At 48.6% G+C, this 52329-nt stretch overlaps 1 protein-coding gene and 1 long non-coding RNA gene across 2 annotated transcripts; both read right to left on the bottom strand.

Moving 5' to 3' along the window:
- Positions 1–313: 313 nt before the first annotated feature.
- INPP5B (inositol polyphosphate-5-phosphatase B) lies at positions 314–52096 on the bottom strand. The gene is given in 23 exon segments (XM_030538972.1): positions 314–684; positions 1065–1176; positions 1429–1556; positions 2907–2991; positions 9303–9416; positions 10053–10288; positions 10465–10627; positions 11570–11680; positions 12362–12497; positions 14672–14781; positions 15873–15984; positions 17443–17630; positions 18478–18594; positions 19344–19458; positions 19855–19956; positions 20549–20719; positions 22348–22441; positions 44748–44858; positions 50470–50499; positions 50990–51087; positions 51540–51715; positions 51718–51764; positions 51767–52096. Coding segments are annotated over 23 exon segments (2751 nt in total). The 5' UTR covers positions 51837–52096; the 3' UTR covers positions 314–559.
- On the bottom strand, positions 27164–38252 carry LOC115637587. Its single transcript, XR_003997301.1, has 3 exons — positions 38138–38252; positions 27811–27878; positions 27164–27178 (listed from the first exon to the last, which is right to left on the bottom strand). It is a non-coding gene; the product is annotated as an uncharacterized LOC115637587 (long non-coding RNA).
- Positions 52097–52329: the final 233 nt, after the last annotated feature.

Below are 52329 nucleotides of genomic sequence, written 5' to 3'. Positions count from 1 at the left end.
CATTTTCACAGTCTCTTCATCTAGGTATAGAATTGTTAAATTTCTTTTCATTCACTTGTTTGCGTGAGCGCTAAACAAACCCTAAGCAAGGTTCTTCCCTGCAGTCTACTGATCAGTTTATGCAATGTTAGCAAGAGACCTGGGAATTCTTGTTCTGTGGCTCATTTCGCACTCTGCTTCACGCTTTTAAAGGGATGAGATTTAATTAAAATGAACAGACCAAAACACCCAGACCAGCCAACAGGGAAACAGGCTGAAAGGCAGGCTGGGAAAGTGCACTAAGATGACTATTGTTATTTTAAATAAAAGGAACTTTAAAATTGAGGTTTTAATACAAGTTAAATAATTAAAATACAGTATAAAATGTCAGTGCTCTGTGTCTTATAAAACAATATTCTTTACAACTTAATACAGTGACAACTGGTTCTACATTTAATATCAATAGATTGTACTCTGAATAAAATACTGTAACATTCTGAAGGTGCTACACTCGGTACAAAAATATTTTTACAGTGACTTAATAGCTTTATCTAAAAACCAGATTAGCTGCATCTATAACTTATGGGGAGCTGCCTTCTCTCAAGAGGAACTGCTCGATGAACTGCTGAGCCTTCCTCTTCTCAGCTACATCAGGCGCAGGGTGTTGGGGAGGAGGTCGCAGCAGCAAGCCACCAAATATACTAGCTGCATGAAAGACACAGTAAAAGCCAGCCAGTCAATAGCCAGATGTCACTGATAATTCCTCCCAAAAGAAAGCTGTGGTGCAGTTGGATTTCACTTGGGGATGGGTGGGAGGAGGAGGAGGAGCGGGTAGTGCAAAGTTGGCCATTACAATTTTCCCTTGTTTTGGCAGCACTTTTTAACGTTCATGCCAATAGAGGGTAACAATGCCTTATTTTCTGCTTTTCTGGCCGAAATCCGATTCCTGCCAGGTTACATACCAGGCACCAGAAAGAGCAGATAGCAAGGGCTCACTAATGCAGTCATTTCAGAGAAACACACGGCTTGTTATATGAACTACTACAAGTCCCCACCGAGCAGACTGGTCACTTTGTTCACCTTACCGAGAATATTCACATCCAAGTGGTTTTTCCCTGAATTTTTCAGTAGTTCCCGTAAAAACGCCATCAGATAGTTAAACACATTTTTATGGCACATGGGCAGCATGGAGACAACCTGGAAAGAAAGTAAGAACTTTACTGTGAAAAACCACCAAGAGAATGGCTAGAAGCTCAAAGCATCAATACAATTACACAAGCCTTAATGATACATAATAAAAACCAGGAGCCCCAGTGCTAGGAACCTTCTAGAGCCATGAGACTATAAGCTTGTTGGGGTTTGAGCCCGTTATCTGCATGGCACAGAACACTCAAACTCCATGTTCATTTAAGGCTTTATGTTAACCCTCTGCAGCAGTGCCTGCATTACCTGACGGCTCAACGTGTAACTGTTGGCACAATGCAAGCAGTTGTTGTAGAGGCTGTAGCAGATAACAGGCTCTGGCAGGCTTTCCAGGAACAACAGCAGAGCCTCAGCTACTGAATGGTTGCTGCCGACTGATCCGATAATGGTTAAAGAAAAGGTAATGCAGTGATCTGGTTTGTTAGCATCTCGACTGAACATTTAATCATTGGTGAGGTCTCACCGCAACTCCCAAAAATGTTCATAGCTGGCAGATGGAGCCCTGCGCAGATACAAAAGTGTGTATCCGCATCCGATCCTCAAAAATTGTCTGTGGATATCCATGGATTTGCAGGGCTCTCCTCACCATGGCCGAGCTGAGGCTCCAAGGCACCCCCCTGCCAGAGCCTGATCAGGGAGAACCGCATGGGCTGCTTGGGGGAGCCCGCACGAAGTCGCGGACCCTCCACCTGCCCTGGGAAGAAGGCCTGGGATTCAGGGACACAAGCAGTGGGCTGCTCAGGGCCCCCCACCCAGGGCAGGTGGAGGGACCCAGGCTCCCCACAGCTGCCAGTGTAGCTCTCCAGCTCTGGCCAGGGGGGCGGCTCAGAGCCACAGCCCGACCATGGTAAAAGCCAGGCGGGCAGCCACAATGAACCCTCCACCTGCCCTGGGCGGGGAGCCCGAGCAGCCCCCAGCCTGTGTTCTTAACCCCCAGGCCTCCTTCCCAGAGTAGGTGAAGGATCTGCGCTGCTGTTCCTCATAGCTGCCTGCCCAGCTCTTACTGTCAGAGCCCTGTGTGGATACAAAATTTGTATTTGCCTCTGCGCTATCTTCCGTGAAAATGGTCCACGGCTATAAAGCAGATACCCACAGATTTTCAGGGCTCTACTGGTAGTGTTTGTACTATCCTGATTGATTCCACACAGCAAACAAATGACAGGTATAAATGGTCCCAGTACCAGTCACTATTCTATTCTATACATGTTCTTACACCACGCTAGTCTCTCTAGGATCTGAACACCTTCCAGAAGTATATTAAGCAATGTGACTAACTTCTGTCATGTGTTTGTTCTCTCCTCCTTTCCTCAGGGGAAGATGTGTGCACAATGGAGTGTTTTATAGACTCACAGACTTTATAAAATACACATATTGCTATATGTTTATGTTAGAGAAGATAAGGTCAAAGAAGCATGCCTTGCACTTTGAGCAAGGTGGGAAGGTTTAGGATGGGCCTTAATTCCTGAAGGAATTCACTCCAGTATTGGGGTGGCCCCAAGCAAGCTTGGTCATCCTGCACTGACCATCGGTCCATTTAGCAAAGACCTGGCAGACACATTGTGACTTAATACAATCAGTGCTAAAGAAACACATCTCAGTTAACAGAGTTCAAGGGACAATACAATGTAATGGAGCACCCAGGGCTGCTTCAGGCTCCAAGTATAAAGTGGTTCCAGCACAGGATACACAAATCAGCCTCACTGAGCATTAATTCCAAAGGATACGGAGTGTATCAAGCATTGCTGTATCCAAGCAGTCTCGGATCTGCTCAAATTCAGATCTTAGGCCTGGCTGCTGAAACAGATCTTCCTGCAACAGAAAAATCACAGATGCTGGAGTCAGAGAGTGAAACAAACAGAATAATCTGTTATAATGCTATTTACGATAGCCACGTGTGACCCACACTTTACCCAGAGACCCCACAATAGGTGCCATGAAAGTCTCTCTAGACTGGTGCATACCTGTCATGGAGTGTGGGGGAGTCCGGCCCTGCACCCCTCTTCCTGGGACCCACAGTGACTCTTAGCCAGCCAGCAAAACAGAAGGTTTATTGGACAACAGGAACACAGGTTACAGCAGGGCTTGCAGGCACAGTCAGGACCCCTCCACCGAGTCCTTCTGGGCTTTCAGGGTGCTTGGATCCTAGCTAGAACACCCTTAATTCCACCCATCCAGCCCCAAGCCCAAACTCAAACTGCTTCCCTCCTGCCACCCCCTTCCTTTGTCCCCTTCCTGGGGAAAGGTGTTGACCTTTCCCCTCCCTTACCTAGCTCAGGTTACAGGCCCTGGCATTGTCCATCCCCTAAAGTCCTCCCCTGCTCTCCCACTCCCCACACAGACAGGCCCTACTGCATCACATCTCTCCCCCCTTCGAGACTGAACTGAGCAGGGTCACTCTGCCCAGTGACCTGGGGAAGTTCAGGGCCCCCTCTCCGGGACAACGCATCCGCTGTCAGGTTGGCACTTCCCTTCACATGGACCACGTCCATGTCATAGTCCTGCAGGAGCAGGCTCCACCTCAGGAGCTTGGCGTTGGCTCCTTTCATCTGGTGCAGCCAGGTCAGGGGAGAGTGGTCGGTGTACACGGTAAAGTGTCGCCCAAAGAGATATGGCTCTAGCTTCTTAAGGGCCCACACCATGGCCAGGCATTCCTTCTCGATGGCCGCGTAGCTTTGTTCCCGGGGTAGCAGCTTCTTACTCAGGTACACGATGGGGTGTCTCTCCCCCTTTTCATCCTCCTGCATTAACACCGCCCCCAGTTCTGTGTCTGAGGCATCAATGAACACCATAAAGGGTGTGTCTAAATTTGGGTTTGCCAGAACTGGGCCACTAACCAGAGCCTCCTTCAGCGCCCGGAAAGCCTCCAGGCACTGCTCAGTCCAGATCACCTTGTCTGGCTTCCCCTTTTTGCACAGTTCAGTGATGGGGCCGGCTATGGCACTAAAGTGGGGCACGAACCTTCAATAGTACCCCGCCATCCCAATAAAGGCCTGGACCTGCTTTTTGGTTTGGGGAGCAGGCCAGTCTCTGATCACCTCCACCTTGGCTGGTTCCGGCTTCAGGCAGCCGCTCCCCACCTGATGGCCCAGGTAAGATACTTCAGCCATCCCCACCTTGCACTTCTCAGCCTTTACTGTTAACCCAGCCTTTCGGAGTCGGTCCAGGACTTGTTTAACCTGGGACATGTGGTCCTCCCAGGTCTGGCTGAAGACGCAGATGTCATCAATATATGCCAAGGCAAAACTCTCCATCCCCCTCAGTAGCTGATTCACCAGGCGCTGGAAGGTGGCCGGTGCTCCCTTGAGGCCGAAGGGCAGGGTCAGAAACTCGTAGAGCCCCAGAGGGGTGATAAAGGCCGATTTCAGCCTGGCATCTGCGTCCAGCGGCACTTGCCAGTAGCCTTTGGTAAGATCCATAGTGGTGAGGTATCGAGCACCTCCCAGCTTGTCTAGGAGCTCGTCAGGCCTGGGCACAGGGTAGGCATCAGATACGGTGATGGCATTGAGCTTTCGATAGTCCACACAGAGCCGGATTGACCCATCCTTCTTGGGGACCAGCACCACTGGCTAAGCCCAAGGGCTGGAAGATGGCTGGATCACCCCCAAAGCCAGCATGTCCCTGACCTCTTTCAAGATCCTGGGCAATTTTACCAGTGACCCGAAAAGGGGAGCATCTTATAGGGGGATGTGACCCGGTCTCCACCCAGTGGATCATCAAATTAGTGCGTCCAGGCTGGTTGAGAAAACAGCTGTCAGTATAGATGCCGCGCCCCCCCCCCCCCCCCGCCCCCCGGATCTCAGCGTGCTGGCCCGGGGTCAGTTGATCAGAGAGGGGAATCGCCTCCAGGGGGGAACCAGCTTTTGTCCCAGGGAATAGATCCACTAAGGGGTCATCTCCCTGCCCCTCCCAATGTCCACACACGGCCAACACCACATTCTCCCTGTCATAGTACGGTTTCATCATGTTCACATGGTACACCCGACGGTGATGTGCCCGGTTTGACAGCTCCACCACATAGTTTACCTCATTCAGTTGCTTGATAACCTTGAAGAGCCCTTCCCAGGTGGCCTGGAGTTTGTTTCTCCTCACGGGGATGAGAACCAATCACCTGATCCCCGGTGGCGAAGGCACGGGCCCGTGCCGTGTGGTCATACCAGACCTTCTGCCTCCTCTGGGCTCGGGCCAGATTCTCCCTGGCCAGGCCCATGAGCTCGGCCAGTCTTTCCCGGAAGGTCAGGACATACTCCACCACTGACTCTCCCTCGGGAGCAGCCTTCCCCTCCCATTCGTCGCTCATCAGGTCTAGGGGCCCCCTCACCCGCCTTCCATACAACAGTTCAAAAGGTGAAAACCCAGTAGATTCCTGGGGTACCTCCCTGTACGCGAACAGCAAGTGAGGTAAGTATTTGTCCCAATCCTGTGGGTGCTGGTTCATAAATGTTTTTAGCATCATCTTCAGCGCCCCGTTGAACCTTTCTACCAGCCCGTTGGACTGGGGGTGATACGCTGAGGCCCAGTTGTGCTGAACCCCACATTTCTGCCATAAGGACCGGAGCAGGGCCGACATGAAGTTGGACCCCTGCTCCGTTAAGACCTCCTTGAGGAACCCCACCCGGCTGAAAATTGTCAGCAGCGCATCTGCCACTGTGTCTGCTTCGATAGAGGACAAGGCCACAGCCTCGGGGTAGCGAGTGGCAAAATCCACCACCACCAGGATGTATTTCTTCCCTGACCGGGTCGTCTTGCTGAGGGGTCCCACTATGTCCATGGCCACCTTCTGGAAAGGTTCTTCTATGATGGGTAAAGGCCTCAAAGCCGCTTTCCCCTTGTCCCTGGCCTTCCCCACCCTCTGGCAGGGGTCACAGGATTGGCAGTACTGTCGGACATGGGTAAAGACCCCAGGCCAGTAAAAGTTCTGTAGCAGCCTCTGCCTGGTGCGCCGGATTCCCCGGTGCCCTGCGAGAGGGATGTAATAGGCCAGGTACAGCAGCTTGTGACGAAACTTCTGGGGAACCACCAGCTGCCTCCTGATCCCCCATGACTCTACTTCCCCTGGGGGAGCCCATTCTCGGTACAGGAACCCCTTCTCCCACAGGAACCTCTCCTTGCAACCTCTCCTCATGGTCTGTACCGCACTAAGGTCAGCCCGGTCCCTGAGCTTCCGCAAGGAGGGATCTTTCTGCAACTCGGCCTGGAACTCAGCAGCTGGGACAGGAATGGGGACCGGCTCTCTTGCTGGCTGGGTCTGAGGCAGCAGCCTCTCTGAACCGTGCCCCTGGGCGTTCCCTGCTCCCTGGGTTAGGGTCCCGCACCTCGGGTTGAGTACCTTCCCCGTTGTCGGGGTGCAGTGCCCTTTGCCGACTGACTACGAGTCACGACCAGGGCACTCTGGGTGTTACTAGGCCAGTCCTCGAGGTCCCCTCCCATTAACACGTCAGTGGGCAAATATCAGTGTACCCCCACATCCTTGGGGCCCTCCTTGGCCCCCCATTTCAGGTGTGCCTTTGCCACGGGCACCTTGAATGGGGTCCCACCCACGCCCATCAGGGTCAGGTAGGTGTCGGGCACCATCCGATCTGAGGCCACCACCTCGGGCCGGGCCAGCGTCACCTCTGCGCCCGTGTCCCAGTACCCGGTGACCTTCCTCCGATCTACCTCCAGGGAAACAATGCACTCTTTCCGGAGGGGCAGCCCCCAGCTCACCCGGTAAACCAAAAACCTGGAGCCTGGAGCATCCACAGGTATGTTGCCAGCCCCCCTTTCCTGGGAATGTAGCCCCTCCTCCGATTGGGTTTTTACCCAGTCCACCCTCTGTGGGTTGGGTCTGCTTGGTCTGTCCCTGAGCTTGGGGCACTGGGCCCGTATGTGGCCTCACTGGCCACAGCGATAGCAGTCCATGTCTCATGGGTCCCCTTGAGCGGGTTGGAGGGACCTGATGCTGGATGTTCCCCTTTTGGGGGGGGTTCTCCATAGGCCCCCTTTGGGAGGTCCCATGATGACTCTCTCTCTGCGTTGAGGCAGGCCTGCTCCTTTGAGACTCCTCCCTGCCATCCCCTGCCTGACTGTCCACAAATTGGTCAGCCAGCTGGCCTGCGTGCTGTGGGTTCTCCGGCTTCTGGTCCATCAACCACAGCCTCAAGTCGGACGGGCACTGCTCGTACAGGTGCTCCAGTATGAATAGGCCAAGCAGGTCCTCTTTAGTTTGGGCCCCAGCTGTCCACTTGCGGGCATACAACTGGTCAACCGGGCGCAGGGGTAAGTATGTGACCTCACGAGTTTTACGCTGGCTCCGGAACTTTTTCTGGTACATCTCAGGAGTCAGCCCAAACTCGCGGAGCAGGGCCTGTTTGAACAGTTCGTAGTCCCCTGCCTCCGCCCCTTTCAGTCGGCTGTACACCTCCACGGCTGTGGAGTCCAGTAAGGGGGTGAGAACTGCGATCCTGTCTGCAGGGTCAACCCTGTGCAGCTCGCAGGCATTCTCAAAGGCTGTCAGGAAGGTATCTATGTCCTCCCCCTCCTTACGCCGGGGCAGCAAGTGCTTATCAAAGCTCTTTGTAGGCTTGGGTCCCCCCTCACTCACCGCAGCCTGGGCCTCACTTCTCCTCAGCTGGGCCAGGTCCAGCTCATGTTTACGCTGTTTCTCCTTCTCCTCCCACTTATAGTTACGCTGTTTCGCCTTTTCCTCCAGCTCTTGCCTCTAACTCGAGCTCCTCCCACCTCAGCTCCCTTTCATATTCCAGCCGCATCCGCTCCACGGATGCCGAGTGTCGCCGGGAGGATCCCCTGCTGGGGGGTGAACGTCGCCGGGAGGATCCCCTGCTGGCTGGGGGTGTCACGGTGCCCTCGGTATACACTGGTCTCCTCCTCGCCCTTCCCTTAGGCCTAGGAAGGGGGGGTCTCGGGAAGCCCTCGTCCGCTGGCTGACCACTCCAAGCGGGGACAGACACTGGTGCCTGCGCTGCATCTGCCCGGCTGCTTCCCTCAGAGACAGGACTCCGTTCATTCATGTGGTCTCCCTCCTCCAGCTGGGCAATCAGCTGGTCCTTGCTGAGCCTCCCCGAGCGCAGCCCCCTCTGCTTGCACAGCTCCAGCAGGTCGCACTTGCGCCGCTTGGCATACATCTTCCTGCTGTCCACTCGCAGGCTGGGGTGCTCGCCGCCCCCCACGGTTTCCAGGGGGACCCCTAGTGCACCAGCCCTTCTTGAGGTCACCACCTCTCTGCCAGGGTCGAGCTGCAGACTCCTTCGCCCCTGGGACCGCTCGCTGCAATCCCCCGGGGGACCCTGTTACTGCAAAGTCCTTCTCACTGGGCACACTCTCCCAGGGGTTAATCACCTCTTCGTTTTACTGCTCCCCAGTCACTTACTACAGGAAGCGTCGTCCATGGGGTGCAGTATCTCCCGCCGCTGCCACCAGTTGTCACGGAGTGTGGGGAGTCCGGCCCTGCACCCCTCTTCCTGGGACCCACAGTGACTCTTAGCCAGCCAATAAAACAGAAGGTTTATTGGACAACAGGAACACCGGTTACAGCAGGGCTTGCAGGCACAGTCAGGACCCCTCCATCGAGTCCTTCTGGGCTTTCAGGGTGCTTGGATCCTAGCTAGGATACTCTGAATTCCGCCCATCCAGCCCCAAGCCCAAACTCAAACTGCTTCCCTCCTGCCACCCCCTTCTTTTTCCCCTTCCCGAGCAAAGGTGTTGACCTTTCCCCTCCCTTACCTAGCTCAGGTTACAGGCCCTGGCATCGTCCATCCCCTAAAGTCCTCCCCTGCTCTCCCACTCCCCACACAGACAGTCCCTACTGCATCACAGCACCACATTGTCAAACGTTCTAGTCCAGGTTACTGTATTGCAGTATGAAACAAAGCAAAGGAAAACAGCTGCTGACATGCATTACTTGGATCTTTACACAAAGCCAGTCTCCTTCACATTCAGTGCATTCAAAGGGCCTCTTGTCACATAAATCTCCTTGCACTTGCTAGAAGGGACTTTTCCCACTTCTGGCTAGATTCCACACTGCTAGCATCAACAAAAGCTGTTAATTTCCATGATGTTCTTCAAAACTCAGCTAAGTGTCTGGCAGGACAAAGGGCGGCTTCTCAAATGCAGACACTGCCTACCTGCTGGGAAGCATTGCGGTACAGATGATCCACCATCATCCACAGCTCTTTGGGGATGTCCAATGGCTTCTCATCCCGAAAAATGTCATCAGTCATCTGCAGCGGCAGCAGGGTCTGCAAAGGAGCAAGCCAGACTCTTAGTGCTTTGCAGACTTCAGTAAGAGTGAGAGACAGAGGAGTCAGAGTTAAAGAACATTACAGAGTAGGGCAGCCTCACAAACTGGTCTGAGTATAGACTAATACAGCACACACAGTACAGTACCCCCACCTGAAAGGATGGCAAACTGCTTCACATACACACACATTTCCAGTATGGCAACCCCTAAATGAAATAACAAATGGGCACCAAATGCACACCAATCAGGAGACGGCCCCTGACACTGAGGTAGATCTCTAGTCCTAGGAAAAGTGCCATGGGATCTTTAACACCAGGCAAGAGCAGATAGAACCTCATTTTTTAACATTCTGCATGGAACTCAGTGAGCTCAAAGAGCCCGGGTGCACTGCATCAGAGAACAGAAGCTGCATCAACCAAGCCAGCCCCCTCTGGGATTAAGGGAATAGGTGGTGTCAACATGATTATTGGAGATAAACCCCATAATAGCAATAAAAGGAAATTGGGAGAATGCCCATTAACACTATGAGACAAGGGGGCAACTGGAGGTTTTAATAGCCTGGCACTGAGTAGGGGTACTACTGGACTTGGAAAGGCAAGCTTCTCAAAGATCTTCAGCTCCCTCACTAACCTACCAGTTCTCGAATGGACTCTGCTGACATGTCCCGGATAGGTTCTCTCATGTAACACAGTGTCTGGATCGGAGACCCAAAGCAGCTAGGCAGGTAATTTCCCAACACAGACAGGAAATAATCCTTCCCCCTGTCAAGGTGCAAAATCAGAATGTCTTCGAGTTTCTCTTCCCCGGAGTTCAAACGAGTAGCTGTTGATTTATTAACAAACAGTTCCAATTCGATAGTCATTTCAGAACCTGCAGGAAGAAAATAAACATATGCTCAGTAAATACAGTCATGAAACTGACGAGTCCTAGCAAATGGCAGATTAATACAGGTGCCAGGACAGACTCCAAACAGAAACAACCAAGACACTGGTTTATTAATATGGGATAAGTACTTAGAAGCAGAATCTTCTGGAAGAGTCAGTCACCTGGTAACAGAAAGCCCTTACTGGGGTTGGCAATCAGCCACTCTTTGCAGTAGTCGTCTTCATCCAGTTTGTTGATGAATTCAAACTGGCAAGGCACTTGTCCATTACAGATAGTAAAGGTCTCCACCTGCAGCTGCATGTACTTCACATCCTTGAAGAAGAACTAGGAACAAATATTGCAGCATCATCACCTCTTGCTTCTCCATCATCGCCCACCGCCAGCAACTTCCTCAAAGAGCAGGGAAAGGTCTTCCCCTAGAACATCCATGCATCTCAGCTACTTAAATCATTAGTTAACGAGCTATCAGCCATGCCTGAACATTAAACACCCAGCTCCTGACGTTAACTGTGACCAGCCCAAGCTGTGTGTTTCCCAGGAACCCAGGTCATGTGCGCCAATCAGCCTTGTGGGACAAATTCATTGCTGGCGTAACTCCACTGAAGCTAGAGCTACACAGGGGACCTTACATGCTCCATTTGAATAGATTTTCTGGTATCCAGCACTCCAAGCAGAGACATTCACGCAGTCACCTTCTCCAAAGGTCTCACTAGTTTGGGGTTTATTAGGTTTTTTGTTTTTAAAAACAAGTTAAAGTGAAGGATACAGTTATTCTCTCCACGCCCCAGTTGGGTAGTGCAGGGTGGTGGTGACTGTTTGGGTTTTTGAATGGAAAGTACCTGTTCCCAGCAGCTAGGGAACATCTCTGCAAGCAGCAGAATTTTATAATTCACTATACAAATAGTGAGCATTCTGCTCTGCACTCACTGGTACCAACTGCTTTACATCTTGGATCCCAGAGCCTTTTAGCAGGCCTGGGTCAGGATTCTCATTCACAGAGGGGCAAAGGGAGGCTGAATGGGATAGTGACTTGCTTTGGGCCTCACCATGACTCTGCAGCAAACCCAGGATTAGAACTATAGAGCTCCTGATCGCCAGTTCCATGCTTATTCTTCTATTTATTAAACTTCCCAGGAATAGCCCCTACAAGTCCTGACTCGCAGCCCCCCGGTGCTAACAATTACACTGGACTACCTCTTGGTTCTAGGATTCATTTCTCCCTTGAACTGATGGCCCTGCGAGGGGAAGTATGGGAATATGTCCTACCTCCCTCTGGGAAAGGATCACTGATGGGATGCTGGCATTCTCCATTTTATCCAATGAGCGCACTATTTCCTCAAAGGCTTTTCGGTACAGGTCCTCATTCACAACCTTCACCTGAAAGGGGGAGACACCTCATCAATGGGCATTTACTGTGTCTCTGCAGGAGAATTTGTAACAGTCTGAAACATATGGAGCAACCTGCTTTTAAAGAAGGCTGGAATACAGAAGCGCAGGTAAAACACATGGAAAATTACTGCAGATTTATTACCAAAAGCAAATTAAAATGGAACCAGTTTCCAGCCTTTACCAAAGAATGCATACAATGCAGGAAAGCGCACCTCTCTGACCCAACATCTGCCCATTGCTGGGCAGGCTTGTGCTTTGTGGAAGGCTGCTCTATCTAGCAGATAAAAATCAGCCAGCCTGCATTGGGATTGGTTTGTTAAAGTCTGGCAGCGAATTACACTCCTGTCTGCTGATGTAAACGCTGCAAGTTTCCAGGGAAATAGATAAAAAGAAGGAAACAAAGCATAAGGAGATATTCATGAACAACTACTTATTTCTGCTCATGGATGAGCTCACCTGCATCTTGCCAGGAGCAACAGGCTCAGTCGCACCTGTATTTTATTGAGAACAATGGTCCCATCTCAGGGCATTGTTATCAGGGCCAAGCTATACGAAGCACAACAGAGCAACAGCTTATAAGAGAAGAGAAAGAATCAGTATGGCTGGCCGCTGTGACTGCCTTAGGGAGAGGGTTAGCATTGTTACTACTATGAATAATGGTGCACCTACCCCAATGTCAAAAATGGAGCTCACTGGCTTATGGTCACTGTTTTTCAAAGTCATGTGGCTGCGATAGCTCAGCTGAGAAATATTCTTCCCTTTCCAGAGGATCCGATCACACCATGCTGGGGCACGACACTTCTCACTAAAACAGGAAGCCACAATTAAAGCTTTCCCAGTAGACAGTCTGGGGGGTGGGGGGGAGGTAACAGCGCAAGGCAGATTAGAACTTTGACAGGAACGAGCATCTCTCCAGTGGCAGAGGTTTAGCCGGTGCTCTACCAGGGCCTGCAGCTTGTTTCCAAACAAACAATCTCAGTGCAAAGCTGCAGAGGGTGGGTGTGTCTGTCTACGTATTTCTGTACCATCAGCCACCTTTGTTCTTGTTAAGGGGAGCAAGTTCCCCCCCCCCCCCGACATTATATGAGAAGCAGCATTTAGAGACTATCCTGAATTGCTTCAGACTGGAGGGACTTTGGAAAAAGCAAGAAAGCTCCCAGTTTTTCAATTAAATTTTCCTCTTAACATTTCTCCTTTAACACCATTGAGCAGAATCAAACATTCTGACTCTTGCAGCCAGAATCTACAATCCAGCCAGAACATATATGAAGAACATATGCATCCAGCAGTCTTTTGGGGGATGCGCGTAGGTATCTGCAGTAAGAAAGCACTCTGTGACAAGTCAAGCCAAGCCAGGCAGGATTCTACTGGGCATCAGCAAACAAAAGATCTCCAAAATTCTGTTTGAAAAGGAAGAAAGTGATGCATTGGAAGAAGCTTCAAAACTAAGGAGATCAAAGTGTTTATTCCTGGCAGGGGGTAGGAAAAATCCAGCAAACATCAGTCAGAGCGGAGGGGGCAGAACAAGTGCCCACAAACCTAGTGATGGGATTCCCAGTCTTCCAAAATGTGTCCAAGGATTTACCTTGGCATTGGACTCAAAGAAACAGTTACTCTCCTGTACAGTAACTGTGGTTCTTCAAGATTGTGTATACGCATTCCACTTTAGGGTGTGTGCATGCCCAGACCACTCCAGCCAGAGACTTTTGGTCACCAGTACCCACTGGGATGATGCACATACCTTGAGTATCCTCAAATCTTCAAAAGAATGCATGAAGGGCAGGGTGGGGCGGCTCACCCATTCCTTTGCACCGGAATCTTGCTGTTATCTGAAGTAGCAGGGATCAAACGCAGGGTCACGGAATATATATTTGTAGAGCATACCTCAAAAAACTACAGCTACTGTACAGGTAAGTAATTGTTCCTTCTTCATGTGCTTATATCCATGTATATTCCATTTTAGGTAATACCTAGGCAATGCCCCTTTAGTGGTGGAGACTCGGAGTCAACTGAAACAGTAACAGACTCTTTCCAAAGTTTGCATCAGCTCTGGATGCTTTGATGATGGCATTAACTGTGAGCAAACGCAAGTACAGAGGACCATGCAGCGGCTGTGCAAGTGTCCACGATTGGAACCTCTCTCAGGAAAGCCTCTGAGGTAGCCCAAGCCTTGGTAGAACGTGTGGTAATTCTTGCTGGAGATGTCACATTTGCTAAGTCATAAGTCCTGATGCATGAGAAGATCTTTGCACTGAAAGAGCTTGTCCTCACATCTGTTCAGTGTAAGCCATAAAGACTTAGACAGGAGCTAAACAGCTTTGTTCTGTCAATATAAGACAAGAGCGCTCTGCAAATGTCCAATGCCTGTACCTCTTCTCCTCCTCATGAGCGGGCAGTTTCAGAAAGAACATCAATAGATTTATTATGTGATTTAAATGAAAATCTGACACCACTTCTGATAGCAATTTCAGATGAGGCCTTCATGAAAAACTTTATCTTTACAGAAAACCATACACGGAGGTCCTGCCATCAGAGCCTGCAGCTCCTCTCCTAGCAGATGTTATTGAGGCTAAGAAAGCTGTCTTAATTGGCAAGTGAAAGAGAGCAAGAGGCTATGCTGATAACAGTAAGCTGTGAGGCATGACCGCAAGCTCCAACTGGTAGCTATAGGAAGACAAAAGGAACTGCAAGATGATGGGAAGGCCCCTAATCTTCACACCCTCAGCTGTAAGCATCAGTAGTAATGGGTATCACTGACCAAAAGTCTCCAGCCCAAGTGTGCTGGACACACACACCAAAAGTGGAATATAAATCTGTACAAGCATTTGGAGAAAAAAAAAAAATACAGAAATTCTTTAACTTCCTTAGGTCTGTTAGATCTAAAAGCTCGTGTAGACTTGTTTTTACTGCCTTAAACAATGCATACAGGAGCTAATGGACATGAATGACATGACGGCTGAAGTTGTACACATGGCATACCTAGTGTCCCAGTCATCACAGCCAGTGTCATATTTGTAGGTTGGCTGGAAGGTAATCTTTCCCTCTGTAAAGCCATCAAAGACAGCCTTCGCGTCCATCTGCTTCTTCAACTAGTAGGGAAAAAAGTCCAATAGATGAAAACTTAAATTGTTTAAACAAGTCCTTCTGGAGTCCCGAGTGGGGGGAAAGGGCACCATATTCTGGAAAAGTGATAAAAGTGTGTGCATGTATGTGCATGGATACACACATCTCCCATCTGTGCACACACAATCTAACGTTTGTGCTGCCATTTCCAAAGGAAATCTCCACAGACACAGGAATGGAAATGGCAGATTTTTCTAATATTAGAACTTTTGAAGTGTGATAATAGTATATTATGCAGAGTCTTACATTTCCTGGCCAGGAGGGACTATTATGACCATCTAGTCTGACCTTCTGCGTAACACAGACCAGAGAGAATTTTCACCCATAGATTCCTGTATCAAACCCATTGTGAAAATGCATATACATACACAAATGTCTTGTTGATTCATGTATCGTAGGCCTCACTGTAGTACTAGGAGATTAGCATTTCTCTACTTGTGTTTTTTCTAGGTGAGAGATGGAACCCAGGTATTTATGGGCACAGACACACCTACGCCCACCCTTCAGAGGAGGAGGAGGAGGAGCTGGGCACCCACATAAACCTTCATGAGAACCATGCTGGACAAGCAAATCAAGGGACGCGTAACTGATTAGCTGCGTAGCTTTCACACTCACCTAAGCAGTACTACCTAACTCTCTGAGCAGCCCTTATATCCAATACCTCAATGGGCTGACTTCCTCCTGCCAGGCTGTGGTGCTCTGCCCCACAACCAGCTATTAAAAAGGTGGATAGATTGTGACCTGGTGTACGAAGTGCATGCTGAGGCCAACTGAGCCACGGGAGGGACCGCTGCTCCTGGCTCACACTCTTATGTGCAAGGACAGTAGCCATTTCAGATCATTCCACGGACATCAAACCAACCATCCCAAAAGCAGCTTCTAATGCATGTTGGTGCTGCGAACCCCGAAAGCCAGGGTTAGCTATGCTGTCAGGGCCAGTGTGCAGGTGATTTTCAGAGCAAACAAGAGTTTCATAAGTCTCCCTCTAAAGAGGAGTCATTTTCCTAGGAGCATACGATGCAGGGCCCACCTGTCCTCTGGGAGGACACGTCTGTACCTGGTCATACTGATAAAGATCTTGAAACTCCTCCTTTTCAATGTGCATCTTCACCTTTTCCAACCCCAGCGGCTCTAACCTGTAGTTGAGGTCCCCGAGCCACAGGATGACACTGTAAGGACAGCACACAAGGGTGAAATCCCTGTTTGACAGAGTCAGCTATTGTAGACTCTACAAGCAGCCAGAAGGGCTTCTCTGTCTACTACAGGTGTGCCCCAGCTGCCGTGCCCCCATGCAGCACCTGTATCTCACCCTGCTGACAGTGCTCAGAACCAGGCAGCCTCAGCCACATGCGAAGAGGAAGCCTGATGAAACCACAGCTTCCTGAGCAAGGGAGGGTTAAGCCAGCCACAGACTGCTGCCCCAGGCACCTCTGCAGAAATTCAGCTGCACATCATTAGTATGTGCAGCAATATACCAATGGCACAGTGCTCTCTGCGCTGAGCTGTTTAGGAACCAGTTAATCCCAAGCCAAGTGCTGCAGTATCTCCATGCTAGCAAGGCTACCCTAGCATCTAGCTCTGTCTGCAGACTTAATTACCAACACTGCCATGATACAAGCACGTAAAGGAAACTCAGAACTCATGAAGAAAACATGCCTCCATATTACTGGGCCATTTAGCAAGGCACAGTGCACAGTAAATTAATGTGTCTGGAGCTTCCAAGAGCCAATCCGGCATGTTAGCTTCATCCTCATGCCCTAGAATGGGGTATTTCATCAAGGACAAGTTTCCCAAGGTTCACTAGCACAGAGGAAAGAGTCGGGGGCTAGGTTTGACAGGCCACTATAGCAGAGACACAGCAACCACTTCCTGCCCAAACAGTCCCACCAGCCAACTGCCACCTTCCGGCTCCTGTTCAGCCAGGAGGCCACGAAATCTGAATTTTAATCCCCTTTAACATTCTAAGGCAATTTCATTTATCTGTATTTAGAAAAGGGGCACATGTGCATGAGAGACTGTGAAGGACTGGGAGCCAGGTGGCCCAAATACTATCCCCAGCTCTTCCACTTACTCATTATGTGACCTTGGACAGGTCACTGTTATCCTGTGCCTCAGTTTCCCCCAATCATAAAACTAGGGTAGGTCAGAATCATTACCCCCAAAGTGCTATAACATCTATGGAAGGAAAGCCCTACATGAATGCTAATTAGTTACCGCAAGAGAAACAGACAATGCACTAGGCAAGATATTTACTTACAACTTACTTTTGGGATCGATCTAAAAAAGAGACAGCTGCAGACAAGTGCAGTCCTTAGTACTCTGATAGTACTTTTAATCTTCCAACACGCTATGAAAAAAACTAAGCCTCACAGCCCCCTGGGGAGGGAAGTATCTATTCCCCCCATTTTACACAGTGACAGGGAGCTAGGACTAGAACAGACAAGTTCCTGGCTCCATGGCCTGTTCTCAGACTACTCGACCAAACCTCTCAAGCTCCTGCCAGGGAATTGCTTACACCAGAAAGTGTAGCCAGCCACCCTGATAAAGCCCCATCACTTGTCCCATCAAAGCCAGAGGCCAAGCGGTGAACTGTAGTGACCCGACGGATGTACACCTTGGAAACATACTCATGTTTGTTTATAGTAATGGGTGGCAAGTTTGGATCCGACTGGCAGAACTGCATTCGAGAGCAGATGTCTCTGAAGTCCTGGTTCCTCCGCTCGTACTCCTCTGTGTGAGCTGCGAGGTGAGAGTTCACAACGCACACGCTGGTGTTGTGGAACCTGAACCGTATAGCAACTCCACCTTTGTTACCCTAGTGGGCAGGAAGAGAGACTGGTTGTGAGTTTTCCTGGGACTGCAGGTGAACTAATGTCCACTACTGTTACCCCAGTTTAGACAACCCAGAGGATTTTGGCACAGTCAGTCTGGCTCCAGGGGAAAGAAAAAGGCTCAAAACCCGAAGGAAAATATACACAAACCTCAGAGAGCGAGCCAGCCCATGCCCTTTCGTCATTGTGGGAGGGACAGCAGGTATTAGCATAGTACGCCATGCAAACAGCAGCAAAGCAGAGCAGGAGGGTGCATGGAATTCAATTTGCAATTCAGGACACGGCTCATACGAGAGCAGATTATACCATTAAGAATAAGCAGATTGGCTGCTTTGGCAAGTAATTAAAACTGCCAAGTAACAAACTGGCTCTTTCAAGACAAACCATAAAGAATATTTTGTAAGATGACGAGGCAGCTTTGGGCCATGCTCAGAACTGCCCTCACCATGCAGCATCTGGGGGATTACCGGAGGGTAGGTTCCAAGGGCAAAGAGGTGGTCCACATCTTCAAAAAGCTTATGAAATCTACCAGAGGAGAACTGAACTCTACTCTTCTGAGCAGATGCATACAGCCCAGCCTGGTTTCCATGCCGATTTCAAACTGGAGAGTCAGCCCAGCACTACATGCAATCAGGCAGGTACCAAAGGCGAGATTCTGCGTCACTCTTACATGCCCTGAGAGCACCCTGTGTCTCCCTGAGAGACAGACACATCCAGGCCTCCTTTAGCTGCAGGAACAGTCATAGTGACTCAGGGCCGGGGAAAGAGGTATTAAGGGCCCTCCCAAAGACAACCTCTCACTACCTGCCCATGCACACACTGCATTCCTACCATTCTCCCCATGATTCCAGTCCCCACTGTCTCAGCTTCCACCTCAGAGATATTCAGAGCATGGTCTGCCTTCACGTATAACAGCAGCATCATCCCAACAAGTCGTATAAGCTTCACCTGAAAAGAGAAAGCCAAAGGCATTGCGATAGCCAGGACTGTTTCTCAGGGGAAAACCTTATACTTTGAGCTCACAACAGGGTGGGGTAAACAACCAAAAATATTAATGCTTCGACACTGTTCTTCCAGGGAGCCACGCACCTGACACATGGCGCACACAGAGGTGCTCCAGCAGCACAACATGGGACAGGAGTAACTGGCCCTGCTCAGGGCAAGCAGCTAAATACCCCAAATTACTGCTTGGGGGAGAGGCAGCCCCAAGAAGGTACATGCCTGGATCGGAGGTGAGAAGAAAAAGCCAGAGCAAGGATTTTAAGGAGCAGGTACCAAACTTCAAACAAAATTAAAGCAATAGTCCTAAACAGGACAGTTCACTGCTTGGTGGTGCTGCTGAGCAGACGTTGGCAAGTGCCAAGACACTTTCTATCCACTCCTCTCAGCAGAGCAGGGAACTCAACTTGCCTGGTTGCTCCATTATGCCCCTCTCTAACCCAGAGCGTGAGGCACAAATGTCCTTAGCTCTCACTACTACTGCTTATGGAAATGTTCTCAGGAGGGTGTGACCACGTCTGGAAGCCTTGCATAAAAGTGCTATATACCACCCACACTGAGCATTGCTGGCCCGGCAAAAACCTACAGGAGACAGACACACTGGAAACAAACCAGGGGAAAGCAAACACGAGAAGATGTCTGACTGGAAACTGGTTTAAGTTTCAAAACTAACTTCCCCCCCCACAAGCCATATGTACCTTTGCATATTTGGCGTCTGGGTGAAGACTATCAGTTACAGCTTTGAACCATTCTTCCTCCTTCGGTGTGTCATTGAAAAAGAAGGCTTCTTTACTCAGATCGAGCTCCTGGAAGCTGGGAGGAACACATGGATGCATTCACTTCACTTGCTTTAACTCTCCCAGCCTTTTTTGCCGGGGAAGAGATAATTTATACTTTGTGCACTAAATGTGATTTTGGAACTGGAATTCTAATACAGATATGTTGATTTTAGCAGTGCATTAAGTGAAAAGGAAATGAACATTAGTATTAAAATGACTTAACCACAGTGTGGCATAAAAGCATCTAAAGCACACTATGCCAGTAGAGAGAACAAACACTTCTGGAATAAGAGCCACTATAGATAATGCAAACATCTTGGCTTTTAAACACTTGTTTGCAAAGCTTTGGCTGGATAGCTACACACGACACATTCATCAGCAAGCTACCCAGAGAAGTTTCTGGAAGGGCTAGCAGGGAAGAAATACGCACCCAACACAGTAAACATCCGGAGGCTCAACATCATGGCTCAGCCAAGGCAGGAGGCTCTCTTTGGGTGACTGGCCATTCACATTGTACGTTCCAATAAAAAACCTGCAAAGAGACTTGAGTTCAACAAAATCCTAGGGCTGCAATCCAAGCCTGTGCCAGCAACTTTCCTGTGGCATTTCATAGAGTGTATTTACTTTACAAAATGACTACAAGCAGGGTTGTGTAGGAATAGTTTGGGACAATTTTCTCTCTTGTTCTTTTATTCAGGAGGGGCTTGTTTAAAGAGATTTGAACCAAAATAAAGTTTTCAATACTAAACGTCATCTTTCATACAAACGGTCTCCCCAAAACCAGAAGCCATTACAGAGATAAATACTAAACAGAAGCCAGGGAGAAATAAGAGTCCAAGGCAAAGTGAGATGTAGCATGTTCAGGTGAGTTCTGAAAAGAGAAAGAATAAGATGTACAAAAAAGGACATTTGCTTAAGCAGGGGCTGTTCATGTGACAGCATGCTCCTCTGCAACTGTGTAAATGGAGGAGAGAGACAGAAAGGCTGTTCCAGATGGCAGGGGCTAACGTCTATTTTCCCCCCAAATTTCCCATTGCTGTGGATTTCAGGTGAAATTACAAATGTATGAGATTTACTTATTTTGCAATTATGCCTAAAATTGTACTCCCAAGGACAGTTGTTACCTGAAATTCTGGAGATAAGTATAGGAATCCTCTTTCAGTACCAGTTGAGATTTAACTATAGTATCTCTTAGCCCAAACTTCTGCTCTGATAAGATACAAGCATTGTCCGAAACCATCCCAGTAGAGGATTGCACCATCTCAGTGGTTACATCCATCTTGGATTTACTCGGTCTGAAAGCACAAAGAGAAGGCAAAAACAAGACACTTCTACACTCTGTGTGTCAGACAGCAAGCTCATCAAAACACAATTTAGATTTGGGGAAAAAAAAAAACAAAACCGCAATCCCCATCCTGCAAAGAAGGGATAATTACTACTACTGAAAACTTGTTTCACATAAGTCAGCCTGTTTAATCATCTCAGCTGCATGTGACAGAGCAAGGCTGAAATGAATATTTCTCAAGAGGACTAAGATCTTTTGTACACAAGAGTTCTATCAGTTTAACTACAGGGATTTAAAAGCTGAGTCCATTAAATCAGCGCAGCCTGTGTGTCTAGGCGAGGCCTCACTCATTCTGTTTCTGATGAATTTAAATGCTGTGCCTTGCTTACTGGGGTGGGGAGCTGAAACTCTCCCCCCAGTTGCCTCCCTCCACCCAGCCCTCCCAAGCTGTTCATCCTGTCAAGGCCTGTCCCTGCACAGGACCCTCCCTGTTGGGGGTGGGCAAGTGGGGGAGTTTATTTAGTACTGTATGGTATTTAATAATGTTTTAGTGGATGGGATATTATATTTTTGTTATAAAGTAGCAATCTGAGGGGTCAGAGAAGTGGGAATGCCCTACAGACTAAAATTACTATTATTCCCTTTTAAAAAAACAAGATGGGTGAGGTCATATATTTTATTGAACCAACCTCTATTACCTCATTCCCCTCTTGTCTAGGGTTGCCAACTTTCTAATCCCACAAAACCAAACACCCTAGCCTCGCCCCTTCCCTGAGGCCATGTCCCCTGCCCTGCCCCTTCCCCGAGGCCCTGGAAACGGCCAGCAGGTCTGGCTCTAGGCAGAGGCACAGCAGGTGGCTCTGCACGCTGCTCTTGCCTACAGGCACTGCCCCCGCAGCTCCCACTGGCCACAGTTCCTGGCAATTGGAGTGCGCAGGTAGCGTTCGGGGCGGGGCAGCACACAGAGTTCTGTGCTCCCCCCTGCCCAGGAATCGGACCTGCTGGCTGCTTCTGGGGCACAGAGCGGTGCCAGCCAGGACAGATAGGGACTAGCCTGCCTTGCCTTCAGAGCACCGCTGACCATACTTTTAACGGCCGGGTCAGCGGTGCTGATTGGTGCCACCAGGGTCCCTTTTCAACCGGGTGTTCCGGCTGAAAACCAGACACCGGGCTGCCCTACCCTGGTCTCTCTAATATCTGGGACAACACAGCTACAACAACACTGCATACTATTCGCTCTCTTGCTTTGCAAATACAGGCTGGCCAACAGGTGGCACTGGTGTGTATCACATGGCTGCCTTTCTCCACAATAGCTTCTTAGTTCAGACACATGAAAACGAGGAAGTCAAGGCAGAAAGTTTTACTGTCTTCCTCCTCCATGGACACGTGAACTATCACTGCACTGCTCAGAACTATTCTGGACAATCTATAAATAACTGCAGACACCCCCCATCCTGTCTTGCACTATGCGTTATTTGCCACCAGTGTGCAATGATGCTCTGTGGAGGATGACAGCAGCTAAATACCAAAATATACAATGCCACCATTCCATTCTTCATTAGAACTTACAAGCATAGGTGCCGTGCACAACCGATCTCACAGTCTCCTTTGAGAAGGAGGATTTAAGATATACTGTACCTAGGAGTAGCTTTATCATCACTGTTATGGCTCCAGCTATGACTAACTATGAGATTGTTTTCATTCTCATTGATGTCTCCAGACCTCACAACTGCTAAAAGAAAAACAAAAGCTTTACACAGAACAAGGGAACATGCCATACAATACAGTACTTACACGCTGAGACAAATACAAGGAAAATCTATCCCACGTTCCCAGAAAAAAACCAAGCTCTTATTTTAAATGTGTTGCATTCCTCTTGGGATAAGAAGCTTAAAAGGGTCTTTCCAAATACTGGCTATAAACCCACAAGCACAGTTCAGTGCTCCTAAGTAAAGAAAAAAAATACAGGAACATTTTGTTGGAGGATTTTAAGAATATGTACACAAATAACTGTACCAGTTTTAAAAAAACAAACCATTTGATACAGATGGGAGTTACAGACTACTATATGGATTTTGTAATATAAGAATTGGGAAGGAACCAATTGGAAAAGTAACATTCATCTGCTTGAAAAACTCAGAACAGTAACATAAAAAAACCCAAAAAACAAACAAAAAACCACACAAAGGTAAGGGTGGGGGACACGAGGTAAAAAGTTTGGGGACCACTGCAGTACAGAGAAAAACTTGTCAAACTCCTTGTTTAAAACTCCTACAAGGCAATCAGGCCACACGACTGGCCTGTTTATAATAATCAGATGCTGCAGAAAAGGAACCTTGAGGAACTGATAACTGATGCACCTTTGCTTTCATCGGTACTAATTTGTTTCCTCCGGAGCAAGTGCCTCGCCACTAGCTTGCTCTGTCGCAGGGCTACCCATTATCTCTAGGGCCCAGTATAAGGCCCCTGCACTCCCAACATTGCCCAATCCCCCCTTCAAAAACTACACGTGTAATGAACCTTTGTCAAGAGAGAGAAAGGAAAGAGACACACACCTCATGTCAAGGGCTTCCATGTGTCTGCTGAAATATCCATAACAGAGCACAACTCACTAGTCACTTAATCTGTCCCCACCCTGACCCGCCCAGTACAGAGTCCTTGGTGGAAAGCCAGCCCCGTCTCAGCATAAGCAACATGATAAGCACCAGATCTCAGCCTTGATACAAGGTGCACTTTACAATAAAGTACCAGCCACTATGCAAATTTAACTCATACATTAAACAAATCATTGTTCTGCAGTAGATCATTTTGCATTCCTCTCCAGTGATCACAATCCGTACTTACAGGTGTCAAAATAACTATTCAATTGTGGGGCTGAGGAGTGTTTTTTTTTGTTTGTTTGTTTGTTTTTTAACCACACACAGCAGATACACAAATATCTTGATATTTTGACACAGGCCCACGTGACAGTCTCATAAGCAAACCAGGGAAGTTATTACAAGGTGGGGCACAACAGGTTGAAAAACCCAAACTCAAAGAGTAGTTATCAATGTTTCGCTCTCAGACTTGGGAGGACTTTAGTGGGGTAGCCCGGGGGCTGCCCTGTGTCCCATACCATTCAACATTTTTATTAATAACTTAAAGAGGGAATGGAAAGTATCCTTGAAAATTGCAGATGACACCTAGCTGGAAGCAGTTGCAAGCACTCTGTAGGATACTGTTAGAATTTAAAATGACCTTGACAAATCGGAGAATTGGTCTGAAATCAACAAGATGAAACTCAGTAAAGACAAGTGCAAAATACTACACTTAGGTGGGGAAAAACTGAATGCATAACTACAAAATAGGGAATAACTGGCTAGGCAGTAATATTGCTGAAAAGGATATGTAGGGTTACAGGGGATGACAAACTGATTATAAACCAACATTAGCCAGTTGCAACAAAAAGACTAATATCATACTGAGGCGTGTTAACAAGAGTGGTCATCTGTAAAACACAGGTGGTCATTGTTCCACTCCACTCTGCACCGATGAGGCCTCAGTTGGAGGCCTCAGTTGTGTGCAGTGTTGGGTACGACACTTTATGATAGATGTGGACAAACTGGAGAGAGTCCAGAGAAGAGCTATGAAAATGAGAAAAGGTTAAAAAACCTGACCTCTGAGGAACGGATTAAAAAAATGGGTATGTTTAGTCCTAAGTAAAGAAAACTGAAGGACTTGTTAACAGTCTTCAAATATGTTACGGGATTATAAAGAGAATGGGGATCAGTTCTTGTCCTACATTCAGTAGACAGGGACAATAAGTAATCAGCTTAATCTGCAGCAATGGAGATTTAGGTTAGTTACAGGAAAAGCTTTCTAACTGTGAGGATAGTTAAGTACTGGAATAGGATTCCAAGGGAGGCTGAGGTTTCTAAGAACAGTTCAGACAAACACCTCTCAGGGATGGTCTAGGTTTACTTGGTCCTGCCTCTGCACAGGGAGCTAGAGTAGATGACCTCTCGAGGGCCCTTCCAGCCCAACAGTTCTGATTCTATGAAATGGTAGTTTCCAGCTTACTCCGCCTAGTACACAAACCTACAGTACACAAACCTACAGACAATGAAGGGAGTTTGTTTCCGAGATTACAAATCTAACAAATGAAGCTGGACAGAACAGTTCTGTTCACTGAAACATAGAGCAGAGCTCTTCTGTACTACAATGACTAGGCAGCAAAGCTGAAGATTTTATCACTTCTACAAAATTCTCTCCAGGCCAGCAATTCAAACTAGATACAGAATTTAACATATTTTACTCAGATTCAGAATACACACAGACTAGAAGCAGCTGTTCCCTCAGCTTGGAAATCTTCTTTCTGCCCATAGAACCCTCTGAGAATATATACTTCATAGGAGGATTTATTGGAGGTTGATTCCAAGAGCACGTGGATCAAAACTCATTACAGCTCACAAATCCAAAGTAGGGTTGGAACTGGTCCTGGAAGCAGCAACGGATTTAGATGGACAAATACTTGTGCTTCTTTCTTATCTATGTCTGCACTAACAAGGTGGCGTCTGGCTCCAGATGTGATGTAACCTATTCCAGCTTTCCCTGTGGGTTCACCCAGCTGGTACACAGATCGTGTTTCCTGAGCAGATATTTGAATGTGCTTGTTCAGAAATTCCCACAAGTTTAAGAAGAAATTGGAATTGAAACTAAAAATAGCACCAGAAGAAAGGAGACATGTTATACAGAAACAGTATCTTTACACAGCTGACCCAAGCCAATTCCTCTACAGAAACTGCTGGTGCTGTTTTTGCAGCAATAGAAATTTCTGCTTCTATGGCGTTTCAGTCACAAACATTCATCCACAAAACTCCAGCCTCAGGCTATGTCTACACTTATAGCACTGCAGTGGTGGAGCCAGACTGGTACAGCTGCGCCACTGCAGCATATGTGGTCAAGACGATCTATGCTGATGGAAGAATGTTCTCCCAAAAACCACCACCGTGAGCAGCATAAATAAGGCTACGATTTTGTCATGGACATTTTTAGTAAAAAAGTCAGACAGGTCACAGGCAATTAACAAAAATTTACAGAAGTCGTGACTTTTATTAAAAATGTACATGATGAAAAGGGGGAGGATCCAGCACCCTGCCTGCTGTGGCTGGGAGCTGTGGCCGCTGCTCTGTTGCTGGGAGGGACCCCTGTCTGTGGCAGTTGAGGAGCTCTGGGGGTCCCCAGCACCCATGGGGGTCTGGGGAACTCCGGGGAATTCTCCCCACACCCATAGCAGCTGGGGAGCTGTGGGGAACCCCTGCCACTCTAGGCAGCAGGGGTACTCTGAAGCTCCCAGCCACCAGGGGAGGTGAGGGTAGCCTGCAGCTCCCAGTTGCTGCAGGCTGAAGTCACGGATTCCATGACTTCCGTGACCAAATCGTGGCTTTAGGCAGAAGCTATGTCAGCGGGAGAGCTATGTCTCCCATCAACATAGTACTGTGCACACGACTGCTTATGTCAGCGTAACTTATGTCACTCAGGGGTGGAGTATTCACTCTCCTGAGTGACACAAATTTTGCTGACATAGGCAGTAATGTAGACATAGCCTCAGATGAGTAGGATAAAGCAACAGGTACTTCCAATCTCTATCCTGCTGCCCTTGTTTATCTGAAACAAACTAAGCCTTCCTTTGAATGCTGGGCTCTAATCCAGAAAAAAAGGAATTCTTGAGTTCTGGAATAAAACTGCCACTTCAGTACCAGCCTCTGAGATTGTAAGGTGGCATGAGAATTGAACAGCTGCCACCTTTCCCCCATAAATTGATGAACTTCCCTGAGGAGCAAGGTGATCGCTCACTCTCTCTAAACACAATCACGCCCAGAGTCTTACGGCAGGAATGTCAAAAAATACTTTGGGATCCATTAGGATGAAAGCCATATCAGCACCATTGTTCTGCTGAGCAAGGCTGAGTTCCTTAGAGATCTGCTTCCGTTCTGTAGAGTGCATTTATACTTATGGAGCTGTGGAAATGCCAAGGCTTCTGAGGGAGCAGAGTCTGCTGCACACTAGAACAGATAGAGGAAAACAGCCCTCCCACCCCCAATCTTGAGGAACAATCCACTGGAGGAAATTGGTCTTTAGGAAAAGGGGACTGGCACAGCATCTATTTCATCAGGAAATAATTGTGAAAAATGAACTCAGAATAATTAGCAGCTTGCCCAGGGGGTATCTCCCTTATCTGTTTTGCCATGAAATCAGACCAACCTAGATCCATGGTGCATTCACCCACTTGGGATTTTTAAACACACAATCCAAGGCATTTTATCACATTTGAAGCTGGACAGAAAACACTGGTGCATCTGCTGCAAGGAGTCAAGGAACAATCCTGCACTTGCCTCTAGGGTGGAAGTAGATGGAGCCAAAAAAATGTGCTAAGGAGCCACACACATCTCCTCATTAAGCAGGTGTGATTATTCTCTCCACATCGGTACTAAATATACAGGAAACAAAAAAAGGCAAGTCAAATTTTTGGGCGGGCCAAACCTGCCAGAGGCTTTTTAACCATTATAAAATCAAATCAGAGCGAGATAAATCTAGAGGTTGCAGCATCACATTACACTGAACAAACAAGATACACTTCAGTCTTGAAATAAGGTGAAACACTAATGAAAATTAATTCATTGCTTCCAAACATCCCAGCTCAACCTGCAGCAACACTGCACTGTCTCTGGGGTAGCGCTATGAATGTTCTCCGCAAGCATTAGTGTAGTCATTAAGCAATCAGGTGTTGCCTGGGACTCTGCAAGTATTCTGGTTTAGGCCCTGAAATCCATCCCAACAGGGACTCGATTCGGCCTGGGCGTACATCCCTAGAGGGCAGGGTCTCTACCCAACTGACACTGTCATCCTCCGACTGGGAAGGACACAATGTGCAGAGTTGCCCAAACAGAGTCCTTCCCACCAGCCAGCAGGTGGAACAGCATTAATGACACAAATAGTAAAAGAGCTGGCAGCCTGAACTGACAGGTGCATGGTGAACGCTGCTTCCAGAGCTGCTACGTGGAATAAATTAGGGGCCAGGAGATGGTAGCAGAGGCGGAAAAGGTCAAGGAAATCACTTACGGTCTCCTGTATTATCATCATCATCCTTCCTGACATCTGCATGAGAATCTCCTGAGTGAGCGAGCAACCTATGCGCACAGAATACCATACAGGGGTACAAAGTATGAGAAATATAATTCAGAAGCTGCTTCTCCCTCCCATCCTAACTCCATCCTGCCACCGACAGTTGTCAGAGTGGAGAGCAACCTTGGACTTGCCCCAAGTTGTTGGAAAAGGGGCATGAACCAAATTACCTACTTAATGGACCTTTCAATCTGTAATTTCTGTAACTAAAAGGCAGAAAGAGCCTCTACCCTTGGGAACTTTGTTTCATTTCATCAAATCAATTTAGAACGTGTGACACTACACCCCATTCTTCATAGAGATATTACTATTATATAAGTATGGCATAACTAGGATGTATTTTATGCAAGATAGGTCATGTGAGATATCATTGAAAAGGTTATGATTTACTGAGTATGATTATCCTATTTGTATCATTTTGGTATCTGAAGTTAGGAATATTGTCTATGTAACTATTACAAATTTGTTTTATACCTGGGGAATGCATTAGGGAGAACAATAGGTCTTAGGAGAAGATAATCTCTCACTGGGGAGCCTTCCTGAGAAAGCTCCAAACAGCTTCCGAGTCATGGCTGCTGAAACCTATAGGAACAAATGCCCAAGTCACCTGGTACTGGACTTCATCTTGGAATACCAGCATTTCTCCACTGATGGGGTGTGGGAACCAGGCTGGGAGACAACAGTTTCCCGCCATATGCAAAAGCTATCTAAGGCAGGGGAGTGACATCACTGTGGTTCTTCACTTACTCCCCACCCAAAGAGACTCTTGGAAACACCTGAGGAACAAGGACTGGACTGGCAGAGAAGGGATGGACTGAGGCTAGAAGGATTTCTAGCCTGTGAAAGGAATACCTTAAGCTTCAAGCAAGGGCAGCTGGCCCCTTAAGAATCTCTGTCAACAGCTTAAATCATCATTTAGGGTGAGAAGTTGCTATGCATATCCAATCTCTTTAGTATATTAAGTTTAGACTGTTTTTGTTCATTTGCTAAGTAATCTGCTTTGATCTACTTGCCATCCCTTATAATAATTTAAAATCTATCTTTTGTAATAAATAAACTTATTTCTGCTTTGTCTAAAACCAGTGTGTGGGAGTCATAACCAGGGGCAGAAAGCTGTGTACATTCCTCTCCACACTGAGGGATGGGGTGAATTTCATGAGCTTATGCTATACAGTTCTCTGTACAGCGCAAGATGGTATAATTTTGGATTTACCCTCCACAGGAGGGGGTGCACTTGAGTAATTGGACAGTTCCTTAGATGAAGCCTTCCCATGAAGAGCTGATTAAAGCGTCTGTACGTTTCTGCAGCTGAGTGTGTCCCTACCTGTACATGTGCTGGTCAAGGTGCAGATGGGAGCCTCGGAGAGGGCTTGGCGGGGGGGGGGGGGGTGTCACAGTAGTACAGTGTAAAAGGAACCCAGGCTAATGGGTCAGGCAGGCTCAGTGGTACCCCAGTTCCAGGTGGCACCCCGGGGGAACCCATCACCGTACGTTTGACCAAATAGATTTTTGTTTAAGTCCTGCCAAGGATAGTTCTAGCTAGATGGGGCAAGAAATTGAAGATACGATGAGCTAGAACACACACAGAGTCTTGAGGGAAAAAAACTTAACTGTTAAAATAAGAGCAGGTACAAAAATAAAGATGCTTTGTAAACTCGGTACAAGTAAACAGGATTTGCAGCTAAATGGATTTAACAGCTAATTAGGCCGTTCCTATTAGAAGGTTGTAAAGATACATTTCAAGCACTGTCCCATGGCAGACCACAAAAATCTGTTTGATATCCTAAGCTTGGAGCTCTGCAGATCAAACCAAATTAGCTTTAGCATAGCAAATTAGCATAGCAAAGGAGACCCGAACAGAGTCTCCAGCTCCGACTGAGAAAGGATAAAAAGTGAGCCTTGCTCAGTAAAAATCCAGCATTAGTCAGGTTGTTAGAGCAGCATATCCAGGCTGGCAAATGAAGAGGCATAAAGCACACCATCAGCATTCCCCTTAGAAATCCTCCCTCAGCAGCTATGAACAGCTGAACTGGATTGTACCTGCACCAGAGGCTGCATTCACTCCTGATGCAAACAAAGCAGAATTCTAAGGTGCAAGTCAGATGGAGTCACAGTTTCCCCTTCCTGCCTTCTGCATAAATTCACCGTAAGCCACCTCCTGCACCGTGGATGGCAGAGGGCACATAAGGTCCTTGCCCAGCTAAACAGTCAATATGCATCTTCTGTGTTCATGTTCTCCACTGCCCCTGCCATTAGCCAAGTGGGGGTGGGGGATGAAAGCAATCGTTAGATCTGGATGACAAAAACAACACAGTGAAGCCTTGAAACAGCAACTTTGTCAAAGGCCAATCACCCACTCTGAGAATTCAGCATCCGGCTGAGGGGCTTTAATTCACACAGATGGAGATACTATGTTGCTATGCTTCAGAGATACCACCAGAATGTATTTGCAAAACAGCTGTGGTTGTGAAGTGTTCAACACTGAGGTGTCTCTCTCAAATATATATATATGCAAGGTCTTTCCATGTCAAGCCTTAAGGTGAAGGTGTTTTAAAACTTCAGACTTTTACAGGCACCATCTCTGACTGGCTATTCCAGATCTCTCTTCCCCATCATCTTCCACTCTGTACCCCACGCTCCCAACCATTCTCCCCAGTGATAAAGCACAAGCTAAAAAAATTCACAGCATTTTTACAGTAAGGGAGGGAACAAAGAAGAGGTTATAAAATTGAAAAATGGAGAAGGTACAAGAAGGAGGAATGTGAGTTATTCTGAAGCCAAGAATCTCAGTATCCATGAATTTGGTCAAAAAAGCACCCAGATCTGAGCATGGGTGTAAGAGCTGTGAACGCCCAAGTTCCAAATTCTGGCCTCTGAGTCTCTCCCTGTCTCACTACATCTCCATTTTACAAATGGACAAACTAGTACAGGGCTTCTCCATCATGGGGACTGAGGGTTGTGAGGATTCGTTGTTTGTTAACATGCCACCTAAGTAGCAACAGGAAGTCACACCTTCCATCACAGTAAGCTCCACCCACTTCCAGTGGCAACTGAAAACAAAATCATACCCAGACCTATACATGTCTAATTACATTTCCCTGTTGTGTTATACTCAAGGGATTATTTTCAAAACACATTTTATTCATGAGTCTATGCTGGCAAAGGAGGAGCCCCAATCTGCCCATGTCTTGCTCTGCAAAGCGCAAAGGCTATTTGCCAGCAGTTCTGACTTTGAGCACCGCAACTCTAGTTATGCCTTGTATGGTCTCTGTGTACAAATAGCCCTCAGTTCCTCTTTCCAGGCTGACATGCTGTATGGCTTTGCCAATGGCCACATCTTTCAGATGGCGAGATAAAGCCATGAGAGGGAGATGCTCGATCAGAAGTCTGAGCAGCCACTGTGACCTTGGGCAGGGACCCACAGCTCTAGCATAGGCATAGCTCATTCATTCTGAAGACAGAAAGCCACAAACAGGGCCACCTCTAATTTCCATTGAAGTCAATGGGAGTTGGATCAGGTAAATAGGGACTTTCCAATCATCTACAATCCAAATACTACAATCATCTATGTAGGTACTTATGTAGCTCCATCACCATAATATCCAAGTGCCTCCCAAGGATTTAAAAACAGGAAGAGCAATCAGGGATAAAGACCATCCACAAGATTGTCTGGAGGAAAGGAGCCCTTGAAGAATCTGCTACACTGACATTATCCTGTGATAAGGCCTCACGACTGTCAGTGATTGGAAAGTACAACCAGGTCCAGTTTCCCTGAGGCTTTTTCAGTCACAGCAAGATACAAACTGCTCATCTCTAGGTCATTCTGGACAACATGACATTGCAGTCCAGATTTAAAACTCCCCTGTAAAACAGGAAGGTCACAGGAGACTGGATGCTCTAAGGCTGATCACAGAGAGAAGCTGCAAACAGTCCTTGGATGAAATGAGGAATAGTATGCTGGATCCCAACAGGTCTGCAGATAATGTGGTCAAGTCCCTTCGGGTTGACACCTTTTCTAGTAGTCATTGCAAAACCCTAAGACCGTGTCTGCATGGCTGGCAACTTGAGGTCACAGAGAACCACAGCCTCCAATTGATGAAAGCTTTAAACACCGACACAGCCACTATGAAATACAATGGGACATCTGGGAGCGTAAAGAGAAACAGGCTGAAGAAACAGAGTGCTGCAAGAATCCTGGTGGCTGCTGGTCACCCATGTAAGAGGGCACAGTAAATGACCTAGAAGTGCCACAGGCCTATCTGACTGTCAGCACATGGAGAGGGAAGAGGGCTGCCCCTGCCTGCGCCACCGTCAAATGACTGACAGGTCAGACTGGAGGAGAACTTTTCATAGAATATCAGGGTTGGAAGGGACCTCAGGAGGTCATCTAGTCCAACCCCCTGCTCAAAGCAGGAACAATCCCCAGGTAGATTTTTGCCCCAGATCCCTAGATGGTCCCCTCAAGGATTAAACTCACAACCTTGGGTTTAACAGGCCAATGCTCAAACCACTGAGCTATCCCTCTCCCCCTTTGGTTATTACTTTTAAAAAATGATGAGGGAGAGAAAATCAGCTTCAGCGGTCATTTTCAGAGCGGAAGGCTGCTTTCCAATGTGTCTCAGGGACAATCACAGCAACCGCAGAAATTCACTGGCCTCTGTCTCCCTACAAGCTATCTGGAGCTCCCAGAGAGCAGCAGCAGCAGCATCTTTCCCCTTCTTTCCTTTGCCTGCCACCCCATACACACACAGACCTTCACACTGACCATGAGGAACTAATCTCCCAGTACCTCCCTTATCAAAGACATCAATGTTAAATCCACAGGTACATAAGGGCTTCACACATTCCAGACAATATTTTGTACTAGTGGTGCTTTTCCTTTTCAAATCACTTAGCAAAAGTTAACTAATCTTCACAACCTCCCTCCAAGACATGTCAGTCATGTCCCTATTTAAAGTTGCCTGATTTTCAGAGGTGCTGAGACCTTCAACAAGTCCTTCATGAGGCCAGACTTGTCATTTCTGATATTTATAAGATAAAAGCTAAACAAGAAGACATATGTGACAGAGGATCTAGAGCGTGTCAATAACTTACGTTTTATGGTGAGAGAATTTAATACAATATTTTGTAAAGGGTCACATCCTAGCTATCTGGTCTCCAGCATGGGCTGAGACTAGGGCCTTGTCTATCAGTATAATTAAAGCAGTACAACTTCCGGAGTGTAACACAGTTATATCAGTATAGCTGGAAATGAGCGACAGGAAACTGATCACTTGATGATTCCCTGCTCTGTCCATTCCCTCTGGGGCACCTGGCACTGGCCACTGTCAGACGACAGGATACTGGGCTAGATGGACCTTTGATGGGACCCAGTATGGCTGTTCTCATGTTCTTATTCCTGTATGGGAAGGGGAGTAAGCTATTCTGGTATAAGACACCTTTTATACTGGTAAAATTGTCCACAGTAAGTGGCAGTGATATAATTATTTCAGTTAAAAAAAAACAAAAAACCACTCACCCCCTCTAACCTAACCAGTTGGACTAGTACAAAATCTATGTGTAAACTAAGTTATAGTGTATTCAGCCTGAGGTCATGAGCTAGTTTCTGTAGAAAGAAATAATGGTTCAGATCACCAGCTGATTATCAGATTTCTCTAAGAAATGGAAATTGGGCTTTTGACATGCCAACACTGGAGACAGGAAGCCTGGGAGTGGAGTGGGGTAATGTGCTCCCAGAGATAACTAGGAGACAAATCTGGACAAATGCACCACAAAGCCAATGATATTTTCATCCTCTGAACAGACGACTTAAACTCCCTCATACATTTCCACCATAATTTCAGCAACCCAGTCCATTAAACTCTCTGGAACACTCCCACTCTAGCCTCAACTTCGCGGACACCATGATCAGTTTCAACAATGGTACCTTAGAGACATATATATAAGAAACCCATGGATCATCACCCCCACCTTCATAGATCCAGGAACTACCCCCAAACATACCAAGAAATCTTTTATCTACAGCCAGGCACTCAGATACCAGAGAACATGCTCTGAGAGAAAGTCCAGGATATACATCTTAACATACTCAAAACGGCCTTTACCAAACAAGGACACTCCAACAGAGAAGCAGATCGCATCATGGAACAGGCCACCCAAATACCCAGAACCTGCTTCAATACTGAAATATAGACAACCCACTCTAACCAGATACCTGAGTTGCTACCTACCACCCCACATTGGAACCCAACTGGGGTATCAAACAACTAGAACCCATTTCAGTGGGGACCCCATCCTGAAAAAAATATTTCCTGAACCGTCTCTTCTGACCTTCAAACAACCCCCAAACCTCATCATCAGAAGCAAGCTCCCCACAGACCAGCACACACTAACTCAAAGCGGCACCAGACTCTGCTAGAACAGATACAAAACCTACAGACCCAATGAACAACACCCCGCAACACACCTTTCAAGATCCATGGGTCCTACATACGCCTATTAAAACATGTGGTGTACCTCATCCAGTGCATTATGTGCCCCAGTAACAACTATGTGGGTGAAACCAATCACTATGCTCTCGAATGAACTCACGCAGGAAAATGATAAAAAACAAAACCACCATATCATCTGTGGGTGCAAACTTTTCACAAAGTCGTCACTCTATATCTGACCTCTCAGTCCTCGTCCTCAAAGGAAACCTGCACACCTTCGAAAGATGAGCCCAGGAACTTAAACTCATAACTCTGTCTCCATTCAGTCCATGATGTTTAGTGTGTAGCAATGAATTTATGGCTTGTTACAATAATCTGTAACCCACAACACCCCTTATTGTTCAATGATTACCGGGGTGTTAATAGACCACCTCAACTTGAATTATCGCTTAGAATGTGTGCTAACTACTCACGCTAGACTCCATTCGATCTCGTATTGACACTATGAGTACCTTTTCCAGACATCAGGATGAGCTCTGTATCTCAAAAGCTTCTCTCTCTCACCAATAGAAGTTGGTCCAATACAAGATATTACCTCACCCACCTTGTCTCTCTAGGAGATAGTAGTCATTTGACCATTCTCCCAGCCAGGATTTCTGATAAAAGACTCTTGTGTAAACATTAAGGAAGCCTCATCCTAATAGCTTAATAGACTAACACCTCTGACACAAAAATGACCAGGAGAGGCACCTCTCAACATGCAAGCTGACCAAGTTGCAGGGACTTGCAAAGAGAATCCAGGACACAGCAGGGGAGACAGTATCAAGTTGCTGATAAACAGACCACAGCATGTTCAGAGAGAATTGCTATTTGCTTTTCTTTTCTTCTGTAACAGCTGAGAATGCCATATTTACTGTAGATTATGAGATGTGTCAATCTAAATGAGTTAAGAAAACAGTTTTTCTTTTAATTCTATTTTCTCTCTGTTTTTAATAAATCTTGTTTCTATTAAGAGTCTCTATGGTCCCGATAACTTTAAGCAGATGTCCTTGGGAAGACAGAAACCCATAGAACTAACAACCCCTTCTTGGGCCAGGCCTATGCCCAAGATCTATAAACTTTTGCTGGCATAGCTATGTTAGGTGCATGACGAGGTGTGATTTGCTAGCACAGCTAGGCTGGTCACACAAGTCACTAGTATAGACGCAGTTACATCAGCAAAACTGAGCTATACTGGCAAAGGCACAGTTTTGCCAATATACATTGTGTCCACACTAGAAGCACTTTGCTGGTCTTGTAGATCAATATAATTCTGTTGGCAAAGCCTTCCAAACGCAGGTCTGGCCTCAGTCTCTGTCAAAAAGCATCTCCAAAGGTGTCTTGTGTCGCTATCAGGATGCGATAGGAAAAACACAAAGGAAAAAGCCACACGAGCTGGCAGTGGGGTTGGTCACTTTTGTTTGTTTTAAAAGCCCATTCTACCCAGGTTCCCTTATACAAAGGGCAATTCGGCACAAATCCAGTTCCCTCCTTCTTTTCAGTTACGTTTAAGCATGGACTAACGCTGACAGGTTTTATTCAGTTGTATTTCACAATACGAGCCGTAAACTCAGCATAACCAGGGCACTATAAAAGTCTAATTCCCTGTGGCGACACTTTCATAAGTTAGCCTCCACCACTTTGCACAGAGCCTGTAACTCCCATCCACTGCTCTGTCAGACTATACTAATATTTTAAGATTCTATGTTTGTGACAAAGAATCCCAAGTACACTAAAATACTGTGCTAATCGAGCTGAAACTGCCTCTGGTGGCAAGTCGCAGGCTTCATTTCAAGGTTTGACACTAACTGAAGGAGGCACTCTGAGGGTTTTACATGCTTATTTAAGCAACACCTTGAGCTACTAATTCTGCAAAAGCACTTCTGTGCTAACCTATATGAGCCTGTTACTCTTCTGCTTGGCCTCTGCACTAACAGACAACAGAAAACTTGCCAGACAACAGTACTTCTATGTTGCAAATAAACATCTACAAGGATTTAGGAAAATCAAACTTATTTTATCTGTAACCTGATGCAAATTCAAATCCAAGGTCCAAAGAGCAGACCTTCCACCATCTGTGTATAAACGGATGTATTCAAATTGACACACAGGAAGTCAACACCACTACATAAGTAACAGAAGCAATATGATTAGGGCCCACTGGGTGTGACAGCAGCCCTGAGCGAACCACACAGTTTCTAATATCTTATACCTATTACAATAGTTTGAATTTTAGAAGGCTGATGAATATATATATTCAAGTAGTAACTCACTTCATCAGCAGGTTCTTTAATAAGATTTATTCAGACACACATTGGCTGTGCACTAGTGCCTGTACAAGTTTCACTCTGAATTTGTTTGATCAGTCTTATTACAATGATCCATGAACCATTAACCAAATGTGCATCTTCATGCTCAGAGCATTCTCTTGTGGCATTTTATTAATACAACATAAAAACACAAAATAGCACCTTCCTTCCTGAAGGCTCCCCAAACCCCTAACGGGGATTACTTCAGCCAGCACACAGATGCAGGCACTTCTGCGGTGGGTGAATCAGATGTTGCAAAGGGATGCTTCCCCTGAACTAAGCAGCAGCCACAATTGCTCTTTATCCAGGGAGTTGCCCCTCTGTGCAGGACCAAGATGCAGATGCTTCTGGGTTAGGGCATGACAGCTGTTTATATAGGGACCCCCTGCCTGGCACAGCAAGCTGCTTCTGAAGTGGAGTGCAGGGTCTGCCTAAGCCCCACACAGCAAGGCCATTCACTGTTTTACATTAGATGGGGAGAGGAACCCTGCACCCCACTGAAATTGCAGGAGAAGTCAGTGAAACAGAAAAGAGCCTCAGAGGGACAAGGGAAGGAGGCCTTTTGGGGTAGGGATTATAGAGTTCACAGCCTGACTGGGGCAAAGAGACAGGGACCAACCCCACCTCCCATCCAGCACAGCCCCAGACCAAGCACCTGCCCCCGCCCCCCCCATCCGGCACTTACCCGCATCAGACACCTGCCCCGCCCCCCATCCGGCACCTACCCCCGGCAGGCACCGGCTCCCACCCCCGCCCCGGCACCTACCCCCGGCAGGCCCCCGCCCCCGGCCCCCCATCCGGCACCTACCCCCGGCAGGCACCCGCCCCCGGCCCCCCATCCGGCACCTACCCCCGGTAGGACCCCGCCCCCGGCAGGCCCCCCATCCGGCACCTACCCCCGGCAGGCACCTAGCCCGGCAGGCCCCCCATCCGGCACCTACCCCCGGTAGGACCCCGCCCCCGGCAGGCCCCCCATCCGGCACCTACCCCCGCCCCGGCACCCGCCCCCGGCCCCCCATCCGGCACCTACCCCCGGCAGGCACCCGCCCCCGTCCCCCCATCCGGCACCTACCCCCGGCAGGCACCCGCCCCCGGCCCCCCATCCAGCACCTACCCCCGGTAGGACCCCGCCCCCGGCAGGCCCCCCCATCCGGCACCTACCCCCGGTAGGACCCCGCCCCCGGCAGGCCCCCCATCCGGCACCTACCCCCGCCCCGGCACCTACCCCCGGCAGGCACCGGCCCCCACCCCCGGCTGGCACCTGCCCCCGGCCCCCCATCCGGCACCTACCCCCGGTAGGACCCCGCCCCCGGCAGGCCCCCCCATCCGGCACCTACCCCCGGCAGGCACCCGCCCCCGGCCCCCATCCGGCACAGCCCCCCGGCAGGTACCGCCCCCCGGCAGGCACCCAGAAGTGCCGCCCACCAGGCATCCCGCCCCCCAACCTCCATTGTCCCCAGCACCCCGCCCCCATCGGACACCCACCTCCTCACCATCCCTTCACCTCCTCGCCCGGCCGCCTCCAACCACTCCGGCCCCCACCTCTGCCGAGCTGCCCGGCCGCGGCCACGGCCCTGGCCCTCCGCTCAGACTCCTCCGGGCCCCCCACGACGGGCAGACCTCCCCCAAGCACCGCCTCCGGGCCTCGCCTCCTCCAATCACTAAGCACCGCCTCCGGGCCTCGTCTCCTCCAATCACCAAACCCATACGGGCCCCGCCCCCAATCACCAAGAACCTCCACCGGGGCCCGCCCCTCCAATCACCAAGCATCTCCTCCTAGCCCCGGTCCTCCAATCAGGAAGCACCGCCCCGGGCCTCGCCTCCTCCAATCACCAAATCATACGGGTCCTGCGCCCTCCAATCACCAAGCTCCGCCTCCGGACCTCGCCTCCTCCATTCACCAAGTACCGCCCCTTTCTGTGCCAATCACCTCCTTCCAAAAACCCGCCATTTCCAGTTCACGCCCATCCCGCTCCCATCCACCTCTCTCTATCACTAGCCCATGCCAGGCTCCCCCATGCCAGCCAGCGCCCCTCAGCGCGCCTGTGCCAGGCTCTTCTGTGCCCTCTGTGCCAGCCAGCGCCCCTCAGAGCTCCTGTGCCAGGCTCCCCCCGCGCCCTCTGCGCCAGCCAGCGCCCCTCAGAGCTCCTGTGCCAGGCTCCCCCTGTGCCCTCCGTTCCAGCCAGCGCCCCTCAGAGCACCTGTGCCAGGCTCCCCCCCACCCTCTGTGCCAGCCAGCGCCCCTCAGAGCACCTGTGCCAGGCTCCCCCCCACCCTCTGTGCCAGCCAGCGCCCCTCAGAGCGCCTGTGCCAGGCTCCTCTGCGCCAGCCAGCACCCCTCAGAGCTCCTGTGCCAGGCTCCCCCTGTGCCAGCCAGCGCCCCTCAGAGCGCCTAGGCCAGGCTCCTCTGTGCCAGCCAGCGCCCCTCAGAGCTCCTGTGCCAGGCTCCCCCCCACCCTCTGTGCCAGCCATCGCCCCTCAGAGCGCCTAGGCCAGGCTCCTCTGTGCCAGCCAGCGCCCCTCAGAGCTCCTGTGCCAGGCTCCCCCCCACCCTCTGTGCCAGCCATCGCCCCTCAGAGCTCCTGTGCCAGGCTCCCCCTGTGCCAGCCAGCGCCCCTCAGAGCGCCTGTACCAGACTCCCCCCCCACCCTCTGTGCCAGCCATCGCCCCTCAGAGCGCCTAGGCCAGGCTCCTCTGTGCCAGCCAGCGCCCCTCAGAGCGCCTGTACCAGACTCCCCCCCACCCTCTGTGCCAGCCATCGCCCCTCAGAGCGCCTAGGCCAGGCTCCTCTGTGCCAGCCAGCGCCCCTCAGAGCTCCTGTGCCAGGCTCCCCCTGTGCCCTCTGTGCCAGCCATCACCCCTCAGAGCTCCTGTACCAGACTCCCCCCCACCCTCTGTGCCAGCCATCGCCCCTCAGAGCGCCTAGGCCAGGCTCCTCTGTGCCAGCCAGCGCCCCTCAGAGCTCCTGTGCCAGGCTCCCCCCCACCCTCTGTGCCAGCCATCGCCCCTCAGAGCGCCTAGGCCAGGCTCCTCTGTGCCAGCCAGCGCCCCTCAGAGCTCCTGTGCCAGGCTCCCCCCCACCCTCTGTGCCAGCCATCGCCCCTCAGAGCTCCTGTGCCAGGCTCCCCCTGTGCCAGCCAGCGCCCCTCAGAGCGCCTGTACCAGACTCCCCCCCACCCTCTGTGCCAGCCATCGCCCCTCAGAGCGCCTAGGCCAGGCTCCTCTGTGCCAGCCAGCGCCCCTCAGAGCTCCTGTGCCAGGCTCCCCCTGTGCCCTCTGTGCCAGCCATCACCCCTCAGAGCTCCTGTACCAGACTCCCCCCCACCCTCTGTGCCAGGCAGCACCCCTCAGAGCTCCTGTGCCAGGCTCCTCTGCGCCAGCCAGCACCCCTCAGCGCCTGTGCCAGGCTCCCCCTGTGCCCTCTGTGCCAGCCAGCGCCCCTCAGAGCTCCTGTGCCAGGCTCCCCTTGCACCCTCTGTGCCAGCCAGTGCCCCTCAGAGCACCCATGCCAAGCTCCCCCGCACCCTCTGTGCCAGCCAGTGCCTCTCAGAGCACCTGTGCCAGGCTCCCCCGCATCCTCTGTGCCAGCCAGCGCCCCTCAGAGCGCTTGTGCCAGGCTCCCCCGCACCAGCCAGCACCCCTCAGCGGCTGTGCCAGGCTCCCCCACGCCCTCCATGCTAGCCAGCGCCCCTGTCACCCTCCATGCCAGCCAGCGCCCTTGTCAGGCTCAACTTGAATGTATTCACCCAAATTAAAAAACAGAGAACCAAAAAGTGCCACTGTGGCTAAACAACAAAGTAAAAAAAGCAGTGAGAGACAAGAAGGCATCCTTTAAAAAGTGGAAGTTAAATCCTAGTGAGGAAAATAGAAAGGAGCATAAACTCTGGCAAGTGACGTATAAAAATATAATTAGGAAGGCCAAAAAAGAAATTGAAGAACAGCTAGCCAAAGACTCAAAAAGTAATAGCAAAATTGTTTTAAAGTACATCAGAAGCAGGAAGCCTGCTAAACAAGCAGTGGGGCCACTGAACCATCAAGATGCTAAAGGAGCACTCAAGGACGATCAAGCCATTGCGTAGAAACTAAATGAATTCTCTGCATCTGTCTTTACGGCTGAGGATGTGAAGGAGATTCCCAAACCTGGTGATAACTGCCTCAAATTGAGGTGTCACTAGAGGACAAATTTGGAACAAATTGATAAACTAAACAGAAATAAGTCATCAGGACCAGATGGTATTCAGCTAAGAGGTCTGAAGGAGCTCAAATGTGAAATTACAGAGCTACTAACTGTAGTCTGTAACCTATCATTTAGATCAGCTTCTCTATCAAATGACTGAAGGATTGCTATTGTGACACCAATTTTTAAAAAGGGCTCCAGAGGTGATCCCGGCAATTACAGGCTGGTGAGGCTGACTTTAGTCCTGGGCAAACTGATTGAAACTATAGCAAAGAATAAAATTGTCTGACATATAGCTGAACATAATTTGTTGGGGAAGAGTCAACATGGTTTTGTAATGGGAAATCATACTTCACCAATATACTAGAATTCTTTGAAGGGGTCAACAAGCATGTGGACAAAGGGGATCCAGTGGATATAGTGTACTTAGATTTTCAGAAAGTCTTTGACAAGGTCCCTCACCAAAGGCTCTTAAGCAAAGTAAACTGTCATGGGATAAGAGGGAAAGTCCTCCCATGGATCGTTAACTGGTTAAAAGATAGGAGACAAAGGGTAGGAATAATGAAGAGAGGTAAATGGTGGTGTCCCCCAGGGGTCTGTACTGGGACCAGTCCTATTCAACATATTCATAAATGATCTGGAAAAAGGGATAAAAAGTGAGGTGGCAGAATTTGCAGATGATACAAAACTACTCAAGATAGTTAAGTCCCAAGCAGACTGTGAAGAGCTACAAAAGGATCTCACAAAACTGGGTGACTGGGCAACAAAATGGCAGATCAAATTCAATGTGGATAAATGCAAAGTAATGCACATTGGAAAACATAATCCTAAATATACATATACAATGATGGGGTCTAGATTAGCTGTTACCACTCGAAAAAGAGATCTTGGAATCATTGCGAATAGTTCTCTGAAAACATCCACTCAATGTGCAGCAGCAGTCAAAAAATCCAGTAGAATGTTGGGAATTATTAAGAAAGGGATAGATAATAAGACCAAAAATATTATATTGCCTCTATATAAATCCATGGTAAGCCCACATCTTAAATACTGCATACGGATGTGGTCGCCCCATCTCAAAAAAGATATATTGGAATTGGAAAAGGTTCAAAAAAGGGCAACAAAAATGATTAGGGGTATGGAATGGCTTCCATATGAAGAGAGATAAATAAAACTGGGACTTTTCAGCTTGGAAAAGAGACGACTAAGGGGGGATCTGATAGAGGTCTATAAAATCATGACTGGTGTGGAGAAAATAAATAAGGAAGTGTTATTTATTCCTTCTAATAACATAAGAACTAGGGGTCACCAAATGAAATTAATAGGCAGCAGGTTTAAAACAAACAAAATAAAATATTTTTTTCACACAATGCACAGTCAGTCTGTGGAGCTCTTTGCCAGAGGATGTTGTGAAGGCCAAGACTATAACAGGCTTCAAAAAAGAACTAGATATGTTCATGGAAGATAGGTCCATCAATGGCTATTAGCCAGGATGGGCAGAGATGGTGTCCCTAGCCTCTGCTTGCTAGAACCTGGGAATGGGCGTCGGGACGGATCACTTGATGATTACCTGCTCTGTTCATTCCCTCTGGGGCACCTGGCATTGGCCACTGTCGGCAGACAGGATACTGGGCTAGCTGGACCTTTGGTCTGACCCAGTATGGCCGTTCTTATGTTCTTACGAAGTGAGCAAGCTGACTAGAGACAGCCTGTGTTCAACAGCGATGTGCTCCACTGTGGGGAGCAGTTTAGAGTTCTGTGGTTGTGAGAAACGATGCCCCAGGCATGACCAGGCTCCTCCCCAGCCAGCCTGGCTGCTTGCTCTGCAGAGATAGGACTTTGTGCAGAGATACATTTAAAAAATGAATGTTTCAATTTACTGAGTAATAGCCTCTCCCCAAAGAGAAATGGGAACATCCCGGTTAGAAGCCAGGGCTTAGAGGAAATCAGGTCTCCAACAGGCCATAGAGAGCCCTTCCCAAGAAGCATTCTTGGACCAGCCTGTGACTAGGGGTATGAAACCTAACTAACAGTGTAGACGCAGCTCAATCGACAGCAGAATGCTTCTGTCAAATTAGCAACCATTTCTCAAGGAGGTGTTATTCCTACACCAACATTAAAAAACCTTTCTGTCAGTATAGATACAGTCTATGGGCTTATGCTGGCACAGCGACGATGCTGAGTTATGCTGGTATAGTCTCTGTTGGTCTAGAGGAAGCTGTTGAGGCTCTGGGTAGGCATACCGAGACTCCTAGCCATTCCCTGGGCTGGAGTGATGGAGGGAACACCACACAATATTTTTAACATTGTGATTTTAAATATATAAACATCTTACATGCCTCTAGTGTCTTTCATCTCAAGTCAAAGGATCTCAAAGTGCTCTATAAACCTAAACCTATGCCAAGAGAAAGTCCATACACAGGGATCACTGGACCGACCATTGAACAGTAGCCACCTCAGGGGTGAAACATGGAAATTGTTTAACAGCACAATAGTACTCTCCTAGGACAGAACTGAAAATGAACTGAACCACCAATTTTTCTGCCCAACATGGCTGATCACAGGAGGGAGTCCCACATGGAAAGATGGCAGCTGTGATACAGCTTGAGTCATGTCTTTACTATGGGGACTATAGCAGCATAGCTAGGCACCACAGCTATGCCGGTAAAACCCTGTAGTGTTGACGCAGGCTACAATGATGAAAGGAGTTTTGCCATTGCTGTAGGAACTCCACCTCCACAAGTGACAATAGCTAGGTCAATGGAAGCATTGTTCTGTGACTTAGCTGCATCTACACTGGGGGTTAAGTTGGTATAGCTACAGCAGTTCAGGCTGTGGATTTTTCACATCCCCAAGAACTGTAGCTATGTTGACCTGAGTTTTAAGTGTAGACCAGGCCTTAGGGAGGAGGACAGAGTGGGAACAGGAGTATCCAACAGCTGCTGCCTTCCTGGGACCAGCTCTCTGTGATCTCTTACAGCATTAGCACAAATCACAGCTTCGGATTTAGTGTCTTGAGGATCAATCCTAGCCAGGGGCGGCTCCAGGCACCAGTGCTCCAAGCGCGTGCCTGGGGCGGTAAGCAGGGCCGGAGCTTCCATTTAGGAGGCCTAGGCAATCGCCTAGGGCGCCAGGATTATTGGGGGGTGGCATTTTGCCAGGGGGGACGGCAGGCGGCTCCGGTTGACCTGCCGCAGTTGTGCCTGCGGAGGGTCCCCTGGTCCTGTGGCTCCAGTGGAGCTGTCGCAGGCATTTCTGCGGACAGTCCGCTGCTCCCGCAGCTCAGATGGACCTCCCGCAGGCATAGCTGCGGCATTTCCACCAGAGCCGCGGACCAGGGGACCCTCCGCAGGCACGACTGTGGTACGTCCACCGAAGCCGCGGGACCAGTGCGCGGGATGGTGAAATGGCCGTGCGCCTAGGGCGCTAAAAATACTAGCGCCGGTCCTGGCGGTAAGCCACTGGGGATGATCTGCCAGTCGCCGCTAGGGCAGCAGTCCCGCAGTCCGACGAAGCCTCGGGACCAGCGGACCCTCTGTGCTTGGGGCAGCAAAATGTCTAGAGTCGCCCCTGAATCTAGGCTACATTTCATTTCCCTGCTCCATGAGTGGGGCGCCCAAGCGAGACTACAATACAGATACTATTCCTATTTGCTACTGAGGCAAAGCTCAGGCATCTCCACTGAGCCATTACTGACAGACAAGAGTGCTGGATTTTGAAGGTTAGTACATCTGGAGGCTTGTAAGTTAGCTGTGTAAATACAAGTGGCAGCAACAGGGATACTGGAATTGACATTCCTCCTACCATGAAAGAAAATATGATACAAAGACAAAACCCTAACCTAGACTTCCACTTCGTCTGCAGCATCTGTACCAACCTATGGATTAACTTCAACACATATATGACAAAGGGTTGTACCTGGGCGGCACCTGCTGATCTCCTGTAGGAACATGCGTGTATGGGACCCAAAAGGCAATCGTACCACCAGCTGAGCATCTTCCGAGCCTATCTGGACAGTCACATCAGAACCTACACATGGCAGGAACAGGAGAGTTGGAATTAATGCTGCTAAGTTTGGAGAAGACATTTATGGTTTCTAAACACTACTTTAGGTGCTGCATGCACAAAAAAGCCACTCCAGCACTGGACATGCCTCCACATCCGCAGTACTCAAATCAGTAGAAAACCACGCCAGCTGCAAGGAAAGAAATAAGCTTCATCACCTCTTTCAGTTTCCTGCATTTGGATTAATTTCTTTTATTAAGGAGCTGCTAACAGGGAGTTTCGCAAGGGAGTTCTCCAGGTGAAGGAGGAGCACATACAGCATCTGTGGGGTAAGTGACTGTCTGCAGTGTGTGTGTTTGTGTTTGGGGGTTACTTGCTGTGTGCTGAGCTTGTGTTTGTCAGTCTGTTTGGTTGTTGTGGTGGTTTGTTTGTTTGAAGGACCGTGTGCTGTAGCTGGCAGTTGGAGGCGGAGCTATCAAGGAAGGTTTGAAAGCTAGAAGCCTCTGGTAATTGGCTGAGCCTTAACCAGTGGGCGGGGCATTCACTCACGCCAGGGCTTTATAAAGCTGCGCACAAGCGACCAGGGAGCTTAGCCAACAGGAGCTGCTAACAGGGAGTTTCGCAAGGGAGTTTGGAAGGGGAGTAGGAAAGGAGTGGGAGTCCCTTGTTGGTCTCATCTGTGACCTATTGGTCCCCTGAACCTATAAACCAAGCCACATCCAAAACCTTTCTGTTTAAAGCAGAGCAGAGCGGACAGGGAGCTGCAGATGGGAATTTGAGAGAGTTTGACAGAGGGAGGCTTACGATGGTGAGGAGGACCCGCAACACCTGTGGCAGCACTGCTTCTGTCTCCTCCACCTGCGTCTGTAGCCAGACAGAGCACCAAAGCATGGATGCTTTTACCCAGATTCTGGTGTGGGCTTGCAAAGACTGTAACTTGCAATTTCCACTTACTGATATCCGGCTGGGGGTCGCATCCAATATGAAAGGTGCCTACTGGTGGAATCTCTCAGGCAGCAGGTGGGAGATCTACAGGAGGAGGTGGCTAGGCTGAGGAACATCTGTATCCATGAGCAATTCCTGGACAGTATCCATGTGGAGACAGCTGACGTAGCTGTCTCAGTTCACAGGACTAGTGACACACCAGTGGAGGAGGAGATGGCTCAGGGTGGACACTGGCAGCTGGTTACTTCTGGCAGCAGGCAGTGCTCCACCCCTGCTGCGAACCCTCCTGCTGTGGTACTAGATAACCGTTATGCTCTTCTTGATACAGGAGAGAAGGAATCACCCCCAACAGTTAAGGAGGCGAAGCCTCGTACCCCTAAGGCTGGGAGGTCTGCTGCCACCACTGATAATAAGAAACGTAGGGTAGTGGTGGTTGGAGACTCTCTGCTGAGGGGGACGGAGACACCCATCTGTCGCCCTGACCGTTCATCCCGGGAGGTATGCTGCCTGCCAGGGGCCCATATCCGAGATGTTACAGAGGCATTGTCGAGGATTATCCGGCCTTCTGACTACTACCTCATGCTACTCATCGATGTGGGCACAAATGATACTGTGAGGTGTGACACTGAGCAGATCAAGAGTGACTACAGGGCTCTGGGAGTACGGGTTAAGGAGTTTGGAGCACAGGTAGTATTCTCTTCGATTCTTCCTGTCGAAGGTAGGGGCCCGGGCAGAGACAGATGCATCGTGGAGGTGAATGCCTGGCTGCGAAGATGGTGTCGCCAGGAAGGCTTTGGCTTCCTCGACCATGGGATGCTATTCGAGGAGGGACTGCTAGGCACAGATGGCGTTCACCTTTCGAGGAGGGGAAAGGCCTTATTTGCGCACAGACTGACTAACCTAGTAAGGAGGGCTTTAAACTAGATTTGACGGGGACAGGTGAGCAAACCACACAGGTAAGTGGGGAACAAGACCTGGGAGATGGGTTGGAAACAGGAGGGAGCACGGGCTATAATGGCAGAGAGAAAGGGGGGTCAGGGCAAAGCTGGGAGGCAAGATCAAACCAGTATCTTAGATGCCTATATACAAATGCAAGAAGTATGGGTAATAAGCAGGAAGAACTGGAAGTGCTAATAAATAAATACAACTATGACATTGTTGGCATTACTGAAACTTGGTGGAATAATACACACGACTGGAATGTTGGTGTGGATGGGTATAGTTTGCTCAGGAAGGATAGACAGGGGAAAAAGGGGGGAGATGTTGCCTTATATATTAAAAATGTACACACTTGGACTGAGGTGGAGATGGACATAGGAAATGGAAGTGTTGAGAGTCTCTGGGTTAGGCTAAAAGGGGTAAAAAACACGGGTGATGTCGTGTTGGGAGTCTACTTCAGGCCACCTAATCAGACGGAAGAGGTGGATGAGGCTTTTTTCAAACAACTAACAAAATCATCCAAAGCCCAAGATTTGGTGGTGATGGGGGACTTCAACTATCCAGATATATGTTGGGAAAATAACACCGCGGGGCACAGACTATCCAATAAGTTCCTGGACTGCATTGCAGACAACTTTTTATTTCAGAAAGTTGAAAAAGCTACTGGGGGGAAGCTGTTCTAGACTTGATTTTAACAAATAGGGAGGAACTCGTTGAGAATTTGAAAGTAGAAGGAAGCTTGTGTGAAAGTGATCATGAAATCATAGAGTTTGCAATTCTAAGGAAGGGTAGAAGGGAGTACAGCAAAATAGAGACAATGGATTTCAGGAAGGCCGATTTTGGTAAGCTCAGAGAGCTGATAGGTAAGGTCCCATGGGAATCAAGACTGAGGGGAAAAACAACTGAGGAGAGTTGGCAGTTTTTCAAAGGGATGCTATTAAGGGCCCAAAAGCAAGCTATTCCGATGGTTAGGAAAGATAGAAAATGTGGCAAAAGACCACCTTGGCTTAACCACGAGATCTTGCGTGACCTACAAAATAAAAAGGCGTCATATAAAAAATGGAAACTAGGTCAGATTACAAAGGACAAATATAGGCAAATAACACAGGAATGCAGAGGCAAGATTAGAAAGGCAAAGGCACAAAATGAGCTCAAACTAGCTATGGGAATAAAGGGAAACAAGAAGACTTTTTATCAATACATTAGAAGCAAGAGGAAGACCAAGGACAGGGTAGGCCCACTGCTCAGTGAGGAGGGGGAAACAGTAACAGGAGACTTGGAAATGGCAGAGATGCTTAATGACTTCTTTGTTTCAGTCTTCACTGAGAAGTCTGAAGGAATGTCAAATATAGTGAATGCTTACGGGAAGAGGGTAGGTTTAGAAGATAAAATAAAAAAAGAGCAAGTAAAAAATCACTTAGAAAAGTTAGATGCCTGCAAGTCACCAGGGCCTGATGAAATGCATCCTAGAATACTCAAGGAGTTAATAGAGGAGGTATCTGAGCCTCTAGCTATTATCTTTGGGAAATCATGGGAGACAGAGGAGATTCCAGAAGACTGGAAGGGGGCAAATATAGTGCCCATCTATAAAAAGGGGAATAAAAACAACCCAGGAAACTACAGACCAGTTAATTTAACTTCTGTGCCAGGGAAGATAATGGAGCAGGTAATTAAAGAAATCATCTGCAAACATTTGGAAGGTGGTAAGGTGATAGGGAATAGCCAGCATGGATTTGTAAAGAACAAATCGTGTCAAACTAATCTGATAGCATTCTTTGATAGGATAACGAGCCTTGTGGATAAGGGAGAAGCGGTGGATATGATATACCTAGACTTTAGTAAGGCATTTGATATGGTCTCGCATGATATTCTTATAGATAAACTAGGAAAGTACAATTTAGATGGGGCTACTATAAGGTGGGTGCATAACTGGCTGGATAACCGTACTCAGAGAGTAGTTATTAATGGCTCCCAATCCTGCTGGAAAGGTATAACAAGTGGGGTTCCGCAGGGGTCTGTTTTGGGACCGGCTCTGTTCAATATCTTCATCAACGATTTAGATGCTGGCATAGAAAGTACGCTTATTAAGTTTGCGGACGATACCAAACTGGGAGGGATTGCAACTGCTTTGGAGGACAGGGTCAAAATTCAAAATGATCTGGACAAATTGGAGAAATGGTCTGAGGTAAACAGGATGAAGTTCAATAAAGATAAATGCAAAGTGCTCCACTTAGGAAGGAACAATCAGTTTCACACATACAGAATGGGAAGAGACTGTCTAGGAAGGAGTATGGCAGAAAGAGATCTAGGGGTCATAGTGGACCACAAGCTTAATATGAGTCAACAGTGTGATACTGTTTGCAAAAAAAGCAGATGTGATCTGGGATGCATTAACAGGTGTGTTGTAAACAAGACACGAGAAGTCGTTCTTCCACTTTACTCTGCGCTGGTTAGGCCTCAACTGGAGTATTGTGTCCAGTTCTGGGCACCGCATTTCAAGAAAGATGTGGAGAAATTGGAGAGCGTCCAGAGAAGAGCAACAAGAATGATTAAAGGTCTTGAGAACATGACCTATGAAGGAAGGCTGAAGGAATTGGGTTTGTTTAGTTTGGAAAAGAGAAGACTGAGAGGGGACATGATAGCAGTTTTCAGGTATCTAAAAGGGTGTCATCAGGAGGAGGGAGAAAACTTGTTCACCTTAGCCTCCAATGATAGAACAAGAAGCAATGGGCTTAAACTGCAGGAAGGGAGATTTAGGTTGGACATTAGGAAAAAGTTCCTAACTGTCAGGGTAGTTAAACATTGGAATAGATTGCCTAGGGAAGTTGTGGAATCTCCATCTCTGGAGATATTTAAGAGTAGGTTAGATAAATGTCTATTAGGGATGGTCTAGACAGTATTTGGTCCTGCCGTGAGGGCAGGGGACTGGACTCGATGACCTCTCGAGGTCCCTTCCAGTCCTAGAGTCTATGAGTCTAAATAGGATTTGTAAACAATCATCGTTATTCCTTTAGGCCCTTTCAGCCCAACTGATCCCAAAACATTTTATAAACTCAAACTAACAGAAAAATTAGACAAGGAATCCCTACCCATGCCACTGAAATACAGTTGCATTTGAACAGTGCTTAACACATTTTGGGGGCATTTACAATTTAAATAAACAATAATAGTATCCAGCTGACAGTCCAGTGAAAGCTAGGGAGACCGACTAGAACTTATCTTTTAGCAACAATCTGGAATCATTTACAGGGTCGGCTCTACAGTTTTCACTGCCACAAGCAGCGCACAGAATTGCCGCCGCAGAGGGTGGGGGCAGTCCATGTGCTCTTAGGGCGGCAGGCGCGTTTCCGTGGCAGCAATTCGGCGGCAGCTTCTATGTTTAGCTGAAGCCGCCGCGGACTGCCGTCCCTTGCAGATTGCCGCCCCAAGCACCAGCTTGGAATGCTGGTGCCTGGAGCCGGCCCTGATCATTTAGCCAAATGATTTGTATGAACTAGGGCTGGCAATACACTAGTTAACTAGTAATAGTGTCCAGATATATAAACTATCCAATAATAGCAAGACAAGCCTCCATCATTGCACAGAGTGTGTCCAGTTTGGAGCAGCTCAGCCCCAGACATTCCATAAGCAACCCTGAGCAAACTCCACAAACCAAAAACTGTGGAATAATGGTTCATACAGAGCTCGTAAGCTCAGCATATGGGAATCTTTCTTGTACCTCATTGGAATCATAGCAACAGAAGAGACTCACCAATGATATGAAGGTCACTGTCAGGTGTAACTGTCAAAAGAGAACAGCAATTCCATTAGAAAGCCTGGGCCATGCTGCTACTATCCAAGGATAATACTTTACAAATAGCACAGACAGACAGACCGATCCTGAGCACCCCTAGTAAGGGACAGAAAGGGAGGCCGAAGAAATCAGAAAGGATAGGAGGCCATGAGCATTATTTGGTAACTCTGAGCTCTCCTCTTGCCAGAGCTGGGGGTGCAGAGAATAGTTTGTTCCATGGGGTCCAGTGCAGCCTGTTTTCCTGAGACTGTTAATTAATTACACTGGCTTCAGCTGTTTCAAAGTTACAGCAAAACAAGGCAAAAGGTGATCAGTTTCCAAATTTCAGGCAGCACTAGAACAAAATCCAGATTCTGTTCCACACACAGATCCTCTCTTTGCCTGCCCCCAAGAAAAGATGCCACTGATTGATCTCTGAGGAGCAGAAGCAAGAACCTCCTGCCAGGAAGTGAGTGAAGGATGCAAAGGACAGCTCTACCTTCTTCTGCTGCAAATCCTTCTGTGATTGGCACAACTCTCTCCAAGCAGACATCCTCAGCTGTTATAGCCATTCGCCGATGAGTATACAGGAAGAGCCTGCAGGCAAAGCACAGGGGGGTAATGCCACCTCCACTCCAGCATCAGCACTGAGCTCCCTGCAAGCATGGTTCAACACCCCCTACCCTAGCACCACACTCACCTGCTAGCACAGCCCCTGCAGCTCCTGTCCCATGCCTGCTAGTGCACCCAGTAGGGTGGGTTTTTTTTAATTAATTTATACAAGTTGCTGGTGAAAGGTACCAGACTAACAGCCCTGGACTCTAGGCTCCTCTGATTAAATACAGATCAGGTATAAAACAGATAGTGGCAGGGCAAACAACCTTCCCACATTATTTCGCCAAAGCCCAACATGGAGATGGCACCTTTGGGATGGGAGGGGAGTTCATACACTCTCCATAAGCCATTCAATTCTGGGGCTTCCTGCTGAGACTGCCAGCCAGAGGACCCTGCCTTCCCCATATGAGTGGCCCATTGTCTCAAACACCTACGCATGCTCTCCATGGGTCCGCACGAGGCCCAGAAGCCGGCTTTCCACACTCTCCTCGCTGGCCAGGATACCCTGTACCGCATGCAGCTCATGGTCAAGAAATGGCCAACAGAGACACAAATCCTCTAGAGCAGCCAGAAAGGCAGGATGCTGAGCTCTCTCTCTCTTTCTCTGAACCTGTCTTTGACTGCAACAGCCACCAGCTGCTCAGCCTCTGGGCTTCCTTCTGGAGCCTCCATTTGCATCCAGAATCAGGTAGGGGCCAGGTGTTCTGCCTCCTTAAAATTCCTCCTGCCATTTCAGCTCAACCCTGGATCCTCCCATCATGCTCTGTCCTGGGCCATTGTGTGTTGTCACTCGCCTCTTGAGAAAGACTCTCTTCCACCTGCGGTGGTGGGCGGAATGGTCCAGTTCCACTCTGCCCCAGCCACGCATGGAGTTGTAAAGCATGACTGGTGTTTCGGATGAAAGGTGTTGGGGGAAGTGTTTTTGGATCAATTAGGGACCCTAGAATTTGGGCCAATATTATTAGCACAGCACCCAGGTCAGTGTGCCATGAAAAGGACTGGGACATACAGGTTGTTTTGGATTAACAGATGGCCTACAGGTAATGATCCTGTCTTCACTGATGCTCAGTAACTCTGACAGGCAGAAATGGGGGACAAAGGAGTGTGATTTCCCTGGTAATTCAATGCCACGTTCACTTATCTATAAAGAAACACTGATGCAAAGGATATGATCAGGCAGGTCTGTCCATCCGCCAGGGTCTCCTGAATAGCAACTGACTGGTC

Source organism: Gopherus evgoodei, chromosome 20, assembly GCF_007399415.2.
Source record: "Gopherus evgoodei ecotype Sinaloan lineage chromosome 20, rGopEvg1_v1.p, whole genome shotgun sequence".
NCBI lineage: Eukaryota > Metazoa > Chordata > Testudines > Testudinidae > Gopherus > Gopherus evgoodei.
The sequence above is the reverse complement of the archived record's forward strand: the minus strand, read 5'-3'. Positions and strand labels throughout refer to the sequence as shown.